This window comes from Nicotiana tomentosiformis, chromosome 1 (assembly GCF_000390325.3).
Source record: "Nicotiana tomentosiformis chromosome 1, ASM39032v3, whole genome shotgun sequence".
NCBI classification, from domain to species: Eukaryota; Viridiplantae; Streptophyta; class Magnoliopsida; order Solanales; family Solanaceae; genus Nicotiana; species Nicotiana tomentosiformis.
In genome coordinates this window covers 54551734-54623822 of record NC_090812.1, presented here as the reverse complement: position 1 = coordinate 54623822, position 72089 = coordinate 54551734, and the positions used below count along the sequence as shown (strand labels likewise).

Here is a 72089-nt window from a genome sequence, read left to right as displayed (position 1 = left end):
ATGTATACTCAGATGGAGAGTAAGTACATGATATCAATAACTAGTATTTCACCTAGTGAGCTTACAATAAATTTATCCGATATGGAGGAAGACCTAAAGTCGACGCGTAAATTTACATTCACTTGAAATTAATAGTGGAAGGCCATAGAAATATATTTCTATCACCAATTAATCATGGTTGCATTATAATTACAAAATTGATTCAACGTATAAACTCAGAAGGAGAGTCAAATACATGTTATCAACTACTAGTAATTATACTCCGTAAGTTCATAATAAATTTATACGATATGGAGAAAGACCTAAAGTCGACGCGTAAATTTATTATCTCACTATAAATAAATAGTGGAGACCATAGGGGTTAATTCCTATCAGCACTTGATCATAACCACGAAATTTTCTCTAAGGATTAAGTTTTAAAATTCGAAAAAATGCCCAAATACCCATCCAAACAGCTCAAATTTAAGGTCAATCGGAGATCATAAAAGTCATGATGTAACGACCCAAATACCTAACCAGTCGTGATGGCGCCTATCTTGGAACTAGGCAAGCCGACATTCTCAACATGCTTTCAATATATAACAGAAGTGAGCTAAAGCAATTAAACTAACTGAAGGTTTATATAATAACGGGGTAAAAATCCAAAATACCAGCAATATATAATAGAAGTGAGCTAAAGCAATTAAATTAACTGAAGGTTTACATAATAACGGGGTAAAAATCCAAAATACCAGTGCGGAATGATAGCCCGACATCGGGGTCTCACTAAGTCATGAGCATCTAACATCCAATCTAGAAACAAAGTCTACTACAGTTTGTGCCAAATGCTAATACAAGAGAGAAAAGATAATAAGAAAGGAGAAACAAGGACTGCGGACGCCGGCAGCTACCTTGTAAGTCTCCGATAATCAGCTCTCGCACGAACTCAGCGACCGTTAGAATCTTACACACCTGAAACTGCACAAGAAGTGCAGGGTGTAGCATGAGTACAAACAACTCAGCAAGTAACAGAATTAAATAAGGAACTAAGAAGCAGTGACGAGCTATATAAAAAAAATACAGATCATTTCAAAAGTTTTTAGTGAAGGGTGAACATGCTTTCAATTCCGGTGGTATAAGTCAAATCAGTTCGAGCTCAAGTAAAACATATATGAATCTTCCAGAAATTTCACAACAACAACAGATAACCACTAAGTGCAACAATAAATAAAAGCAAGTACAGCCTCTCAAGGCAGCAGTCACTCAACTCATCTCAACAGCTCATACTCTCGGCTCTCAGCCCTCAATACACACTCTCCATAGGTACCTGCGCTCACTGGGGGTGTGCAGACTCCGGAGGGGCTCCTTTCAGTCCAAGCGCTATATCGTTGCGGCGTGCAGCCCGACCTAATCATATAAGTAGCTATAAGGCTCGTTGCGGCGTGCAACCCGATCCACAATTCATAAATAGCCATAAGACTTGTTGCGGCATGCAACCCGATCCATATACCCTCACATAACTCACAACTCGGCACTCAGTCCCTATCTTAGTCATTGACCTCTCCATCCCCTCGGGCCCACAGAATATCATAATAATCAACCCAAATAGAGAATACAACAAGTATCAATGGGAAATGAGAGGGAACAGAGATATAACACACAAGTAAGACGTGACTGAGTACAAGACAAATAATTAGTAGTCAATTCAACAAGTATACGATCGCTGCGGGTCCCAACAGTGATATCATATGGCCTAAGCATGGTTTCTAACATGAAAGACACTCAATTGCTCAAAGACAAGGAAAAACAAGTAATAGCAATGGCTATTCGACTTTACAGTCTCACGGGACGGACCAAGTCATAATCCCCCGCGGTGCACGCTCACAGGCCCGTCACCTAGCATGTGCGTCACTTCCAAACACTAACATCATACCAATTCTCGGGGTTTCATACCCTCAAAACCAGATTTAAGATTGTTACTTACCTAAACCGCGCAGAAATCCTACTTCGCAATGCCCTTGCCCCTCGAATCACTCTCACAAGCACTGCGATATAATTAATGTAGGCTAAAAGAATCAATTCCACAAGAGAAAACCGAAATTATAAGTCAAAATCCAAAATAGGCTCAAACTGGCCCCTGGCCCACGTCTCGAAATCCGACAAAAGGCACAAAATATGAATACCCATCCACTCACGAGTCTAACCATACAAGAATTACTCGAATTCACCTTCCAAAACTCGAAATTTTAGCCTATGAAGTTTCTACCATTCCCCCCCAAATTTACAACTCAAATCCCTAATTAGATGATGCAAATAAAAATAGATTCATGAAATATAGTCCAATACGAGTTAGAATCACTTACCTCAACAATCTTCTAGAAGAAACCTCGAAGAATCGCCTCACACCGAGCTCTAAAAGTCCCAAAATCGAAATGGGAATCAAACCCTCGAAGTTTCATTTTCTGCCCAGTTCTTCCGCACCTACGGACATTCTGTCGCATCTGCGACGCCGCACCTGCGAAAATTCCATCGCAGGTGCGGATCCCACTTAAGCTCCCAGACTCCGCATCTGCGGTCACTCATTCGCACCTGCGGGCCCTTCCCGCTTCTGCGATCCTTCCCACTCAGGCCTTCTTCCGCATCTGCGCCTCCCCTTCCACATCTGCGGTTTCGCAGATGCGCTCCTAACCTCGCACCTGTGCTTCCGGTCCAACCCAGCCTTGCCTGCATCTGCGTCCTCCTCTTCGCTTCTGTGGGGCGCACCTGCGGGCTCCCACTGCAGGTGCGAAACAGCAGAACACCAAAAAACAACCAGCAATGCCTAAGTCTAAATTTCCTTCCGATGGGCATCCGAAACAACCCCGAGGCCCCCGGGACCTCAACCAAACATACCAACAAGTCATATAACCCCATGCGAACTTAGTCGATCCTTTGAATCACTCAAAATAACATCCAAACACCAATTACACCAGGATTCAAGCCTAAATAACTTCTAAACTTTCAAATTCCACAAACGACGCTGAAACCTACAAAAGCACGTCCGATTGGCCTCAAATTTTGCACACAAGTCATATTCAACATTACGGACCTATTCCAACTTTTGGAATCAGAATCCGATCCTGGTATAAAAAATTCAACCCCCGGTCAAACTTCCCAAAATTCAACTTTCGCCATTTCAAGCCTAAATTAGCTACAAACCTCAAATTCACAGTCTGGACATGCTCCTAAGTCCAAAATCACCCAACAGAGCTAACGGAACCGACAAAACTCCATTCTAGAGTCGTCTTCACACAATTCCGACTACAGTCAAAATCCTGAGACTTAGCTTCCATTTTAGGGACTAAGTATCCTAAAACACTCCGAAACTAAAAACAAGACCTCCTGGCAAGTCACATATGTAGAAACATATACGGGAAAAATAGTAAATAGGGGATCGGGGCTAATATACTCAAAATGATCGGCCTGGTCGTTACACATTCCTCCTCTTAAAATAATCGTTCGTCCTAGAACGAGCATGGAGACATACCTGAAGTGGTGAAAAGATGAGGATAACGGTTGCGCATATCATGCTCGGTCTCCCAAGTTGCCTCCTCGACCGGCTGACCCCTCCACTGAACCTTCACAGAAGCAATATTCTTTGACCTCAGCTTTCGAACCTGCCTATCTAAGATCGCCACCGGCTCCTTAACATAAGATAAATCCTTGTCCAACTGGACTGAGCTAAAATCCAATACGTGAGACGGATTGCCGTGATACTTCCGGAGCATAGAAATATGGAATACTGGATGAGCTCCTGCTAGACTGGGAGGCAAGGCAAGCTCACAAGCAATCTCCCCAACATGTCACAATACCCCAAATAGATCGATAAACCTCGGGCTCAGCTTGCCCTTCTTCTCGAACCTCATAACACCCTTCATGGGTGATACCCGGAGCAAGACCCTCTCTCCAACCATGAATGCAACATCACGAACCTTCCGATCCGCATAACTCTTCTGTCTGGACTGGGCTGTGCGTAGTCTTTCCTGAATCACCCTAACCTTCTCCAGAGCATCCTGAACCAAGTCTGTACCTAATAATCTAGCTTCGCTCGGCTCGAACCAACCCACTGGAGACCTACACCGCCTACCATACAGAGGCTCATACGGTTCCATCTGGATGCTCGACTGGTAACTGTGTTTGTAAGCAAACTCCGCTAGAGGCAAGAACTGATCCCACGAACTCCCAAACTCCATTACACACGCACAAAGCATATCCTCTAATATCTGGATAGTGCACTCGGACTGTCCGTCTGTCTGAGGGTGAAAGGCTGTGTTCAACTCCACTCGAGTACCCAACTTATGTTGTACTGCCCTCCAGAACCGTGATGTAAACTGTATACCCCGATCAGAAATGATAGATACCAGTACGCCATGAAGCCTGACGATCTCCCGTATATACACTCGAGCCAGCTGCTCGGAAGAATAGGTAGTCATCACAGGAATGAAATGGGTTGACTTGATCAGCCGGTCCACAATCACCCAAAGTGCATCAATCTTCCGCTGAGTCTGTGGAAGCCCAACAACTAAAGTCATAGTGATCCACTCATATTTCCAATACGGAATCTCTAACTTTTGAAGCAACCCACCTAGCCGCTGATGCTCATACTTCACCTGCTGGCAATTTAGACACCAAGCTACATACTCCACTATGTACTTCTTCATCCTCCTCTACCAGTAATGCTACCTCAAGTCCTGGTACATCTTCACGGCACCCGAATGAATAGAATATAGCAAACTGTGAGCCTCCTGGAGAATCAGCTCACGCAAACCATATACATTGGGCACACATAGCCTGCCCTGCATCCTCAATGCACCATCATCCCTAATAGTGACATTCTTAGCATCACCGTGCCGGACCGTGTCCTTAAGGACAAGCAGATGAGGGTCATCATACTGACACTTCCTGATACGATCATAAAGAGAAGACCGAGAGACCACACAGGTCAATATTAAACTCGTCTCAGAAATATCCAGTCTAACAAATTGGCTGGCTAAGGCCTGAACATCTAATGCCAATGGCCTCTCTACTGCTGGAAGATATGCTAAGCTCCCCAAACTCTCCGCCCGGTGACTCAAGGCATCGGCCACCACATTGGCCTTCCCAGGATGGTATAAAATGGTGATATCATAGTCCTTAAGAAGCTCAAACCACCTCCGCTGACGCAAGTTAAGATCTTTCTATTTGAATAGATGCTGCAAACTCCGATGATCAATGTAAATCTCACAATGGACACCGTACAAATAGTGCCACCAAATCTTCAAGGCATGAACAACAACTGCTAACTCAAGGTCGTGGACAGGGTAGTTCTTCTCATGGGGCTTCAATTGGCGCGAAGCATAAGCAATCACTCTACCCTCCTACATCAGAACACACCCAATGCCGATCTGCGAGGCATCACAATACACTATGAAAGAACCAGAAGCTGATGGTAGAACTAGAACTGGAGCCGTGGTCAAAGCAGTCTTGAGCTTCTGAAAGCTCTCCTCGCACTCATCCGACCACCTGAATGGGGCACCCTTTAGGGTCAATTTGGTCAAGGGCGATGCAATGGATGACAAACCCTCCACAAAACAACGGTAATAGCCTGCCAAACTAAGAAAACTCCTAATCTCCGTGCTGAGGACGGTCTGGGCCAACTCTGCACCGCCTCTATCTTCTTCGGATCCACCTAAATACCCTCACTGGACACCACGTGCCCCAAGAACGCCATTGAACTGAGCCAAAACTCACACTTGGAGAACTTTGCATAACGCTTCTCCTCCCTCAATCGCTGTAACACAATCCTCAGATGCTGAGCATGCTCCTCCTGGCTATGAGACTACACCAGAATGTCATCAATGAATACAATAACGAACAAGTCCAAATAAGGCTGAAACACACTGTTCATCAGATGCATGAACGTTGTTGGGGCATTGGTCAGCCCAAAAGACATCACAAGGAACTCATAATGGCCATATCGTGTCCTGAAAGCTATCTTAAGAATATCTGAGTCTCGAATCTTTAGCCGGTGATACCATGACCTCAAATCAATCTTGGAGAACACCATCGCTCCCTGAAGCTGGTCAAACAAATCATCAATACGCGGCAAATGATACTTGTTCTTGATTGTGACCTTGTTCAACTATCTGTAATCAATGCACATTCTCATAGTACCATCCTTCTTCTTCACAAATAGAACTGGTGCACCCCAAGGTGACACGCTAGGCCGAATAAACCCCTTATCAAAGAGTTCCTGAAGCTGCTCCTTCAACTCCTTAAACTCAGCCGGCGCCATACGGTACAGTGGAGTAGAAATGGGCTGAGTGCCCGGCACCAAATCAATACCAAAATCAATATCCCTGTCGGGCGGCGTGCCCGGCAGATCTGCAGGAAACACATCCAGAAAATCACGTACCACCGAAACACAATCAATGGCAGGAGTCTCTGCACTAACATCCCTCACAATAGCCAAATAGGATAGACAACCCTTCCCAACCATCCGCTGAGCCTTCAAGTATGAAATTACTCTACTGGGAACATAGTCTATAGAACCACTCCACCCCGGTATCGCCAACGTCACAGTCTTAGCGTGACAATCTAGAATAACATGACATGGAGACAACCAATCCATATCCAATATCACATCAAAATCGACCATACTGAGCAACAAAAGATCCACTATGGTCTCCAGACCCCCAATAGTCACCACACATGACCGATATACGCGGTCCACAATTATAGTATCACCCATAGGTGTAGATACATGAACAAATGAAACTAAAAACTCACGGGGAATATCCAGAAAATGAGCAAAATACGAGAAAACATATGAATAAGTGGAACCAGGGTCAAATAATATAGAGGCATCTCTGTGGCAAACTGAGACAATACCTATAATCACAGCATCCAAAGAAATGACATCTGGTCTGGCAGGAAGAGCATAGAAACAGGCCTGGCCACCCCCTGATCGGCCTCCTTCTCTCTGGCGACCCCTAGTTGACTGGTGTTGATGTCATAGACTGGCTCCTCTGCTGAGCCGGACCTCCCGTAAGGAGGGGACAATGTCTTCTGATGTGGCTAAACTCTCCATACTCATAGCAACTCCCCGATGCTGGTGCTGGGACTGAAGGGAGCCCCGAGCACCGGGATAACTGGCAGAAGGACCTGGCATAGACGAACCCTGACCCGATGGAGCACGGGATGAACTCTGAGCTGGGAGGGCACTACGAGATGAATGGCCCTACTGATAACTGTGTGAACCATGGCCAGATGATGCACCACGATGAACTGGGCGAGCCGTCTGAGCATGTCTCAAAGGACAACCCCTACCGTGGTGGAACTGCCCCGAGAAGGAACACCGCTAAATCCAACCTACCCATGAGTCCTCTTGGCCTCCCTCTCAACCCTCTCCTAACTACGAACCATCTCAATTTGATGCGCAATGTCAACAACCTCATCAAAAGTAGCACCAGACACTCTCTTTCTGGTCATAAGAAATCGCAGCTGAAAGGTGAGGCCATCTATAAACCTCTTGATCCTCTCCCTGTATGTGGGAACTAACCAGATAGCATGATGGGCCAACTCCGAGAATCGCATCTCATACTTCATCACAGACATATCACCCTGATGAAGCTACTCGAACTGCCTACGCAGCTCCTCTCTGCTGGACTGTGGCACGAACTTCTCTAGGAATAGACCCGAGAATTGTAGCCACGTAAGGGGTACTGTGCCGATAGTCCTACGCCTCTCGTAAGCCTCCCACCAGCTTAAGGCATCCTTAGAGAACTGAAAAGTAGTGAACGAGACCCCACTGGTCTCTAGAATACCTATTGTATGGAGTATCCTCTGACACCTGTACAAGAAGGCCTGTGCATCCTCTCCCTCGGTACCACTGAAAGATGGAGGCTGAAGTCTCCCAAACCTCTCCAATCTACGCTGCTCATCATCAGGCATGACAGGAACGACATAGTCCTGAGCAGCTACAACCGGCTGGGGTGGTGGTGCCTCCGGTGTCTGGAATCCCTGTACCACCTGCTCTGGTGTGCGGGCGGAGGGAGTCTGAGCACCTCCCCCTACCACGGCCTCTACCGCGACCTCGGCCTCTCGCGGCCCTGATTGATGGTACTAGTGTTTGTCCATCCTTCCCCATAGTACGCATCCTCACCAGCTGTAAGAGAATTAGAACAACAAAAATTTAGTTACCAAAATCAAAAGATTCGCACGACAAGAATTCAAGAATGTGAAGTTTCCTAAGGGTTCGACAACCTCTCGAAGATAAGTAGAGACTTCTCCGTACCGATCCACAAGACTCTACTAGACCTGCTCATGACTCGTGAGACCTATGAAACCTAGGCTCTGATACCAACTTGTCACGACCCAAATACCTAACCAGTCATTATGGCGCCTATCGTGGAACTAGGCAAGCCGACATTCTCAACATGCTTTCAATATATAACAGAAGTGAGCTAAAACAATTAAACTAACTGAAGGTTTACATAATAACGGGGTAAAAACCCAAAATACCAGTGCAGAATGATAGCTCGACATCGGGGTGTCACTAAGTCATGAGCATCTAACATCCAATCTAGAAACAGAGTCTACTACAGTTTGTGCCAAATGCGAATGCAAGAGAGAAAAGATAATAATAAAGGAGAAACAAGGACTGCGGACGCTGGCAGCTACCTCGTAAGTCTCCGATAATCAGCTCTCGCACGAACTCAGCGACCGTCGGAACCGTACACACCTGGATCTGCACAAGAAGTGTAGGGTATAGCATGAGTACAACCAACTCAGTAAGAAACATAATTAAATAAGGAACTGAGAAGCAGTGATGAGCTATATAAAAAATATACAGATCATTTCAAAAGTTTTCAGTGAAGGGTGAACATACTTTTAAATCTAATGGTATAAGTCAAATCAGTTCGAGCTCAAGTAAAACATATATGAATCTTCCAGATATTTCACAACAAAAACAGATAACAACTAAGTGCAACAATAAATAAAAGCAAGTATAACCTCTCAAGGCAGCAGTCACTCAACTCATCTCAACAGCTCATAGTCTCGGCTCTCAACCCTCAATACACACTCTCCATAGGTACCAGCGCTCACTAGGGGTATGCAGACTCCGGAGGGGCTCCTTTCAGCCCAAGCGCTATATTGCTATAGCGTGCAGCCCGACCCAATCATATAAGTAGCCATAAGGCTCGTTGCGGCGTGCAACCCGATCCAAAATCTATAAATAGACATAAGGCTCGTTGCGACGTACAACCCGATCCATATACCCTCACATAGCTCACAGCTCGGCACTCAGTCCCTATCTCAGTCACTGACCTTTCCAGCCCCTCGGGCTCACAGAATATCATAATAATCAACCCAAACAGAGAATACAACAAGTATCAATGAGAAATGAGAGGGAACAAAGATATAACACAGAAATAAGACTATGACTGAGTACAAGGCAGCAATTAGCAATCAATTTAACAAGTATACGACTGTTGCGGGTCCCAACAGTGATATCAAATAGCCTAAGCATGGTTTCTAACATGAAAGGCAGTCAATTTCTCAAAGACAAGGAAAAATAAGTAATAGCAATGGCTATTTGACTTTACAGTCTCACGGGACGGACCAAGTCACAATCCCTCGTGGTGTACGCTCACACGCTCGTCACCTAGTATGTGCGTCACTTTCAAACACTCACATCATACCAATTCTCGGGGTTTCATACCCTCAAAACCAGATTTAAGACTGTTACTAACCTCAACCGCATAGAAATCCTACTCCGCAATGCCCTTGCCCCTCGAATCAATCTCCAAATGCCCCGAATCTAGCCACAAGCAGTGCGATATAATTAATGTAGGCTAAAAGAATCAATTCCACAAGAGAAACACAAAATTATAAGTCAAAATCCGAAATAGGCTCAAACTGGCCCCCCAGCCCACATCTCGAAATCTGACAAAAGTTACAAAATATGAACACCCATCCACTCACGAGTCTAACCATACAAGAATTACTCGAATCCAACCTTAAATCACCTTCCAAAACTCGAAATTTTAGCCTATGAAGTTTCAACCATTTCCCCCCAAATTTACAACTCAAATCCCTAATTAGATGATGAAAATAGATTCATGAAATATAGTCCAATCTAAGTTAGAATCACTTATCCCAACAATCTTCTTGAAGAAACCTCGAAGAATCTCCTCATACCGAGCTCTCAAAGTCCCAAAATCGAAATGGGAATCAAACCCTCGAAGTTCCATTTTTTGCCTAGTTCTTTCGCACCTGCGAACATTCTGTTGCATCTGCGACGCCGCACCTGCGGAAATTCCATCGCAGGTGCGGATCCCACTAAAGATCCCAGACTCCGCACCCGCGGTCACTCATTCGCACCTACGGGTGCACACCTGCGGGCCCTGCCCGCTTCTGCGATCCTTCCCACTCAGGCCTTCTTCCGCATCTGTGCCTCCCCTTCCACATCTGCGGTTTTGCAGATGCGCTCCTAACCTCGCACCTGCGCTTCCAGTCCAACCCAGCCTTGCCCGCATCTGCATCCCTACCACCGCAGGTGCGTAACACCAGAACACCAGAAAAAACCCAGCAATGCCTAAGTCCAAATTTCCTTCCGATGGGCATCCGAAACAACCCCGAGGCCCCCGGGACCTCAACCAAACATACCAACAAGTCATATAACCCCATGCGAACTTAGCCGAACCTTCGAATCACTCAAAACAACATCAAAACACCAATTACTCCAAGATTCAAGCCTAAAGAACTTCTAAACTTTCAAATTCCACAAACGCTGAAACCTACCAAACCACGTCCGATTGACCTCAAATTTTGCACACAAGTCATATTCAACATTACGGACCTATTCCAACTTTCAAAATCGGAATCCGAGCCCGATATCAAAAAGTCAACCCTCCGGTCAAACTTTCCAATACTCGACTTTCGCCATTTCAAGCCTAAATTAGCTACATACCTCAAATTCACAGTCCGGACACGCTTCTAATCTAAAATCACCCAAACGGAGCTAACGGAACCGACAGAACTCTATTCTGGAGACGTCTTCACACAATTCTGACTACGTTCAAAATGCTGAGACTCAACTTCCGCTTTGGGGACTAAGTGTCCCAAAAGACTCCGAAACTAAAAACAAGACCTCCCGACAAGTCACATAAGCAGAAACAGATACGGAAAAAATAGTAAATAGGGGATCAGGGCTAATACACTCAAAATGACCGGCCGGGTCGTTACACATGATCTCCAAAACTGCAACCAAATTCAAAAAGTTACAATTTTAAGCATTTTTAAGAATTTAAATATGAGTTAAATTCTTACCATATATCAATTATGTCAAATCAACATGTGTTACTATGTTTCAGATTTATCATACATAAACCCGACATAGAGAATGACTTTTCATATTCAAATCACGTTTTAATTCCGCAAACTGCTAAAACCCCATCTAAACGATCCAAACCCACCAAAATATGACGTAATACACTGTAATGCAGTGGGTATTTCTTATCAGGTCATTTTCGATGGACCCACCAAATTTCAGGTCAATTGGAGATCATGAAATTCATGATGACCAAAACTAAACCAAATTCAGATTAATTGCTTCAGGCAAATTTAGAGATTAAATTAATGTGATTTACATTCTTTCCATATATCATATTAATTTAAATCATCATGTGTAATCATGTTCCAGATTTAACACAATAAGACCGACATATAAAGAATAATTTTTCATATTAAAGCTTATTTAATCCAATAAACTGCTTAAAATCCCATATAAAAGATCTCGAAACACCAAAAAATAACGTGATTCACTGCATAGCAGTGAATGTTTCTCACCAGGTCATTTTTAATGGATCTACTGTCACGACCCAAAAGTCCCACCACACATATCGTGATGGCATCTAGCCTCTAAGACTAGGTAAATCAATTACAATTACATTTCGAGCCATTTTTTAAACATATAATTTAATATAAGTGTCGAAACCAACAACAGAAATATTAATATCAACATCCCAAGACTTGTAATACCGAGTCACGAACTCTAACTGAATATATGCAATGATCACAAGGATCGAATATACAATACTATTTGAATAAGAGTTGACAGTACAATAAAATGGAAAGACTCCAAGGGACTGCAATGACCAAGCAGCTCTACCTTGAATCCATGCGATCACACTCTAATCTCTGTCCGAATCCGATATCTTCAATACCTCGCTCTGCATAAAAATGTGCAGAAGTGTAGTATGAGTACACCACAGTCGGTACCCAGTAAGTATCAAGACTAATCTCAGTGGAGTAGTGACGAGGTACAGTCAAGACACTCACTAGTCAAATAACCTATGCAATATAGCATGCAAAAATAATAGAAAGACAAATAATAGTGATAGCAACAATAATCAATAAGTGATATAAACAACAAGGCAACAAGAACACCATAATTATTGCTCAAACGAATAAGGAACACAAGTACAACCAATTAATCAAGTCCTTCAAATATAAATCTTTCACATATAATTCTTTCGAATAAATACCTTCCGAATATACTTCTTTCAAATAAATATCTTTCGAATATAAAATTCTTTCAAATAAATATCTTTCGAATATACTTCTTTCAAATAAAAGTCACTTTGTGACACATCATTTCATAATCATAAAGCACGGTCTCAGTCCACTTTCATATTTTTGTAACACGGGTCTCAGCCCACTTTCATGTTTCCACGGCACCTCGTGCCCATATTTCTATCAAAATCGCACGGACAACTCATGTGCCACTAATAAAAATCATCATATTTACTCCGGCACCTCGTGCCCACATTTCATATCTATTGCAGCGTGCAACCTGATCCCATATAATATTAATCATACCTGTTGCGGTATGCAATCCGATCCCATATAACATAATCCGCTCGGCAATAGCCACAGGTTCACGATTTCAACATAGATCAGACTATTATCAAGTTTACCGAAACAACAAGATAAGTTGCACAAGATATAAGAATAAACACACGAAAAATCACAACATCACATAAAAATTACCAACGCGATAACTCCACATCATCACATAAAAATTACCAACACAATAAGCCCACATCATCACATATCATCCCTGATAATAGCCACCCTTATCTGTCCTATAACCACCTTTATCTCTCCTATAGCCATCCTTATCTCTCCAATAATAGCCTCCTTTATCCCTCCGCCCCGACGATATCAATAGCCACCCTTATCGCTCCTATAGCCACCCTTATCGCTCCTATAATAGCCTCCCTTATCGCTCAGTTTAATAGCCTCCATTATCACTCTGCCAAGACAATATCCCAACACACAATAAAATAGTGAAATGCCACCCTTATGCCTGCATAATGTCAAAAATGGAATGCCACCCTTATATGCCGCATAACAGTAACCCAAATCACACAATAATTCACACAGAATATTTTCACAACAGCACAACATCATCAACTCGTATTTACAAATTGCCCGTAGGCCACAACTATTCCAAAGGTACAATAAAGTCAATTAATTTCATAATAGATAGTCCACGACTCAACACAATGTATATAAAATCTCAAAAACAACCATAAGGATGGGAAAATAACTCATCATAGGACAACGCCTTCTTTAATCCAAATTTTAAATAAATATATAAACGCCTCAATTTAAACTTATTTAATTAATTATTTGCAGATGAAAAAAATCCTTAATGTGATTATTTTTAAGAAATATCAAATCAACAAACACATGAAATTCACATAAAACTCCAAGTGGCAATCACATCAAATTATTATATAAAATACAAACTCGACAAACAAGGAATGAATCATGACAAATCAAGGATTTACTAAGTTTCCACAATTTTCCAATTTAATACATAAGGGCGTCTACGAATTTCAACCGATATAATTTGCACATATAAACCAAGTACGTACTCGTCACTTCGCGTACATGGTTTTTAATTACACAATTTTCACATAAGACTCAATGCCTAAGGGGTAATTTCCCCACTCAAGGTTAGGCAAGATACTTACCTTGACGAAACTAAACCGATACTTTAAATGATCTTCGCGAGTGAAGCCACCTCCGGACGGATCAAATATGAAATTCGCCCCTTAATAATACTATGATGGTCCACCACACTAGACAAATTTCAATCTACAACAATGCAACACAATTGCACCAATATTAGCTAGATTTCTATATTTTAAGTTATTTAGATATTTTATCAAACATCTAATGTGCATATTTTTCTACTACCTCCTTTAATGGAATTTCTTCTCCTAACAACGACCTTCCACACAAATGATTTAACTCACAATCGTCTCTAGGCTATCCATAACTTCCCTTAGCACATGTATGCCCAACAATTCACTCCCAACCTACATATCTTATCAATTAATTCATTTTACAATCTCTACAATACCAACACACCTAGGTTGGGCACTCATTGCTTCCAATCACCATCCCATAAATCCTAACACATATTTCGTACATAAATAATCACCATAAATTAGTTAGATATGGTAGACATACCTCTTATAGACCAAATCTTGAAAGACAACTTTTGGGATGTTCTTGAGATTTAGAAGAAATCCTATGGAATCCAATCAAAATCTTGTTGTAACTAGTGATTGAGAAGTGAAATCATCATAAAAACACACTTAAAAACTCACCTTAGGTAGTATGAGAAATCCTGGATAACTTGAGGATGAGAGGGGAGGTTTAACCTCTAAAGAATGAGGCTATTACGAAGCTGCTCGAGACCTTAAGTCGTTGAACGGGACGTAAATTCTCATAACGACAAGTCGGGTCGTTACATTCTCCCCCTTTTAAACATACGTTCGTCCTCGAACGTGCCAAGAATCTTTCTGAGGATATTAAATTACTAAGTGTATTCTTACACATATACTCGCGGGTGATTCTACTTCGCCACAAACTAACATGGGTCTAACAACACCATCTCAGTTGAGATTATTCCTCATGTTTACACTTACAAGCCTTAAACCCAAATTTCTTACACTCCCATCAATTTCAAAAAGACCTGATTTTTCACATCGGCACACGGTATTAGACTCAAATAGCAACTCGTGTCTACACTCGCACGACACATTCATATAACGTAACACATCATACATAGGCTCATAATCAATCTCAGCTCTGGCAAATAAATCTCATCTTAGTTAAAGCCTAGTTTCAACTCTTCACAATACTGATAACAATTTGAGGAACATGAAAACCTCGTAATTATTCACCCGAATTAACGAGTCACATTTAACGCCATATGGGCACACACCTTGTAGGCTAAAACACAACAAGCATAACACAACTATGACTAACATGCTGAGATAAACACACAAATGAATTATCAAACAAGCCCAACAGGCATAGCTCTCTATCTGTATTATAATGCAAAAATTTTCACAAGGGATAATTTACAACATATGAATTTAACTACAAAGATCTTATCTCGATATAACTTCCACCGTGGCACGTAGCCCGGTTTAAACATATTAATTCACATTAAAACGCGAGGATCTCATCCTCAGCTCTGAATCACAAGTATTATGCACATCGTGCCAATTGAAACTTTTCCATTAATTTTTCCTTCTTTTAAATAAATCTCGACAGCAATTTCACAACACAAAATGAACCCCCATACCGGTAGGGCATTAAATTCACAATTTTTACCCAAACTATCCCGAATTTATATCAAAACCCATTGTAGTGAGTAATAGAAAATCACTTTTGGACTCATAGTCCTCAAAAGTGTGCAAAACAAAATGATAGACAAGGGTTAATACCATCAAATCTCCCAACAGGGATAAATACAAGAGTGGAGTACAAATTCAGAAACTCATCATATAAGGTGCATGAAAGGAGATTTCACCTCGATAATCGGAATCGAATCAAAAATAAGAATAGTGCTCCTCTATTATGAATTAAATCATACCTGTAACGACACTATCTGGTGTAACGGCCTCATCCAATTCATAACAATTATATCACGGGTCAAGCCTCCCCCTCTAGGGTGCCCTCTACCCCGCCTGTCCTCCACCCCTAACTGGCTGTGCATGTGGGGTAGTAACTGGAATAGAGCCTGTAGCCTGAGTGTTTTAATGAAATTCACCTCTCCCAAGTCTAGGACAATCTCTCATGATGTTCCAAGTATCACCACACTCATGACAACCCCTCTGAGGTCGCGGCTGCTCATACTGAGTCTGTGCCGAATAGCTGGAATAACCAGTGTAAGAAACCCGTGCCGGTGGTGCACTAAGAGTATTCTGAATTACGGACTAGCTGACTGACTGCCCGAGCCTCCGCTGTGATGAGTGCTAGATGCAGAGTAGAATCTACTGAATCCTCCAGAATTTCGAGACCTCTTGGCCTCTTAGACTCTCTTTCCTCATTTTTAACACGTTCTAACATTCTGGCAATCTCTACTACTTGCTAAAATGGAGTATCAGACTGCAATTCTCGAGCCATGCATATTTTAAGATCATAATCGAGCCCCTCAATGAATCTGCAGACTCGCTCTCTGACTGTAGGAACAAAAACAGGTGCATGAAGGGCTAACTCACTGAACTTGATGGCATATTCTGACATTGTCATGGTGCCCTATTGCAACAGTTCAAAGTTTGTGCACCACGCATCCCGGAGAGTCTAGGGAATAAATTCTTTCAAAAACATCTCTGAAAATTGAGCCCAAGTTGGTGGTACTGCATCGGCTGGTCTACCTTCTTCATAAACTTGCCACCATTGATACGCTGCTCCTGACAGCTGATGTAGTAAAGGCAACTTCACTCACTTCCACAATACCCATGGTACGGAGAATACAATGATATCTTTCTAGAAATCCCTGGGTATACTCGGTAGATGTGCCACTGAAGGTAGGTGGACTATACCTCTTAAATCTCTCAAGTCTCTTTTATTCTTCTTCTGATACCTCTGGCCTGACCTCAGGCTGAATCAGAATAACAGGCTCTACCGGCACCACACCCGGAACCTGACCAATGTGAACCTGTTGCTCTGGAGTACGGGTAGGAGTCTGAGCTCCTCCCCCAATTTGTGAAATATTTGGTGAAACGGAGATCAATCTTGCATGAGTCAATGCACCAAACATGTTCAGGAACTATGCTGAAGTCTCCTAAAGTCCGGGGGTAACAACATGTGTCTCTGGTGCATGTCACACAACTGGAGCTACTGGCGGCTCCTCGACTACTACTCTGATAGGTGCTCTAGCTATGGCACGTGCCCTTCCTCAGCCTCTACCTCGGCCCCGACCTCTTGTGGCCCTAGCAGAATGCGTGGGTGTCTGCTCAGTTGACCCTGTAGCACGTGTCCTCACTATCTGTGAGAGAATAGAGATACAAAGGATCAAACTCCAGAATCAACAAATCCGCACGACAGGAATAAAAAAAGTGGAAATTTCATAATAATTCTGTAGCCTCTCGAAGATAAGTACAGACGTCTCCGTACCGATCCACAAGACACTACTAAACTCGTTCGTGACTCGTAGAACCTATGAACCTGTCATGACCCGAACTCCCTCCGTATAACATCATGACGGCACCTAGTCTCTACGACTAGGTAAGCCTAACAAATTGCGGAAAATAACTAAACGAAAGTAAAACTTGGAAACTAACAGCAGTGGATAACTGAATAACTAGTAACAATGCCACTCGACATGTACAATAACCAATACTCTATAAATACAGTCTTCCCAAAACCTGGAACATCGTAAGCCACAAGCTACAGAAGGCAAATAGCATATCTATACACCAGAGTCTAATAAAAGGAATAAAGGAAGTGTTTGACATAGGGGAGAATATATGGGGGCTCTTAGGTCTGCGGACGCGGCATATATACCTTAAAGTCTCCGTACAACTGCAAGCACTCTCAGCTAATAGCAGGGTTGATAAGAAGTACATGGATCTGCACACAAAAACATGTGCAGAAGAATAGCATGAGTACACCACAATGGTACCCAGTAAGTGCCAAGCCTAACCTCAGTCGAGTATTGACGAGGTCAGGTCAGGCCCACTGGTATATAATAAATAAAGCAGGGGAATATAACAGTATATTAAGAGACTGGAATTTAACAAAAGGAAAACACAATAAAAATAGCAGTACAACACAGGGGTAAATAGCAGGGGATATCCCCTGATACCGTCTCGTAGTCCCGAAGTAAAGAAGCAAAGAGATCTCCTGAGGTAGCGCCTCGTATTCTCAAAAGTAAATGTGCAGAGAGAACTCCCGAGGTACCGCCTCGTAGTCTCAAAATTAAATATGCAAGGAGAACTCCCGAGGTACTGCCTCGAAGTCTCAAAAGTAAATGTGCAGGGAGAACTCCCGAGGAATCGCCTCGTAGTCTCAAAAGTAAATATGCAGGGAGAACTCCCAAGGTACCGCCTCATAGTCTCAAAAGTAAATGTGCAGGGAGAACTTCCGAGGAACCGCCTCGTAGTCTCAAAAGTAAACACATAGCTCAAACCGATATATACAATAGTTAACAGCAAGATTTCTACAGTTATACTGATAAAGAACAAGGAAAAGCAGGAAATCAACTAGGCATGCTTCACAGAGTTCAAATAAGCAGTTAAAGAACATAGACATGCGATATTAGACTAAACAGGATAACTACACATATTGGAATAGCTAAATTAATAATGAAAACAGACTAATACTCATTTAAACAGTATAACTCAAATTACACGGCGCTTACATATCACAACAGTACCAAATCCTAAGGGGATTTCTACCACACAAGGTTAGCCAAGCCAGTTACCTCGAACCAAGCTCAATCAATCGGTAACAATGCCTTTTTCACGAATATCTGACTCCTAATGGCCCAAATCTAGCCAAAATCAATTACATACCATAAATACAACTATAAGAAACTAATCTAATTAATGAAATCAAAGCTAAAGTAAGGAATTAGAAAATCGCCAAAAAAGGCCTCCCCGAGCCCACGTCTCGGAATCGAGTAAAAGTCCAAAATATGAACACCCATTCACTCACGAGTTCATTCGTACCAAAATTATCCAAATCCGATATCAAAATCCCAATCAAAACTCAAAAACGAGTTAAATAATGAAATCAACTATAGATTAGTGGAATATAACCATAAACGAGTTAAGAATCATTACCCCAAAGTTCTCTATGAAAAATCCTTGAATTATCGCCTTAATCCGAGCTTTCAAAGACCCAAAATAAAAATGAGATCAAACCCTCGAAATTTCCCCTTTTCTGCCCAGCGATCTCGCACATGAGGACCTCTAGCCGCACCTACGATGCGAACCTGTGGAATTTCCATCGCAGGTAAGGATATGGCTTAAGGTGACTGGGACCACTTCTGCGATCAGGTGGTCGCACCTGCGGACAATAGCCCGCTTCTGCGATCTTCCTTCGCGCCTGTGATTCCTCTAGCGCATCTGCGGGCATCGCAGATGCTGCATTTGCCTCGCACCTGCGAACCCAGCCTGGGCTACCCAAATCTGCATTTGCGCTCCTCCTTCCGCACGTGTGAGTCCGCACCTATAGTCTCCCCACTGCAGGTGCAAAAACACCTGAAACCAGAAAACTTTAGCAATTGCATAAATCCAAATTCAATCTGTTAAGCATCTGAAACACACCCAAGGCCCCCGAGACCTCAACCAAACATACCAACAAGTCCTAAAACACCATAAGAACTTAGTCGAGCCCTCAAATCACATCAAACAATGCTAAAAATATAAATCGCCCTCCGATTCAAACTTAATGAACTTAAAACTTTAAATTTCTACAACCGATGTTGAAACCTATCAAATCATGTTCGATTGACCTCAAATTTTGCACACAAGTCATAATTAACATTACGGACCTACTCCAACTTCCGGAATCGGAATCCGACCCTGATATCCACTACCGGTCAAAATCTCCAAAAATTCAACTTTCAACAATTCAAGTAAAAATCAGCTACAGACCTCCAAAACACAATCTGGACATGCCCCTAAGTCCAAAATCACCCAACGGAGCTAACAGAACCGAAGAAACTCCATTCCAGAGTCGTCTTCACACAGTTCTGACTACGGTCAAAATCCTAAGACTTAAGCTTTTGTTTAGGGACTAAGTGCTCCAATTCACTCCGAAACCATAACAACAACCTCCCGGCAAGTCACATAAGCAGAAAAAAGATACGGGGAAAGAAGTAAACAGGGGATTGGGGCTATAACTCTCAAAACGACCGACCGGGTTGTTACATCCTCCCCCTCTTAAAATAATCGTTCGTCCTCGAACGAGTATAGAGGCATACCTAAAGTGGTGAACATATGAGGATAATGGCTGCACATATCATGCTCGGTTTCCTCCATTGGCTGACCCCTCCACTGAACTTTCACTGAAGCAATGTTCTTTGACCTCAGCTTTCGAACCTGCCTGTCCAAAATAACTATCGGCTCCTCAACATAAGATAAATCCTTGTTCAACTGCACTGAACTGAAATCCAACACATGAAACAGATCGTCGTGATACTTCGGAGCATCGAGACATGGAATACTAGATGAACTCCTGCTAGACTGGGAGGCAAGGCAAGCTCATAAACAACCTCCCCAACACGTCGCAACACCTCAAATGGGCCGATAAACCTTGGGCTCAACTTGCCCTTCTTTCTGAACCTCATAACACCCTTCATGGGTGACACCCGGAGCAGGACCCGCTCTTGAACCATGAATGCAACATCGCGAACCTTCCGATCTATATAACTCTTCTGTCTGGACTGGGCTGTGCGAAGTCTATCCTGAATCACCTTAACCTTCTCCAGAGCATCCTGGACCAAGTCTGTACCCAATAACCTAGCCTCGACTGGCTCGAACCAACCCACTGGAGACTGACACCGCCTACCATACAGAGCCTCATACAGTGCCATTTGGATGCTCGACTGATAACGGTTGTTGTAGGCAAACTCCACAAGTGGCAAAAACTAATCCCAAGAACCTCCAAAATCTATCACAAATGCATGGAGCATATCCTCTAATATCTGAATAGTGCGCACAGACTGTCCGTCCGTCTGAGGGTGAAAGGTTGTGCTCAGCTCCACTTGAGTACCCAACTCATGCTGTACGGCCCTCCAGAACTGTGATGTAAACTGCGTACCCCGGTCAGAGATGATAAATACCGGTATGCCATGAAGCCTGACGATCTTGCAGATATAAATTTGAGCCACCTGCTCGGAAGAATAGGTAGTCATCACAGGAAGGAAATGAGCTAACTTGGTCAGCCTATCCACAATTACCCAAACTGCATCAAATTTCCGCTGGGTCTGTGAAAGTCCAACCACGAAATCCATAGTGATCCGCTCCCATTTCCACTCTGGAATCTCTAACTTTTGAAGCAACCCACCTAGCCGCTGATGCTCATACTTCACTTGCTGGCAATTTAGACACCGAGCTACATACTCCACTATGTACTTCTTCATGCTCATCCACCAGTAATACTGCCTCAAGTCCTGGTACATCTTCGCGGTACCCGGATGAATGGAGTACCGCGAGCTGTGAGCCTCCTGGAGAATCAACTCACGCAGCCCATCTATATTGGGCACACATAGCCAGCCCTGCATCCTCAATGCACCATCATCCCCAATAGTGACCTCCTTAGCATCACCGTGCTGAACTGTGTCCTGAAGGACAAATAGATAGGGGTCATCATACTGACGCTCCCTAATACGATCATAAAGAGAAGATCGAGAGACCACACAAGCCAATACTCGACTCGGGTTAGAAATATCCAATCTCACAAACTAGCTTGCTAAGGCCTGAACATCCAACGCCAATGGCGTCTCTACTACTGGTAGATATGTTAAACTCCCCAAACTCTCTGCCCGGCGACTCAAAGCAGCAGCCACCATATTGACCTTCCCCAGATGGTACAAAATAGTAATATCATAGTCCTTAAGTAGCTCCAACCACCTCCACTGACGCAAGTTAAGATCCTTTTGCTTGAACAGATGCTACAAACTCTGATGATCGGTGTAAATCTCACAAGGGACACCGTACAAATAGTGCCGCCAGATCTTCAAGGCATGGACAATAGCTGCTAACTCAAGGTCGTGGACAGGATAGTTCTTTTCATGCACCTTCAGCTATCTGGATGCGTAGGAAATCACCCTAGCATCCTGCATCAACACCACACCGAGACCAATCCGCGATGCATCACAATATAAAGTATAAGACCCTGAACCTGTAGGCAATTCCGATACTGGGGCTATAGTCAAAGCTGTCTTGAGCTTCTGAAAGCTCTCCTCACACTCCTCTGTCCACCTGAATGGAGCACCCTTCTGGGTCAGCCTGGTCATAGGTGCTGCAATATATGAGAATCCCTCTACAAAACGACGGTAATACCCCGCCAAACCAAGAAAACTCTGAATCTCCATAGATGATGATAGTCTAGGCCGACTCTGCACTACTTCCACCTTCTTCGGATCCACCTTGATCCCATCACTCGATACTACATGACCCAAGAATGCCACCGAGTCTAGCCAAAACTCACACTTTGAAAATTTTGCATATAACTTCTTTTCTCTCAAGGTCTGAAGCACAGTCCTCAGGTGCTGCTCATGATCCTCCCGAGTTCGGGAGAACACCAGAATGTCGTCAGTAAACACAATGACGAATAAGTCAAGATAGGGTCGAAACACACTGTGCATCAAGTGAGTAAAAGCTACTGGGGTATTGGTCAGCCCAAATGACATCACAAGGAACTCGTAGTGACCATACCGAGTCCTCAAAGCAGTCTTCAGGATATCTGGCTCCCGAATCTTCAACTGATGATAGCCGGAACGTAAATCAATCTTGGAAAACACCCTGACACCCTATAGCTAATCAAATAAATCATCAATACAGGGCAATGGGTACTTGTTCTTCATTGTAACTTTGTTCAGCTGGCGATAATCAATGCACATATGCATAGAACCATCCTTCTTCTTCACAAACAAGGCAGGAGCACCCCAAGGTGACATACTGGGCCGAATGAAGCCCTTATCAAGCAACTCCTATAACTGCTTCTTCAACTCTTACAACTCAGGAGGAACCATACGATATGGAGGAATAGAGATGGGCTGAGTACCCGGCAACAAATCAATGCCAAAATCAGTATCTCTGTCGGGCGGCATGCCCAGAAGATGAGTTGAAAACACATCTGGAAAGTCCCTCACTACTGGGATTGACTCAACTGTAGGGGCATCAATACTGACATCTCTCACATAAGCTAGATATGCGTCACACCCCTTCTCAACCATTCGTTGAGCTTTAAGAAATGAAATAACTCTGCTGGGAGTATACTCTAAGGTACCTCTCCACTCTAATCATGGTAATCCTGGCATAGCCAGCGTCACGGTCTTAGCATGACACTCAAGAGTAGCATAATGGGGCGATAACCAGTCCATGCCCAAGATAACATCAAAGTCTACCATACTGAGCAATAATAAATCGGCTCTGGTCTCAAAACTACTAAGAGTGATCAAACACGACCCATACACACGGGTCCACAACAAGAGAATATCCCACAAGAGTAGACATTTAAATAGGGAAACTCAAGGAATCCCGAGATACGCCCAAATACAGGGAAAAATAAGAGGACACATAGGAATATGTAGAGCCTGGATCAAATAAGACCGATGCGTCTCTATGACAGACTAGAACAATACCTGTAATAACAGAGTCAGAAGCAACTGCCTCTGTACGAGCCGGAAGAGCATAATATCTAGCCTGACCTCCCCTTCTATGGCGACCTCAACCTCATCGACCTCCACCTCGAGCTGGCTGAGCAGGTGGGGCGATAGCCTGTGCTGGAATCATAGCCTGAGGACCCGGTGGATCATGCGGTGGCTGAGAAGTCTATGGAAGTGAACCCCTCCTAAGTTTGGGGCAATCCATCACCATATGGCGAGTGTCGCCACACTCAAAACAAGCTCTCGGAGAGCGTGGCTGCTGTGACTGGCTCGGGCCAGGTCTGCTGGACTGGCCGCTAAAAGCACCTCGTGCGGGAGGCACACTAGATACTGGCGGTGCATAATAAGGCTCCTAGGGCCTATAAGGGGCCGAAATACCACTGGCTGCTGGAAGATCTGAATGAACGGGGTGACTCACATAACCCCTACCATGGCGAATTATAGCTGGGGCACGAGTACCACTGTAAGTGCCAGACCCTCGAGACCTCTTGGCCTCCCTCTCCTCTCTATATCGAGCGAGCATGCCCTCCAATCTCCTAGCAATACTCAAACCTGCTGGTAAGAAATATCCATCTCCAACTCTCGGGCCATGCTAAGCTCGATATTGGGGTGGAGTCCCTCGATAAAATGACCAACCCTCTCTCGAACTGTGGCAACCAAGGCTGGTGCATGTCGGGCCAAATCACTAAAACGAATTGCATACTCTGACACAGTCATAACACCCTAGCGCAACTGCTCAAACTTCGTGCGCCATGCGTCCTTGAGGCTATGAGGGACATACTCTCTCAAAAACATGTCCGAAAACTGAGTCCATGTAAGTGAAGCAGCCTCAGCCGGACTACTCAACTCATAAGCACGCCACCATTGATAGGCTGTTCCTCAATGCTGGAATGCAGTAAAGGAAACCCCACTCGACTCCGCTATACCCATAGTACGGAGAATACGGTGACACTCTTCCAGAAAACCCTGGGCATCCTCTGACGCTAATCCACTGAAGGTAGGAGGGTGGTACTTCTTGTACCTCTCAAGTCTGAGATGCTCCGTCTCAGAAACTGCTGCCCTAACCTTGGGCTGAACTGGAGCTACCAGTTGCACTAGTATGAACTCTGGATCCTGGTCTACCTGAACTCGCTGCTCTGGGGTACCGGCGACGAGAGTCTGTGATCCTCCCCCGGCCTGAGATGTGGCAGGAGCAAGTGGAATCAATCCAGCATGAGCAAAGGTGTTGAACATGCTCAGAAACTGGACTAGAGTCTCCTGGAGGGCTGGTGCAGCAACAAGTATCTCAAGTGCCTGCTCTCCAGTTGGAGCTGCTGGGGGCTCCTCTGTTGCAGCTCGCGCGGTGCTCTGGCTGCACCGCATGGATGTCCTCGGCCTCTACCCTGGCCCCTCCTTCTCGCGGCTCTAGTAGCGGGCACGGGTGCCTAGTCATCAGATCCTCCGGTACGGGTCCTCACCATCTGTGAGAAAGAATAGAATACAGAAGTTTAGAATTTTTGATGTTAACAAATTTCGCATGACAAGGAATCAAAGAAGTATAGTTTTTCCAAACAAATCCATAGCCTCCCGAAGATAAGTACATACATCTCCGTACCGATCCGCGAGACTCTAATAAACTAACTTGTGACTCACGACACCTATGAACCTAGAGCTCTGATACCAACTTGTCACGACCCAAACTCCCTCCGTATAACGTCGTGATGGCACCTAGTCTCTACGACTAGGTAAGCCTAACAAATTGCGGAAAATAACAAAACAAAAGTAAAACTTGGCAACTAACAGCAGTGGATAACTAAATAACTAGTAACAATGCCGCTAGGCATGTACAATAACCAATACTCTATAAATACACAGTCTTCCCAAAACCCAAAACATCGTAAGTCACAAGTTACAAAAGGAAAATAGCATCTCTATTAACCAGAGTCTAATAAAAGGAATATGGGAAGTGTTTGACATAGGGGAGAATAAGGGGGACTCCTAGGTCTGCAGACGCGGCAGATGTACCTTGAAGTCTTCGTACAGCAACAAGCACTCTCAGCTAATAGCGGGGCTGATAAGAAGTACCTGGATCTGCACACAAAAACATGTGCAGAAGAGTAGCATGAGTACACCACAACGGTACCCAGTAAGTGCCAAGCCTAACCTCGATCGAGTAGTGACGAGGTCAAGTCAGGCCCACTGGTACATAATAAATAAAGCAGGGGAATATCACAGTATATTAAGAGACTGGAATTTAACAAAAGAAAAACACAGCAAAAATAGTAGTACAACACAGGGGTAAATGGCAGGGGATCTCCAGAGATACCGTCTTGTAGTCCCAAAGTAAAGAAGCAAAAAGATCTCCCGAGGTACCGCCTCGTAGTCTCAAAAGTAAATATGCAGGGAGAACTCCCGAGGTACCACCTCGTAGCCTCAAAAGTAAATATGCAGGGAGAACTTCCGAAATACCGCCTCGTAGTCTCAAAAGTAAATGTGCAGAGAGAACTCCCAAGGAACTGCCTCGTTGTCTTAAAAGTAAATATGCAGGGAGAACTCTCGAGGTACCGTCTCGTAGTCTCAAAAGTAAATGTGCAGGGGGAACTCCCGAGGAACCGACTCGTAGTCTCAAAAGTAAACACATAGCTCAAACCGATAAATACAACAGTTAACAGCAAGATTTCTATAGTTATACTGATAAAGAACAAGAAAAAGCAGGAAATCAACTAGGCATGTTTCACAGAGTTCAAATAAGCAGTTAAAGCACGTAGACATGCGATATTAGACTAAACAGAATAACTACACATATTGGAATAGCTCAATTAAGAATGAAAACAGACTAATACTCATTTAAACGGTATAACTCAAATTAAAGGAAAAACAGGTTACTACTCAGTAAAATAAATCAGGTTTTACAACAAATAGCCCGTGTGCGTACTCATCGCCTCACGTACATGGCGCTCTCATATCACAACAGTACCAAATCCTAAGGGGATTTTCCCCACACAAGGTTAGGCAAGCCACTTACCTCGAACCAAGCTCAATCAATCGGTAACAATGCCTTTTCTATGAATATCCGACTCCGAATGGCCCAAATCTAGCCAAAATCAATTACATACCATAAATACAACTATAAGAAACTAATCTAATTAATGAAATCAAAGCTAAAGCAAGAAATTAGAAAATTGCCCCAAAAAGCCTCCTTGGGCCCACGTCTCGGAATCGAGTAAAAGTCACAAAATATAAACACACATTTACTCACGAGTTCATTCGTACCAAAATTATCCAAATCCGATATCAAAATCACAATCAAAACTCAAAAACTTAACTGAAGAACTTCTCCCATTTCTTCCAAATTTCTCAACCAAATTCCTTAATTAAATGATGAAATCAACTATAGATTAGTGGAATATAACCATAAACGAGTTAAGAATCATTACCCCAAAGTTCTCTCTGAAACATCCTTGAATTATCGCCTCAATCTGAGCTCTCAAAGACCCAAAATGAAAATGAGATCAAACCCTCGAAATTTCCCCTTTTCTGCCCAGCGATCTCGCACCTGCAGACCTCTAGTCGCACCTGCGATGCCGAACCTGCAGAATTTCCATCACGGGTGCGGAAATGGCTTAAGGTGACTAGGACCGCTTCTGCGGTCAGGTCGCACCTGCGGACAATGGTCCGCTTCTGCGGTCTTCCTTCGCGTCTGCGGTTCCTCTAGTATATCTGCGGGTATCGCAGATGCTGCATTTTTCTCGCACCTGTGAACCCAACCTGGACTGCCCAAATCTGCATCTGCGCTCCTCCTTCCGCACATGCGAGTCCGCACCTGCGGTCTCCCCACCGCATGTGCGAAAACACCATAAACCAGAAAACTTCAGCAATTGCATAAATCCAAATTCAATCCATTAAGCATCCGAAACACACCTGAGGCCCCGGGAACCTCAACTAAACATACCAACATGTCCTAAAACACCATACGAACTTAGTCGAGCCCTCAAATCACATCAAAAAATGATAAAAACATGAATCACCCTCTGATTCAAACTTAATGAACTTGAAACTTTAAATTTCTACAACTCATGCCGAAACCTATCAAATCACGTCCGATTGACCTCAAATTTTGCACACGAGTCATAATTGACATTACGGACCTACTCCAACTTGCGGAATCGGAATGCGACCCAGATATCAAAAAGTCCACTACCGGTCAAAATCTCCAAAAATTTAACTTTCGTCAATTCAAGCTAAAATCAGCTACAGACCTCCAAAACACAATCCGGACACGCCACTAAGTTCAAAATCACCCAACGGAGCTAACGGAACAGACGAAACTCTATTCTAAAGTCGTCTTCATACAGTCCCGACTACAGTCAAAATCCTAAGACTTAAACTTTTGTTTAGGGACTAAGTGTCCCAATTCAGTCCGAAACCACAACAACAACCTCCCGGCAAGTCACATAAGCAGAAAAAAGATACAGGGAAAGCAGTAAACAGGGAATCGGGGCTATAACTCTCAAAACGACCGGTCGGGTCGTTACAGAACCTAGAGCTCTGATACCAACATGTCACGACCCAAAAATCCCACCACAGGTGTCGTGATGGAACCTAGTCTCTAAGTCTAGGTAAGCCGATTACAATTACATTTCGAGCCTTTTTTTAAACCTATAATTTAATACAAGTATCGAAACCAACAACGGAAATAATAATATCAACCTCCCAAGACTGGTAATACTGAGTCACGAAATCTAACTGAAAACATGCAATGATCACAAGGATCGAATATACAATATTGTTCGAATAAGAGTTGATAGTACAATAAAATGGAAAGACTCCAAGGGACTGCGATCACCAAGCAGCTCTACCTTGAATCCTTGCGATCACACTCTAATCTCTGTCCGAATCCGATATATCCAATACCTGGCTCTGCAAAAAAATGTGCAGAAGTGTAGTATGAGTACACCACGATCGGTACCCATTAAATATCAAGACTAACCTCGGTAGAGTAGTGACAAGGTACAATCAAGATACTCACTAGTCAAATAACCTGTGCAATATAGTATACAAAAATAATAGAAAGACAAGTAGTAGTGATAGCAACAATAATCAACTAGTGATATAAACAGTAAGGCAACAAGAACACCATAATTATTGCTCAAACGAATAAGGAACACAAGTACAACCAATTAATCAAGTCCTTCAAATATAAATCTTACACATATAATTCTTTCGAATAAATACCTTCCGAATATACTTCTTTCTAATAAATATCTTTCGAATATACTTCTTTCTAATAAATATCTTTCGAATATAAAATTCTTTCAAATAAATATCTTTCGAATATACTTCTTTCAAATAAAAGACACTCTGTGACTTCATAATCATAAAATACGGGTCTCAGCCCACTTTCATATTTTCATAATACGGGTCTCAGCCCACTTTCTTGTTTCCACGGCACCTCGTGCCCATATTTCTACCAAAATCGCACGGACAACTCACGTGCCAATAATAAAAATTATCATATTTTCCCCGGCACCTCGTGTCCACATTTCATATCTGTTGTGGCGTGCAACCTGATCCTATATAACATTAATCATACTTGTTGTGGCGTGCAATCCGATCCTATATAACATAATCTGCCCGGCAATAGCCACAAGCTCACGATTTCAACATAGATCGGACTATTATCAAGTTTACCGAAACAACAAGACAAGTTGCACAAGATATAAGAATAAACACAAGGAAAATCACAATATCACATGAAAATTACCAACGCAATAACCCCACATCATCACATAAAAATTACCAACACAATAACCTCACATCATCACATATCATCCCTGACAATAGCCACCCTTATCTCTTCTATAGCCACCCTTACCTCTCCTATAATAGCTTCCATTATCCCTCCGCCCTGACGATATCAATAGCCACCCTTATCGCTCCTATAATAGTCTCCCTTATCGCTTAGTTTAATAGCCTCCCTTATCACTCCGCCCAGACAATATCTCAACACACATAACAACAGTGAAATGCCACCCTTATGCCCACATACTGTCAACAATGGAATGCCACCCTTATACGCCGCATAACAGTAGCCCAAATCACACAATAATTCATATAGAATATTATCACAACAGTACAACATCATCAACTCGTATTTACAAATTGCCTGTAGGCCACAACCATTCCAAAGGTACAATAAAGTCAATTAATTTCACAATAGATAGTCCACGGCTCAACACAATATATATAAAAACTCAAAAACAACCACAAGGATAGCAAAATAACTCATCATAGGACAACGACTTCTTTAATCCAAATTTTAGATAAATATATAAATGCCTCAATTTAAACTTATTTAATTAATTATTTGCAGATGAAAAAAATCCATAATGTGATTATTTTTAAGAAATATCAAATCAACAAACACACGGAATTCACATAAAACTCCAAGTGGCAATCACACCAAATTATCATATAAAATACAAACTCGACAAGCAAGGAATGAATCATGACAAATCAAGGATTTACTAAGTTCCCTTAATTTTCCAATTTAATACATAAGGGCGTCTACGAATTTCAACCGATATAATTTGCACATATAAACCAAGTACGTATTCGTCACCTCGCGTACATGGTTTCAATTACACAATTTCTATATAAGACTCAATGCCTAAGGGGTAATTCTCCCACTTAAGGTTAGGCAAGATACTTACCTTGACGAAACTAAACCGATACTTTAAATGATCTTCGCGAATGAAGCTACCTCCGGACGGCTCAAATCTGAAATTCGCCACTTTATAATACTATGATGGTCCACCACACTAAACAAATTTCAATCTACAACAATGCAACTCAATTGTACCAATATTAGAAAGATTTCTATATTTTAAGTTATTTAGATATTTTATCAAACATCTAATGTGCATATTTTTCTACAACCTCCTTCAATGGAATTTCTTCACCTAACAACCACCTTCCACACAAATGATTTACCTCACAATCGTCTCTAGGCTATCCACAACTTCTCTTAGCACATGTATGCCCAACAATTCACTCCCAACCCACATATCTTATCAATTAATTCATTTTACAATCTCTACAATACCAACACACCTAGGTTGGGCACTCATTGCTTCCAATCACCATCCCATAAATCCTAACACATATTTCGTACATAAATAATCACTATGAATTAGTTAGAGATGGTAGACATACCTTTTGTAGACCAAATCGTGAAAGACAACTTTTGGGGTATTCTTGAGATTTTGAAGAAATCCTATGGAATTCAATCAAAACCTCGTTGTAACTAGTGATTGAGAAGTGAAAACATAATTAAAAACACACTTAAAAACTCACCTTAGGTAGTATAAGAACTCCTAGATGACTTGAGGATGAGAGGGGAGGTTTAATCTCTATAGAATGAGGCTATTTCTCTCTCCCCGTCCCTTTTATTTCAATTTCACACCTTTGGCGTCCCGGTCCGCGCCCAGCGGCAACCAAAACGCCCCAAAAATTTTACTTCTGACTTTGGCATTTTGATTCGCGCCTGGCGCCCTCCTGGGCGCCCAAAACGCGGCCTATTTTACTGACAAGATAGTGTTCAGTAAAATGCCTATAAATTTTTATATGAACATCAAAATGACAAACGATTTGATGCGTTGGAAACTAGACTCAAAGGGCTTTAATTTGATAGGTATATCACCACCTAAGCCTTTATATTTTGGTAGTTGCATGCGTTTGAAGTCGTATTTTGTGTGAATTTATTTGAAGCTTTAGCCCATTGCATAGCTCTCAACTTGTCTTAGTTCTAGGGATCTCCTTAGACCCTAACAATATCCAATACACCTCCTACACTTAATATCATGATCATCTAAGTTGTTCCGGTCCTTAACCTCTCGTGAAAAGGCAAGATGACACTTAAATGACTTGTGAGCGTGCTTATAGCCTCGGACTAATAGGAAATTCGAGGGGCCTCACATCCCCCAACAATACTAGAATCACGAATCGTGCATCGATTCAAGCCTAAGAAACTTATGAACTTCCGAATTTCCAAAGTCGACCTTGTACGCAAGTCATATTACATATTACGAAGCTGCTCGAGACCTTAAGTCGTTGAACGGGACGTAAATTCTTATAATGACAAATCGGGTCGTTACATCTACTAAATTGCAGGTCAACTGTAGTTCGTCAAATTCATGACCTCCAAATCCATGACCAAATTTAGAGATTAACCATTTTAGGCATTCTTATGGATTAAAATAAATATGATCATGCTTTCTATTATCCTTATAATTATTTCATGAGCACATGCCATTGATTATATCCTTTCTTTGGGTAAGATACACAAAATTTTCTCTTACATCAAATTGTCCTCCTATTATATACGCATGAGAATTCAAGATATTACTTTTCATCCTTTTGAATGAAATATTTAATATCTCTTCTCTGAATATGTTTAGTGTTATTAGTCTCCAATGGTAAATCTCATTTGAGTATATAAGACTTCCACCACAAACGTACACTAATCAAGGTCAATTTACACATAGTACATTGAGTATATTTGTTCATGACTCAAATAAATAAAGCTACTAAAAATTTTCAATGATTCCAAATAAATAAACCACCTTAGCCGTAACTATTTATTAATCACATATAATTCTTAATCCATGTATGATATAATCTTGTGTGTATAAAGCCATTAAGATTTTCAATGATTTCAAATAAATAAACCACTTAAGTTGTACCTATTTATCAATCATAAAATTCTGTAATTTATACAATATATTATATACATACAAGTAGATATACCCATGACCTAACACTCAATCAAACGGATAAACTTTTAGGTTTCGCAACCTCCAACGTCTTGAGGAAACAGAAAACATTAGGTTGTAGATTCAATAACATATGCTGATGAACAACAAATAAAGGAAGAGTCCAAAGTAAACCACCATTGAACATAAGTTATACGACATCAGCTAATCATTAGCACACTATGATAAAATAGTGCCAATACAGTTAAACCTTAATATTGAATCTTTTATGCTTTGGTTTGTGAGCCTCTTGAAACAATGACAATAAAGTTTAACCCAAGACAATAACTCATTGGAGAAAATATTTACTGTCTTTCTTTAAGCCCTATTTCGCCACTTTCAGTCACTGCCGACGTCAAAACCAACATCCACCAATCCTTTCCTTTAGTGCCCAATCACATACGAAAATAGCAGAACAAGGAACATATAATTCCTTTCAAAAGCAATTGTACATGCTATAGGACGGCAACCGCGAGAAAACCTCATAACAGTAGATCAATTCGTTTAGTAGTGTCACAATAGTGGTCTAAATCCCATTCTGTCAGGTAAAACTAGGTTCTCGCTACGGCCTCCGTTCAACAATAAGATTTTAAACTTTATACATGATTTTCGACAAGACTACAAATCATGAACGACATATATGTATATAATCTGACATATACATATCATCTATGTTATCTACTTAGATGCAAGCAGACTCTGACACCAATTGATGGAAAACAGGTATAAAAAGCGGAAGCAAATAGCCAAGATCACTTGCATGTAATATAAACAACACATAACCATGTACAGAGAAGTGATTTCAAGGCCACAAAGCCTCTCTTCAGAGCTGTTCATATATATATATATATATATATATATATATATATATATATATATATATGAATACAAAGGGTAAGGAAAGTAGGTAATGTAGTACAATACAAATCAAACTCTTAAGTCCTACAAGTACATGAACTAGGAGTCCTAATACGCCCCCTCAATCTGGACGTATTGAAATAACGGACAGATTGTCACGCAAAAGACAAAAACGGGATGAGAATAAACCATTTGTAAAGATATCATCAAGTTGGGAGTGAGAAGGCACATATTGGACAACAAGATCTCCTTGAGCAATTTTATCACGAACATAATGAAAGTCAACATCAATATGTTTAGAATGATCATGGAATACGGGGTTACGTGACATGCATGTTGAGCTGACATTGTCACACAATACTTGAATAGGTTCACGAAGATAAAGACCAAGCTCACGAAGAACATGACGAATCCAAGAAGTTTCAGCTACAGTATAAGCAATAGCCTTATACTCGGCCTCTATAGACGATCTTGAAACTGTCGGTTGTTTCTTCGCATGCCAAGAGATAAGATTGGAACCCAATAAAATTGCAAACCCAGTAGTAGAACGCCTGCTATCGGGGGATCCAGCCCAATCAGCATCCGAATAAGCAATCACCAATGAATTGGATGAAGAAGCACGCAGAAACAGTCCATGCGAATTAGTACCTTGTAAGTACCTAAAAATATGCTTCACACACTGCAAATGAGTAGTACGAGGTTCATGCATAAACTGAGAAACAACATTCACAGCATAGGCAATATCAAGACGAGTCAAAGTCAAGTATTGAAGAGCACCCACCACGCTCCTATATTCACTAGGATCTGAAAGTAACTCACCATCCATAAGAGAAATAGAAGTACGAGAAGCTAGAGGTGTGAGAACTCGCTTACAAGTATGCATGTGAAACTTAAGGAGCGTGTCTAAAATATATTTCTGTTGAGATAAATGAAGACCACCAGATGAGCGAACAACTTGAACACCAAGAAAATAATGAGATCGCCTAAGTCTTTCATGTAAAACTGAAAGGAAAGAAGACTAATGAACTGATCAAAGATAGATGAACAACTATCAATTAGAATAATATCATCAACATAAAGCAGTAGGATAAGAATACCTGATGATGAACGACAAACAAACATAGAGGTATCAAATTTGCTACAAATAAAACCTTGAGAAAGAAGAAATGTACTAAAGTGATGAAACCATGCACGCGGGGCCTGTTTTAAACCATAAATTGCTTTGGTCAATCTGCAAACATGGTAAGGAAATTCAGGATGAATAAAACCAGGAGGCTGTTTCATAAATACTTTTCCGGTAAGAACACCATGTAAAAAGGTATTTTTAACATCTAATTGACAAATAGACCAAGAAAAAGAAACAGCAAGAGAAAGTACACTACAAATAGTAGTAGCTCGAACATCGGGACTAAAAGTCTCATGGTAATCAATACCAGGTTGCTGATGAAAGCCCTGTGCTACAAGACGAACTTTGTACCGCTCAATAGACCCATCCGAATTATATTTAATACGATAAACCCACTTACAACCGACCAAGTTCATGTGAAGTTGAAAAAGAACAAGTACCCAAGTTTTATTTGCCAAAAGCGCATTAAACTCATCTGCCATAGCTCGTTGCCACTTAGGATTTTTCACAGCCTGATAGAAACAAGAGGGCTCAATATCAGGAAGAGTAGCACTCAATGAAAATACATTCTTAGGTTTAGAAATTTCAGATTTAAAATGAGTCTGCATTGGATGAGATATAATAGTAGATGTGAAAGTGGAAAAAATAGTAGTGTGAGACAAGATAGGTAAAGATGGGGAAAGATCAGTAGAGTGTGACTCACTAGATAGATAAGTAAGTGATGCCGAAGTGATTGTGGTAGAACAAGGATAAGGGGAAGGGGAATTTGAGGAAGGAGGGTCAGAGGAAGCCACAAAAGATTTATGCAGGACAAAAAGTTATGTAGGTAATAAGGGTGATGTAACCACAAGAGGATCTAGAAAGTGGGATGAGGAAGAGACATGTGAAGGACAAGACAAGGTAGCATATGAGAACACTGACTCATGAAATACAACATGACGACTAACATACACACGACATGATTTAGGATTTAGACAACGATATCCTTTAAATTTAGATACATAAACAAGAAAGATACAGTGAACAGAACGGGGTGTGAGCTTGTGAGGTACTCGAGCATAAAGGTTAGGGAAGCATTCACAACCAAAGGCTCTAAGAAAATTATAGTCTGGAGGTCTATGAAAAAGTCTTTCAAAAGGAGAGAGTCCTTGCAAATTATGTGTTGTCAATCTATTAATTCTATAAATACCATAATAAGCAACATTAACCCAAAATTAAGGTAGTAAAGTAGCCTCTGCAAGAATGGTACGCACCATTTCAATAATGTGTCGATGCTTCCATTCAGCAACCCCATTTTGTTGAGGAGTGTCCGAACATGACTTGCAAAAGAGAATAACCGAGTTGGAAAAATGTGAGAGCATAGCTTTGTTATCAAATTCACCACCTCTATCACTTTGAAAAGTCTTTATTTTAGAGTTAAATATATTTTCTACTAGTTTTTGAAAAGCACAAAAATGTGTAAAAACTTCTGATTTACTCTTCATAGGGGTATAACCATATAAAACAAGAGAAATAATCAATAAAAATAACATAATATTTAAATCCAAAATTTGATAAAACTGGCGATTGCCAAACATCTGAGTGAACAATATCTAATGAAAAAAAACTACAGTGATCCACTAAACTAAATAGTAAACGTTGAGATTTTCCTAATCGACAAGGGACACAATCATTATTATAAGAATTAATCAAACTAATATAATTATTTTTCCTAAGACGATCTAAAGTATAAGCTCCACTGTGACCTAAACGACGATGCCAAATATCTCCAGACTAATGTAGAGCAATACATGCTTGAGGATGAGAAGACACTGATGAAGATGCTAGCGGATAAACATTACTCTTACTGAAAGCTTTCAGGAGAGTTTGACCCGAGGCTTTGTCCTACACAGAAACAGAAGAAGAATCAAAATCGACAGCACAATTGTTATCCTTACACAACTTCTTTACAGAAATTAAATTATGACAAAGTTGAGGAACATGAAATATGGAGCACAAGTGTAATGAACGAGATGTAGAGGGTAACTGAGTATATCCAATGTTTTTAATATTAAGCAAAGTGCCATTTTCGACCAACACACGATCAGAGCCAGTATAACGTAATTTATGCAGAAAATTACCTCAGATGAGGTCATATGAGCGGACGCAACAGAGTCAAAGTACCAAGTAGCATCATTTGTTTTACTAACAAACATAGTAGCAAAAGACTTAGGAAGATCATTAGCAACAAAAGTATGATTAAATCGATCGGTACACTGTAACGCAGAGTGATCGGGAGACCCACAAATTTGACAAATAGTAGAAGAAGGATGTGCTCCTAAGACTCCTGCAGATAGTGATGTTGAACTAGCAGATTGTGAATGATAGGAGACATGGAAATTACTACCAATACCTGATGAAGACTGTCTATGAAAACCGTTGCCTGAAAAATTATTAGGTGAAGAAACTTATTGTGATTGACCGCGACCACCAAAGGAGCCTCGACCTCTTCCTCCACGACCCCTTCCTCTAGATGAGTAAGACCAACCTCTGCCACGAACCCCTTGAGATATTGATTGATTACCAGAGACAAAAGAGGAATTAGGAGTCTAGTTCTTTGAGGCGCTGCAACCGTTGCTCATGAAGCAAGAGTTTGGTACGAAGTTCTTCAAGAGATAGTTGGCCTGGATAGTGTGTAATGATGCCAATTAGTGTGAACAACTAGTTTTCGACCACACTCAAATTCTATACTATTTTAGTGTAAATATGTGTTTTATGTCTAATCTTGATATTTTAAACATTTATCTCACTTTTAGTAGAGTTTATAAAAACTACAAAAATATTCACACTTTTAAAATATAGATTTTGTTTCTATTTGTAAAGAGAAAAAGAAATTTTTAAAAAAAAAATTATTTGGTTTCATATAATTAGAATTTTAATAAGTAAGCTATAGTATTTTTCTTAGTATAATTTAAACTACAATGTAAATATTTAGTTTTCTTATGTATATAATATTTAAGTATAAAAGTAGCTGACTAATATTTTTAACTATGCAATTTACTTTCTCTAAAAAAAAAAGAAAGTAAAAGTTAATTTATAAAAAAAAAAAAGCAACTAACAAAAAGAAACAAAAAAAATAACAAAATAAACAATACAAAAGATCTATTCTAATCTTAGTAAGCGGCCTATACAACCATAATCCTCATTTTTTCAAACTCCCCACGTCCCACTCCTCACGTCCCAACTATCCCCTCAATCTAATCCCATGATCATACACACATACGGGTAGGACTTTAGGATTTTTCATATAAATAGCACACACTTGCACTTGCTTAGGGGGGATTTTTTGGAAAAGAATATAAAAAGTGAGGAAGAAACAAAGAAGATTGAAAAGGAAAAAAGGAAAGAAACGAGATTAGAAAACATGAGCAATTTGATAAGACAAATTAGCAACTAAGAGAAAAGAACACTCTTCTTTTAGAGTAAATGGATTACTTGGAGAGGAAATTATTTAGGAGAAAGATTCTGCGAAGAAGGTTTCGTTCGAGATTGTTAAAGAGTTAATGTCTTTTAACTCTGGAATTACTAGACCGTAGCTGTTAGCTTTTTGAACTCTTCGCAAAAGGTTCCTTCTCCTCTTCTCAGTAATTTTAACCTATCGCGGATGTATTCTCAAATGTGTTTATCTGCTTTGCTTAAAAGCCATATATTGCGCCGTTTCATTGTTGTCGATTTCCTTAATTTAAGTAGTTTAATGTTATTGCCTACTTGTATGTTTAACCTGTAGCTCATTAGTTTCGCTTTCATGTTTCTTTTAGCTTGTAGTTTCTATGTTTTCTTGGATAGTTTTGATAATGAGTAAAGAAAAAAAAAGAAGATTTTGTTTGCAGTAAAGTTCTAAAACTCCATTCTCGATAGCATTAAAGATTGAAACCTCATGTTCACCTATTTTATTCATGAATGTCTTAACATTATGCTTCTGTCAAATTTTTTTTAAAAAAAACATATGGTTGCTTTACCGAGATGTTTGGATGATTAATAAGTATTTAATTTTTTTTTTGTAAAGTATTTAGTATTTGATTTATAATCTTTAGGCATCATGGATTGTTTTATGCCAATTTGATAAACTAATCTTACTTTCTTGTTTTTAAAAAGAAAAAAAGCTTTTGGATGTTGTTTAATAATAATAATAGTTAAATGTTAGTGCATCAATTACTTTAGCCGTAATTCTCAAATTGCCGGAAGATCACCGAATTCTTAGTTGCCTCTTTTCCTCAACTGTTAACAAGTTATGATTTGAAGTTAATAAGAGAATGAATTGATTTACGTCACTACTTTATGCAACTAAGTTTTGGGCCTAGTTTAATTTAGTAATGGGTTGCTGAATTTTCTTTTCTTTTTTTTTGAAAAAAAACAAGAAGGTAAAGAGATTTTGGCCTCGGAAGTATTCTGTTAGGCACACGTCTTTAAGTAAAATAAAGATAAGTTAGCTTATTTCTTTCATGTTGAATAATGACGTACATACTCCAAAAGTTAAAATATTTCTTGACTTCCAACAACTTCATATTCCATAACTCATGGTCTTACATTTAATTCAAAAATTAAGATAACTCATAAATGCGTTAGAAAAGTTTTAGACGCACTTTAAATATTAGATCATGTGTTCATACCCGAACCTTGGACCGATATACTTGAATAATAAAAGGATCATGTGCGCATTCCTGCGTCTCGATGCCTTTAAATTTAAAATAATTATGTTTTGACCATGTGTACATTCTGTACCTTGGTTTAACATTCAATTTCAGATAAATATCTTGTGTGCATACCGCATCTAGGTCAAAATAATTAATAAAATATAATAATTAATTAAGCGGTAATAGGCAAATCATAATCAATAAAATACAAGAATAGCCAAAAATTGATTTAAGCCTTATATTAGTCAATAAAGCAACCGTGCTAGAACCACAGGACTCGAGGGGTGCTTTACACCTTTCCCACAGTCAACAAAATTCCTTACTCAGTCTTATGTTTCGTAGACCATAAATTAGGAGTCAAACCTTCCTTTTGATAAGGGATTCAAGATAAAAGGTGACTTGGAACATCAAAACTCAATTCCAAGTGGCGATTCCAAATAATAAATAATCCTTTTTTAAAAGGTCACTTCAATTAGATAAACTCTTCTAACTCAACCTCGTAATAGGGCTGCCGGAAAAAAAGAGATGTGACAACTAGTGTGTCATACTCTCTTCCTAACCCAAGAAGAACATGGTCAATAAAATCTTGAGTAGACACTGGAGAGTTAATTGCCGCAAGGGAGTCTACTATTTTCTTGGCCTCTCAGAAATACTCATCAATAGTCATGGAATCTGATTTGCGCATGGTAGTAAGTTATCGCTTAAGTTCTATTGATTTAGCCCGACTAGCATGCATAAAACGTCATTATAAGGATATCCAAATATCACGTGATGTAGGTAACAAGTGAACATCAACAAGGACCTCGCGAGATAATGTTGCAAACAGCCACGATCGCACACTTTGATCAACTCTGACCCATGAATGATAGAGTGGGTTAACTTGCTGGTTACCAGAGACATCATATAAAAATTGAGTTGGTTGAGGTGTAGAACCATCTACAAAGCCAAGGAGTTCATGAAAGATCAACACAGAGGTGAATTGAGTACGCCAAGTGAGATAATCTTTAACGGAATTAAGCTTGATAGTCACCAAGTTAGTGATATTTTGTGCAGCCAATACCGCGGTAGAATGAAAAGGGGGTGGAATTGTTGGTTCTATTCTTCCAGCATAAGGTGGGAGAGAAGGCAGACCAATCTATCCTATAGATGAACCTGGTCGAATACTAGGAGCAACATAGTGAAGGGGGAAAGAGTGTTGTAATGGAGGCAAAGGGGGAATTGAAACAGATGACGAAATATCCGATATTGATTGCGTAGTTGCAACAGTTGTTGTAGGAAAAGGAAGTGAGACATCTGAAGAATGGGGAGTAAGTGACTGGGAAGCCATAGTAGCGTGAAAGAGGTAAAAGAAAGTGGTAGGACAGTTGGATTGTACTGGACGTCTGATACCATGTACAGAGAAGTGATTTCAAGGCCACAAAGCCTCTCTGCAGAGCTGTTCATATATATATATATATATATATATATATATATATATATATATATATATATATATATATATATATGTTGAATACAAAGGGTAAGGGAAGTAGGTAATGTAGTACAATACAAATCAAACTCTTAAGTCCTACAAATACATGGACTAGGAGTCCTAATAAACCACATATTTTAATCGAACATAAAATCGATACTTATCTCTTGAAGTGTGACTGCGATCGCGAAAAGACCTTCAAGCATGAGCAAAAACCATCCACGAGATCATCCTCCAGTTCCACGGTCTTTTGTTGTGTGACCCGAATAATGCCGGGAATTAGCGAAACTCGTGTGGGCGATTTTCTCCTAGAAAAACCGTGTGGTAAAAATCATAGCCTCCTTATGGAATAAGACCTATTTATATAGCCACAAGTTTTAGGGTTTAAAACATTTTCCTAAACCTGTTGGGTCTTCCTTTTTCACCAAGAAATATGATTCTATTTAATTCTTAATTATTCGGGCATAGCAGGGACCGCAATATTTAATTAACCAGGCTTCCTATTATGGACTTAATTCGAAATATCTGAATTAATACTACCATAATAAATTGCGAATTATTTCACTAAAAATTCGTAACTACACTTCTCAGTTCAATTTTAAAATTCTTCCATTAAACCTTATTTAACTCCCCATGTTAAGATTCAGATATTAATCAAATAAATTAAATTACTGACAATTTAATTCATTGATTATTTCCTTTAGACTTTCGCTTAATTTATTTCATGTGACAGATACAAAATCCACCTGCAGGGTTTACACATGAAAACTTATAAGCTTTCATAAAGGTGTATCATTAATCTCTCGACCGAGACATGGATTCCATCAACTAACTATTACTTTGCCAATGTATATCATTATTGTCCAATTTACCAGGTATATTGACCCACGAAAGGATCTCGCATTTTAATAAATCAAAACAATAATAATATACACAGCTAATAATAATTATATCAAGATTAAGAGTATAAGTACATTTAATGGCTAGAGAATTTATTTTATTAAGTCAGTATAAAATACTTATCTCTACTTGGTGCGTTCAATACATACAAAATGTACTGGCACAAGAAGTTGGAATTAAACCATTCCCACAATCAAGATAAATTATATTTAATCTTGTACTACAATCATTCATGATGGTTTGTCCAATTCCATCATTAGATTGTGAACATGATCTTTATACTTATAAGAACCGATGATTATAAGCTAAACGCTATACACTAAATCATCTACTATATAAATAAAGGGTACAAACGAATATATGATCTATTTAAAACTTTATTAAAATTGAATAAACAATTATTCCATAATAAATACTATATCCAAACCAAGATACATAGTTAATAGTATATATCCCAACAAATTATAGTACTGTTTATAGCTCTAGCATCATAATATGATGCTAACCTAGTCACTAGTATAATTAATCGTGGTTGAGTGGTTGAAAAACTTGTTGAAGCTTAGAGAACAAGGCTTTGTTTTCCTGATGTAGAAGAAGAGCTTTCTTGCGCAACTTTTCATTCTCTTCAATTATGGTTTTGTTCTCTTTGTAGAGCTTTAAGTTCTTCATCTTCATTGCTTTCTTCAATTTCCTCAACTTTGCTCTTTCCTTTGCTTCGTTCGATAATCTCCCACCATTCCTACATATTATAAATCAACTCAAATGTCAATTCTTTTACTTCAAACATTAAAACAGCTCTTTTCTTAACACAAATTAATATCAATTGCATAGTGAAGATAAGCGTTATTTAGTTCCTTTAAGATGAAAAAATATTATTTAAGTTGTATATACTAACAATATTGTAAATAATTTGTAAATTATTAGTGCAACTTGTAATTGGTTATAGCAGGTCATGACTATATTTTAAGTGCATATCATGCTTGTTATGAAGAGTGTTATCCGTAATTATAAATCAACTTAACCTTAACCGGACGACATAAAAGATTTGTAGATGCATAAAATTTAAACTTTTGCTACTAACCTTCTTAGCTTAAGCACATGTATCTTGGCTGTTTTAGATAACTGTGATCTGTGGAAATCAGTGTAGCAAGAGGGCTGAAATGGCTCTAACTGTGATGTTGCATGGCACATTTTGATTTTCAGTAAGAGAAATGGGAAACCAAAAGATCAGAAAAAGGAGAGGGTCTTAAAAGGGATTATGTGGTTATATATATATTCAAGTTTAAGCAGAGAAAAAAGTGCAAGAGAATGGTTACAACTTATAGCGAGGAAAAAGAACTTGAGGGGAAGAAGAGAGGAAGAGGGAGAGTTATATTTTTCCACAGCAATGATGACACAAGGTTCTCATGATTACAAAAGGCCAACAAAGTAGCCAAACCATATCTTAAGAAGAAGGAAGAAAATAAAAGAAAAAAAAGAGAGAAAGAGCAATACAAATAGAATTACTTCAAATGTCGCTTTGGACTTTTCGATAACTGTCTCAGTCCAAGATTCAAATTTGGCACACAGGAAAATAGTCCCAAGACCAAACATAATTGCATTACTGGCTACCACGAGATTTGGTGAGATAATTTGGATTCCTTTATTTCAAATTAGTATAATTTTTTATTCGAGATTTGGGATTAATAGACTTTTTGCTAGAACGCGTTTTACCTTTTTAATAGATTTACTTAGCATAAATAAAAGTAGTCGGTTCAATATAATTCAAATATCAAATGGTTAAATTTTTAAAAAAAAAAAAAAAAAAGGATTACTAGCTATATATGCACAACTTGCATGTCACCTTTTTGAAATTTAGGACGTTCCCCCTTTTGGTATCATGATTACACTCCATTATCTAGTCTGCGTTTTACATTGTTTTAGTAAGGAACTGTGGAAAAAGCTAAAGAATTGCATAATTTTCATGTTTTACTAACCCAAAACAAAAGACATGACTATGGAGTATGGTAGAATTTAACGAATTGATGTAACCTTAGATCGAGGCAAAGACTATTTATTTGGTCGAGGCATTCAAAGTCCAAAAGGAAGAAAGAAAAGTTACATTGGGTTGTGGAAGTCATTGCAAATTATTGATTGATTACAAATGAAAAAGTAGTAGTATTGAAAAGAAGATGATAAGGGGAAGGTATCTTATTTGCCCATTACACTTTTCTAGATAACAACAACAATAATATATCATGTATATTCTTGATCCGATAAAAATAATATATACGTAAATCTTATCTTTATAAGTTAATAAAGTAAAATTACAATAATTATAACCGAGAATTACGGAAAGCGAAATACTAACAATAGCCAAAACAAATAAAATGAAAGCAAAGGAACACTTTTAAAGATAATGCCAATAAAATGCCTCGATAAAGTTAGATTTAGTTGTTAAAGAACGCCTTTTGGATTTAATTCCATTTAGTAGTCAAAGATGTACTTTGACTATTGTTTATTAAGGAATATAAGACGACAAAACTTTCCTAAACAAGTTAGATTTACAATATTTGTCACTAGACAAGAAACTGTTACAGATCGATTCACACGTTCTTAAGATTACCAAGAAATTTCACTTTGTTGTCAAAGTTTAGAACTTTTTAACTATTACACCGTCCCATTATAATTATCACTTCAGCTTTTTTTACGCCCATTAAAAATAAATACAAGGCATAATTTACTGAACTCTATTAAATGTTTTTTGAGTACTATTTCTTTAACTAGTATACATACCTGCACGGTGCGCGAATCGTTTTAATATAAAAAGAGCTGAGAGAATTAATAAAAATAGATGTATATTGCATACTAAATTTATCGACCACATTCAAAAGAATTAAACGAAAAATAAATTTAAAAAAAATATCGAGTTGTCTCTATAGAATTATTGCTTGAGAAAAAGAACAATTAACCTCAAAAAGTTGAATTTCTTCATCCGCGAAAAATCAGTCAACTCATTTTTGCATTATTCTTATTTAGTATTTTTACATTTTCATGTGACATTAATATTAGTTTACTATTTGACGAAATATCATTGGTTAATTTTTAAAGAATAATAAAGATTTTTCTACTCCTGAAAATTTTAATTTATTCAATTTAATTTTATTGCTAAAATTATTCAGGTATTATTTAAATTTGTCAATAATATTTTTGAATATTATTAAAATATTCTCACATTACTTCTATAATATAAATAATTTATTTAAGATCCTATTTTGCTGCTTGAAGTTTTTAAAATTTTTAAAATCATCAAATTTTAATATGTTAAGTAAATTAATTTACTTTATTTGATATATTAACTTACTCCATAATATATATTTCTATAGTTAATTCTTTTAGTTTATGTCCGTAAGTAAGCTTATTTACTCGTTACTTGAAATTATTTCACTGTTCAATATTTTTTAATTTTGATTTTATTGATATTTCAATTACGTGGTATTATCTATTATATGGCTTTTTCTCGCCATAATTGGAAAGACACTTTCTCATCTCAAATTTTAATAAGTCTCATCCTTCTATTTTTTTTTTTCTCTTTTTTGTTTATTATTACTTGTCATTATTGCATTATTCATTATTTTTTATTTTTACATTTTCATTTGATGTTTTATTAGTTTACCATTTGACGAAATATCCTTTCTTAATATAAAAAAGTATTATACATTCCTAGTCCTGAAAAGATAATTTATTTACTTTAATTTTATTTGTAAATAATATTCGAGTATTATTTAAATTTTTCAATAATATTTTAGATACTCTCACGTTACTTCTATAATATAAATATTTTATTTTATTTTGCTGCTTGAAATTTTTTCAATTTTCAAAGTTATTAAATCTTTAATATCTTAAGTGAATTTTTTTACTTTATTTTATATTTTAACTTATCCCAATATATAAATATTATAATTTCCTTAAAAAATATAGATATTTAAACTTTGAATTTGAATTTAAATATAATTAAATAACTTATTATTAACTAACCTAACTAATTTTATCCTAAAACTACCACGTGTTTTTCTCATATGATGTCATTTGTCATAATCCTAGGTTAGACTTTCTTCCTTTTAATAATAATATAGATAATATAGATAAATATAGAATATAGAATATAGATATGCATACCACATGTCGTTCTCCTACATTGCAACTTGTCATAACCCTAGGCTAGACTTTTTTCCTTCTTTAATGATATATAGAACATAGATATAGATAATAATGATATAGTTAGAAACAATTAACAAATTTAGTTTTGAATCTAAAGTGATAATTATTTTGAATTTTTTTTTGAGCTACAGCAGCAGTTAAAATGGGCCGAAGGGACTAGCTTTCCAAGTTTTAGAAACACTAGCCATTAATTTTTGGGATTTTTTCGTTCCTATACAATATTTGAAACTTATTTACAAAAATTGTTCTAATTTTGTATATAACCAGCCATAAACAAGGATTACTTATAAATTATATACATTCCACCTTAAAAGACCCACAATCCATTATTAGTGACTTCAATCAAGGGAATTAGTTATACCCTTTTTCTTTTTTCTCTCTTCGCTCCCCCTTCTCTCTAAATCGAACTTATATTTAAGGATTTCTGTTTGATAATTATTTCGTGATACATTCGTCAAAGCCATGAGATACTGCTGAAGTTGTCATCTTTTTTTTTTAAAAAAGAGCAGAAATTTAAATTGCAAATAATACAAGCAATAAGTCTCAGTTTTGAACATCAACACCTCTGTATCTAATGATCTCGACACCCAAGTAGTCAACAGACCCTTGGACAGCCACATGAGGCTTTCCAACTTGAACGTGAATAGCAGATACCTGGTGAGGATTGTCGATGCAGTCAGTTGAGCCACAAATTCTATCAGATTTGTAGAGGGCCCTTCCATCACCTCTTTCAGTACTATTTCGTATATATCAGAGTAACTTAGAGTGCCTGATAAGCAGTCAGATTTACCAGCAGCTCGAAGATCCATCCAAGCATCGACATCCACCAGAAACTTCTTACCTAACTCCCTTTCTTCTTGCTTCACTCCACCCAAATCATTCAGTTCTCATCAATATTCAAGTTTTTCCATTCAAACAAATATGAATCAGTGTACATGTATCGATTTGGAATTCATTCTCTACTTTTCTTTCCTTAATAAATCAACTGAGAAAAGAACAATATATGGTACATCAACATACAAATTTAAAATAAATTTTGTAAAAATGTAATGCAAATTTGAATATCTACAACAATATATATAGTAAAAATAAATTTCATACAATTAATTATATATTATACAACTTATTTATAACTTATCTACAACTTTCATACATTATTTCTACCCAGTTAAATACAACTACAATATCATACAACTTAAATATAATTTTTATACAAATTTTATACAATATGTCTTTTGTATATTTTGTATCTGATTTATACATAGTAAAAACAAATTTCATACAACTTATTTACAACTTTCATACATTATTTCTACCCAGTTAAATATAAATACAATATCATATAACTTAAATACAATTTTTATACAATATATTTTTTGTATATTTTGTATCTGATTTGTATATATTTTGTATGTGGTGTGTGCTTCTTCCTTTCTAAAATTCCAATCAAAACTTACTTTCTTAATACAATTTTGATACATATCAACAACTTTATGTAAAAAGATAGTATTGATAACTTAAATATAAGTTTTATACAACGATTCATACATTATACAACTATTTTTCAATTTCATATAACATTCAAATAAAAAATATATATAACTACAGTAGAATATAATTTATATACAATTATACTACAACTTTAGTACAATTTCGTAAGTATATTGTATGTCATGTATTCTTCTTCTTCTTTTTCGAGTTTCAATCTGAAATTCAGACAAAATCAAGTCTAATCTTCACCAAAACACCCTCAAAATTGAGATATAAACTCCAAACAATATTCCCAATTATTTGCAACAACACCCAATCCAAATAAATAATAGTTTTTGAAAACCCAAATTCAATTTCTGTCACGACCCGAATTTTTCACCTTCGGACCGTGATGGTGCCTAACATTTCACTTGCTAGGCAAGCCAATGTTAGAATAATATTAACCAATTTTTAAACAATCTTTACATTATTAATAAGCAAGGAAACAAAAGTGGAAGCAAAGTTTGAAATATAGTGAAATAATTCAAAAATGCAACGGTGTCTAAATACCATCCCAGAATTGGTATCACAAGTGCACGAGCTTCTAGAATAAATACAATTAAAGGTCTGAATAAAATAAAGTTGTCTGAAAATAAACACACAGCTAAAGTAAAAATAGACAGGGACTTCAGAACTGCGGACGCCATGCAGTTATACCTCAAGTCTCCTCTGGTAGCTGAAATCCGAGCAAGTCTACGGTACACCACTGGTACCAACTCTAAAATCTGCACAAGAAGTGTAGAGTGTAGTATCAGTACAACCGACTCCATGTACTGGTAAGTGTTGAGCCTAATATCGACGAAGTAGTGATGAGGCTAAGGCGGGTCACTTACATTAACCTGTACGCAATATTAGTAACAACAATAATAATAGAAATAATTCAGGTAACTCATTTATAATAATTGAAGCTAACTCAGCATTCATAACCAATTATCATTTCCATCAATTCTGTTGCAGCATGCAACCCGCTCCTACCCTATATTCACACTCAATTCTGTTGCAGCGTGCAACCCGCTCTCACAATATATTCACATTAATCAAGTCTGTTGCGGCGTGCAACCCGATCCCCCAATATATATACATATATATACATATATATATATATATACATATATATGTATGTCGACTTTTAAATAAGTCTGTTGCGGCGTGCAACCCGATCCTCCAATATGGACTTTTAATAAGTCTGTTGCGGCGTACAACCCGATCCTCCAATATGGACTTTTAATAAGTCTGTTGCGGCGTGCAACCCGATCCTCTAATATGGACCTTTAATAAGTCTGTTTCGGCGTGCAACCCGATCCTCCAATATGGACTTTTAATAATTCTGTTGCGGCGTGCAACCCGATCCTCCAATATATTTATTATAATCAATCTTGTTGCGGTGTGCAACCCGCTCCTCCAACATATTCATTTGTCAACTCTTATAGAAGAAATTTTCTCAATAAATGTAATAATTAATATAAAATTATAAGACAACAAGCATTCAATAATTATGATTTAATCATGAAACAAACAATGACAAATAGCAAATTATTATGGGAATCAGGGAGAAAATAGGCAGTTTAATATTTAATATGCTAAATATCAAATAACAATTAAACACGTAATTCAAATAGCATGTAACAATTAATTCAGGAATAAAAGAATTAATATTTGACAAAGAAAAGGAGAGAAAAAATTATTATGATAATTAATTTATGATTTAAAATAATTTATGATTTTTTAAGTAAGTAGGCAAATAATTAATTTGACGACGTATAGACACTCGTCACCTCACCTATACGTTGTTCACATGCAATTCACATAACAAATAATTTAAGGGTTCTATTCCCTCAAGTCAAAGTTAACCACGATACTTACCTCGCTTTGCAAATTCCAATCAATTATTCAACCACAACTTTTCCTTTTAAATTGGACTCCGAAAGCTTCAAATCTATTCACAAACAATCCGATATATTCAATACTAATCATAGGAATTAATTCCATATAAATTTACAAATTTTTCGGATAAAAATCCAAAATTTATTTAAATATTCGACAGTGGGACCCACGCCTCAAATCTCGGAAAAACTTACGAAATTCGAACACCCATTCCAAGACAAGTCTAATCATACAAAAATTATCCAATTCCGATATCAAATGGACCTTCAAATCTAAATTTTTTGTTTTTGGAAAGTTTTACAAAAATTCCAATTTCTTCCGTCTAAAATCCGAAATAAATGATGAATATAGATTTAGATTTATGAAATACAATCACTATATGATAAAAACACTTACCCAGTTCGAAATCGTGAAAAATTTCTTAGAAATCGCCCCTAAGCCGAGTTATAATTGAGCGTTCGCGAAGGGCCTGTCGCGTTCACGATGAATATCAGCCCGTGGATTTCTCGTTCGCGAAGGCTTTTTCCCCATGGCCTTCGCGTTCGCGTGCCAGTGCTCGCGTTCGCGTAGAAGGACAAATGACCCCTCCCCCAGGCCTCTAAAGCTTCACGTTCGCGTTGAGCTGGTCGCGTTCGCGAAGGGTAAAGTCCCCATAGCTTCGCGTTCGTGACCCAATCTTCGCGTTCGCGAAGAAGAAAAATTCGGCCAGCCCATTTTGCTCTTCGCGTTTGCGAGAGTATATCGCGAATGCGATGAAGGAAATACCAGAAGCCTGAAGTTGCAGAAAAACCAGATTTTCTAAGTTCAAAATCATCTCGTATCCTATCCGAAACTCACCCGAGCCCTCGGGGCTCCAAACCAAACATGCACACAAGTTTTAAAATATCATACGAACTTGCTCGCGCGATCAAATCACCAAAATAACACCTAGAACTACGAATCGGACAACAATTCAAAGGAAATTTTTAAGAAAACTTTAAATCTTATATTTTTACAACTGGACGTCCGAATCATGTCAAATCAACTCCGATTATCACCAAATTAGGCAGACAAGTCATAAATATTATAGTATACCTATACCGGGCTCCGAAACCAAAATACGGACCCGAGGTCAATAAATCCAACTTCAGTAATTTCTTAAAAATCATTAAGCTTTCAAGCTTTTAATTTTTCATCAAAATTCCATATCTCGTGCTAGGGACCTCGGAATTTGATTTCGGGTATATGCCCAAGTCCCAAATCATGATACGGACCTACCGGAATGGTCAAAATACTGATCCGGGTCTGTTTTCTCAAAATGTTGACCAAAGTCAACTAAGTTGAGTTTTAAAGTTGTATTTCACATTTTAATCCATTTTCATATAAAACCTTTCCGGAAAATTGTACGGACTGCGCACGCAAGTCGAAGAATTATACATGGTATTTTTTTGAGGTCTTAGAATATAGAATTACTTATTAAATTTAAAGATGACATTTTGTGTCATCACATTCTCCACCTCTAAAACAAATGTTCGTCCTCAAACGGAATTAGAAAAAGTACCTGAGCTGGAGAAAAGGTGTGGATATTTACTCATCATGTCCGACTCGGACTCCCAGGTAGATGCCTCTACCAGCTGACCTCTCCATTGCAACCGAACTGAAGGATAACTCTTAGACCTTAACTGTCGGACCTGCTGGGCTAGAATAGCCACCGGCTCCTCCCCGTAAGTCAAATCTTTGTCCTAATGGACAGAGCTGAAATCTAACACATGGGATGGATCACCATGATATTTTTGGAGCATAGACACATGGAACACCGGATGAACCGCTGATAAACTAGGTGGTAATGCAAGCCTGTAGGCTACTTCACCCACCCTTTCAAGAATTTCAAAGGGTCCGATATACCTAGGGCTCAACTTGCCCTTCTTTCCGAACCTCATTACACCTTTCCTAGGTGAAACCCGAAGCAATATTCTTTCTCCAACAATGAATGCAATATCACAAACTTTACGGTCGGCATAACTCTTTTGCCTAGACTGAGCTGTGCGAAGTCGATCCTGAATAATCTTGACCTTATCCAAGGCATCCTGTACCAAATCGGTACCCAACAACCGAGCCTTTCCCGGTTCAAACCAACCAACTGGCGATCGGCATCGCCTTCCGTATAATGCCTCATATGGAGCCATCTGAATCCTCGAGTGGTAGCTATTATTATAAGCAAACTCCGTAAGTGGCAAGAAATGATCCCAAGAACCTCCAAAGTCTATAACATAAGCGCGGAGCATATCTTCCAATATCTGAATAGTGCGCTCTGACTGTCCGTTTGTCTGTGGATGAAATGTTGTACTCAACTGCACTAGCGTGCCTAACTCACGTTGTACTGCCCTCCAAAAATGTGAGGTAAACTGCGTACCTCGATCTGAAATAATAGACACGGGCACCCCGTGAAGGCGGAAAATCTCATGAATGTAAATTTTATCTAACCTCTCTAAAGAATAGGTAACTGCCACTGGAATGAAATGTGCTGACTTGGTCAACCTGTCCACAATGACCCAAACTGCGTTAAATTTTCTCTGAGTCCGTGGGAGCCCAACAACAAAATCCATAGTGATACGCTCCCACTTCCACTCAGGAATTTCTAACTTCTGAAGCAAACCACAAGGTCTCTGATGCTCATACTTAACTTGCTGACAATTCAGACACCGAGCTACATATGCAACTATATCTTTTTCATCCTCCTCCACCAATAATGTTGCCACAAATCTTGATACATTTTGGCGATACCTAGATGAATAGAATACCTGGAACTGTGTGCCTCTTCAAGAATTAATTCACGAAGCCCATCCACAATAGGCACACAAATACGACCCTACATTCGCAGAACTCCATCTTCCTCCACAGCAACCTGTTTGGCATCATCGTGCCGCACCGTGTCCTTAAGGACAAGTAAATGAGGATCATCATACTGCCTCTCTCTGATGCACTCATATAAAGAAGACCGAGCGACTGTGCAAGCTAGAACCTGATTGGGTTCTGAAACATCTTACCTCACGAACTGATTAGCCAAAGTCTGAACATCTGCAGCTAATGGCCTCTCACCAACCAGAATATACGCAAGACTGTCCATACTCACAACCTTTCTACTCAAAGCATTGGCTACCACATTGGCCTTTCCGAGGTGATACAAAATGGTGATATCATAGTCTTTCAACAACTCCAACCATCTTCTCTGCCTCAAATTAAGATCTTTTTGTTTGAACAGATACTGAAGGCTACGATGATCAGTAAATACCTCACACGAGACACCATAGAGGTAATACCTCCAAATCTTCAGCGCATAAACAATGGCTGCCAATTCTAAGTCATGAACATGATAATTCTTCTCGTGAACTTTCAATTGTCGCGGTGCATATGCAATTACCTTGCCATCTTGCATTAATACTGCACCAGGACTAATGTGAGAGGCGTCACAATATACCGTATACGATCTTGAACCTGTGGGTAATACCAACACTAGCGTTGTAGTCAAAGCGGTCTTGAGCTTCTGAAAGCTCAACTCATACTCGTCTGACCATCTAAATGGGGCACCCCCATGGGTCAATCTGGTCTTAATAGTTGTTCATAATCAATTACAGAATCGTCAATTAACTTCATGTTAACAAAAATCTCATTTCAAACCTTCACAATACTAAAAACGAGATGTGAGGCATAAAGACCTCATAATTATTTACCCGAATTAACGAGTCACATTTAACGCCACCTGGGCGGGCACCTACCTCGTAGGTTACAACTCAATATTACAACACGAATTTGGCAAGTATGCACAGAGAATTTCATACAAAAAATTTCTCAAATGAGCCTAGCAGGCATGACTCTCTATTAGTACTATAGTACAAATTTAATTTTCACAAGGGAGAATTTAAACACAAGAATTTTTATCACAAGGATCTCGTCCTTATATAACTTCCACCGCAGCTCATAGCTCGGTTTAAACATATCAATTTATTTTAAAATACGAGGACCTCGACCTCAGTTCTGAATCACAAGTAATATACACATCTTGTCAATCGAAACTTTCCATTTTCTCCTTTTAAATAACTTTTGATAAACAAAATCATAACACATAAGTAGATTATAGAACTACGAAGCTCACTCATAAGTGGAGCACAATAGGAGGACTCGTCTTGATACTCAGAACCAAATCAAGTTAAGAAAATTATTCCTTTATTTTAAATCGAGGTCGTACCTATAACGACACCATCTAATGTAACGACCTCCACTATACCATAAAACAAATATAACAACGGCTGGGTCTCCACCTCTAGGACGCCTTTTATCCGCCTGTCCTCCACCCTTAACTGGTCATGTGGGTGGTGTAATAACTGCAATGGGGCACGTAGCCTAAGTGCTTTGATGAAATATGCCTCTCCCAAGTTTGGGACAATTTTCTCATGATGTGCCTAGTATCACCGTATTCATAACAACCCCTTTGCGGGTTTGGCTGCTCATATTGAGTCCTTGCCAGATGACTGAAATAACCATCCTAGGAAACTTATGCCGGTGGTGCATTAAAAGAACTTACTGGAGCACCCCGGGTAATCCGATGTGCAGACTGGGCTGGCCGACTGCCCGAGCCCCTGCCATAATGATTTTTTTTTAGTAGAATCCATTGAATCCCCCAGAACTTCGAAGCGTCTTGGTCTCCTTATCTTGGCAATTTCTACCACTAGCGAAAATGAAGTATTAGTCTGTAGCTCCTGAGTCATACAAAATTTTACGATCATACTTAAGTCCTTTAATGAGTCTGTGGACTCACTCTCTAGCTGTAGAAAGCAAAGTAGGAATATGACGGGCTAACTTATTGAACCCGATGGCATAGTATGACACCGTCATGGTGACCTGATGCAATCGTTCAAACCCTATACGCCATGCATTACGGAGAGTCCAAAAAACAAACTCTTTCAAAAGTATTTCTGAGAACCGAGCCAAGTGGGCGGTGTTGTATTGACTGGTTTGCCCTCTTCATATGCTTGCCACGGACACTTGTGGAGAATTATCTCTCCCAAGACCAATTTTTTCTTTTGTTATGCTGACTCAACACTGTTGAGCTGACCCATTTCTTAACATACTCTTCGATTCTTCTCAGAGGTAACCCTTACCCCTATTTATATATAATGATCACAAAAGTAGAGCTCCATACAGACAATTCTTAGTCCAGAATCTCATCAACCACTGTACTTCCTCCGAAGCACCCCAAAATCTGCAACCGTGACGTCCACGCTGAGCAGACCTTTTGTAAATTTAATGTTGTTTCTCTAACTCCTTTGATACTGAAGTATAAGATTATTATGGAGGTAGACATACCGCAAGTCCCAACATTATTCTCTACAAGATCTCAAGCCTTAAACACATGTATATTTTGTAAGAACCTTTCAGTACCACATATATACATTTCAGGACAAAACTGATATAACACATGACTCGCAATCCATTCATTGATAGTGGACTCCCCACTCGGCGCGAAGTCATAGTTCACCACGTTCGATGGTCCATAATATTAACCTTCACAACTCGTATAAATCAACCATATCCCAAGGTACGTTGCACCCCCCACATTATTCACTGGGTGATCTCTTTATACGTCCGCATCTTCAGTCGGAATCACACATTGAGGCAATGTTTGAGCATCTCTGGCTCCCTCATAGTTCATCTGCGGCATCACGAACCATCGACGCACAACTGATACTGAGTGCACAATGTCATACACGAGTATATACAAAGGAATGTGAGATATAGGTTTCAAGCAAAATCAATGTCGCACGATAAGGAATGAAAGAGGTGATATTGTTCCTAAACTTCATAACCTCTGAGAGATAAGTACAGACGTCTCCGTACCGATCTTTCAGACTCTACTAAGCTTACTCGTGACTCGTGAGACCTATGTAACCTAGTGCTCTGATATCAACTGTCATGACCTGAATTTCCCACCTTCGGACCGTGATGGCGCCTAACATTTCACTTGCTAGGCAAGCCAACGTTAGAATAATATTAGCCAATTTTTAAACAATCTTTACATTATTAATAATCAAGGAAACAAAAGCGGAAGCAAAGTTTGAAATATAGTGAAATAATCCAAAAATGCAACGGTGTCTAAATACCATCCCAGAATTGGTGTCACAAGTGCACGAGTTTCTAAAATAAATACAAATAAAGGTCTGAATAAAATAAAGCTGTCTGGAAATAAACACATAGCTAAAGTAAAAATAGACGGGGACTTCAGAACTGCAGACGCCATGCAGTTATACCTCAAGTCTCCTCTGGTAGCTGAAATCTGAGCAAGTCTACGGTACATCGCTGGGACCAACTCCAAAAACTGCACAAGAAGCGCAGAGTGTAGTATCAGTACAACCGACCCCATGTACTGGTAAGTGTTGAGCCTAACATCGACGAAGTAGTGACGAGGCTAAGGCAGGTCACTTACATTAACTTGTACGCAATATTAGTAACAACAACAATAATAGAAATAATTCAGGTAACTCATTTATAATAACTGAAGCCAACTCAGCAGTCATAACCAATTATCATTTCCATCGATTCTGTTGCAGCGTGCAACCCGCTCCTACGTGATATTCACACTCAATTCTGTTGCAGCGTGCAACCCGCTCTCACAATATATTCACATTCAATTCTATTGCAGCGTGCAACCCGCTCTCACAATATATTCACATTAATCAAGTCTGTTGCGGTGTGTAACCCGATCCCCCAATATATATATATATATATATGTATGTATGTATGTCGACTTTTAAATAAGTCTGTTGCGGCGTGCAACCCGATCCTCCAATATGGACTTTTAATAAGTCTGTTGTGGCGTGCAACCCGATCCTCAAACATATTCATTTATCAACTCTTATAGAAGAAATTTTTCTAATAAATGTAACAATTAATATAAAATTATAAGACAACAAGCATTCAATAATTATGATTTAATCATGAAACAAACAATGATAAATAAGAAATTATTATGGGAATCAGGGAGAAAATAGGGAGTTTAATATTTAATATACTAAATGTCAAATAACAATTAAACACGTAATTCAAATAGCATGTAACAATTAATGCAGGAATTCAAGAATTAATATTTGACAAAGAATAGGAGAGAAACAATTATTATGATAATTAATTTATGATTTAAAATAATTTATGATTTTTCAAGTAAGCAGAAAAATAATTAATTTGACAACGTATAGATACTCGTCACCTCACCTATACGTCGTTCACATGCAATTCACATAACAAATAATTTAAGAGTTCTATTCCCTCAAGTCAAAGTTAACCACGACACTTACCTCGCTTTTTAAATTTCAATCAATTATTCAATCACAGCTTTTCCTTTTAAATTGGACTCCGAAAGCTTCAAATCTATTCACAAACAATTCGATATATTCAATACTAATCATAGGAATTAATTCCATATGAATTTACAAATTTTTCGGATAAAAATCCGAAATTCATTTAAATATTTGACAGTGGGACCCACATCTCAAATCTCGGAAAAACTTACGAAATCTGAACACCCATTCCGAGACGAGTCCAACCATATAAAAATTATCCAATTCCGATGTCAAATGGACCTTCAAATCTAAATTTTTTGTTTTTGGAAAGTTTAACAAAAATTCTAATTTCTTCCGTCTAAATCCGAAATAAATAATGAATATAGACTTAGATTTATGCAATACAATCATTATATGATAAAGAATACTTACCCAGTTCGAAATCGTAAAAAACTCCTTAGCAATCGCCCCTAAGCCGAGTTATAATTGAGGGTTTGTGAAAAATGAGAAAAATCTCGTTTTAGTTCTGTTTTAAGTCATAGGCGTCAAGCCTTCTTCGCGTTCGCGAAGGGCCTGTCACGTTCGTGATAAATAGCAGCTCGTGACTTTCACGTTAGCGAGTCCTCCTTCGCGTTTGCGAAGGCTTTTTTCCCATGGCCTTTGCGTTCGCGTGCCAGTGCTCGCGTTAGGGTAGAAGGACAACTGACCCCTCCCCCAGGCCTCTAAAGCTTCGCGTTCGCGTTGAGCTGGTCGCGTTCGCGAAGGGTAAAGTCCCCATAGCTTCGCATTAGCGAAGAAGGAAAATTCAGCCGGCCCATTTTGCTCTTCGCGTTCGCGAGAGTACATTCGCGAACACGATGAAGGAAATACCAGAAGCCTGAAGTTGCAGAAAAAACAGATTTTCTAAGTTCAAAATCATCCTGTATCCTATCCGAAACTCACCCGAGCCCGGGGCTCCAAACCAAACATGCACACAAGTCTTAAAACATCATACGAACTTGCTCGCACGATCAAATCGCCAAAATAACACCTAAAACTATGAATCGGACATCAATTCAAAGGAAATTTTCAAGAAAACTTTAAATCTTATATTTTTATAACCGGACGTCCGAATCACGTCAAATCAACTCTAATTCTCACCAAATTCGGCAGACAAGTCATAAATATTATAGTGGACCTATATCGGGCTCCGAAACCAAAATACGGATCCGAGGTCAATAAATCCAATTTCAGTAATTTCTTAAAAATCATTAAACTTTCAAGCTTTTAATTTTTAATCAAAATTTCATATCTCGGGCTAGGGACCTCGAAATTTGATTCCGGGCATAAGCTCAAGTCCCAAATTACGATACGGACCTATCGGAATTGTCAAAATACTGATCCGGGTCCGTTTGCTTAAAATTATGACCAAAGTCAACTCAGTTGAGTTTTAAAGCTCTATTTCACATTTTAATCCATTTTTCACATAAAAAATTTTCGGAAAATTGTACGGACTGCGCACGTAAGTCAAAGAATTATACATGGTGCTTTTTCGAGGTCTTAGAATACAGAATTACTTATTAAATTTAAAGATGACATTTTGGGTCATCACAATTTCAAAGCTTCAAACCTTTTTAATGGCTGTCAATGGTGGAGAGTCAAACACCTTCAAAATTTATTAATTGACAATTTCAATTTGAACACCAATTGTACAACATGAAAGAAAATTGCTAATTTAAAACGATTGAAATCCATTGATGAATTTCATTAAAACTCTATACAACAAGAAAGCATAAAAAATAGAAAACATCAAATGAAGAAAAATTATGGAAAAAAATAGAGAAGGAGAGTAGAGAGACGAAGAGTGAGAGAGAGAGACGGAGACAGAGAGAGAGAGTGGGCAAGTATAAAGGGATAAGAAAATAACTGATATTCCTTATTCACTTCCTAATATAAAGGGATACTCATTTAAAACTTATTTGTTTATAATTGGTAAATTATATATGACCATGAAATTAAATTGAAACTTGAGTAGGGGGGTAATAAGGTTTCAAATAGTGTATAGGAAGTTAAAAATCCAATAATTTTTTGAACTTCCTGATTTTGTAAGAAATGAAGGAAAGATATTTCAATCGTATAAAGTTATTTTTGGTTGAGGAAATGGTCGGATAGTCATCTACTATAACTTACTCAAAGAAAAAGATTATACCACTAGGCATCGATGTGTTGTTGGTTAGAGTTATACAGATATTAGTAATATAGGGATTAATTATGTAGGAATTAAATGCAAGTATTAGTTATGCAAAATTTAGTTACGTAGGATTAATTATGCAAGGTTTAGTTATGCATGATTAAGAAGGGATTAGTTATGTAAAGGATTAGTAATACGAGAATTAGTAATTTATGGATTGTAAGGTAGAGATTATTTTTTGTTAAATGTTTACTTTATTTTATTTATATATAATGTGTAATTTAAAATATATATATATATATATATATATATATATATATATATATATATATATATATATATATATATATATATATATATGAGGGCTTTTATTATTATTTGATTGTTTAATCCATGTATTAGTTATTCCACAATCTACCTTGCATAAATAATATACTGATTTGTTGTATAACTTATTTATGCATTACTTATACCCCTAATGAGAAAAGCAATCAAACATAACATTAGTTATGCTGACTTACTTTATATGTACAAAGTAACTAAATGCTACCAAATATAGTACATATTAGTTATATTACTTTTAATACATAAATAACTCACCCTACAACCAGCTACCAAACGACCTCTTAGTATATGAAACTTTTTCTCTTGTGGCCTGGGTGGGGGATTCTTTCTTTCCTTTTTCCTTTTTTGTTTCCTTCTTGTTTTGTCACGACCCAAAGTCTCACATGTCGTGATGGCACCTAACCCAACCCGCTAGGTAAGCCAATTACCAACTATCCAATTCCAATAAAATTTATAAGGCAATTAATTAGAAGAAAATAGATAAAACTAATACATTTTTCCAAGAACTGGTAGTACAAATCATGAGCTTCTAAGAATAGTGTATACAAAGTTGGTATGAAATAATACATCATCTGTTTGAAAAGTGCATAAACTGAGTTTCATTAATCTAAGGCTACCATGAACAAGAGGCAGCAGCAACCGGAACGCAGGTACATCTTCAGATCCAGCTCCCAACGAACACATCAACATTAACATCTAATATCTGCACGCAAGGTGCAGAAGTGTAGTACGAGTACAACCGACCCCATGTACTCAATAAGTAATAAACCTAACCTTAGGTTGAAAGTAGTGACGACGTGTACCAAGGTCGGGCCCCAACTTCAATAACCAACAATAGTTCATAACAACTGAAACAAGTAATACCAGAAGTAACTCAACAATCAAATGCTCGGCAAAAACATGATTTCTGAAATAGTTCTGTCTTTCAAGTACATCAATAAAACCCAAATCATTTACCGAAATTGCCAAAAATATGAATAAGTTTGAAAATAATAATTTTTCCAAAATCCTTTCAATAATAAATAGATGTTTCATTTTTCTTTCCACATAACAAGTGTAAAATAAATGCATCACTATGCCCATATGCCAACATGTGTAAGAAATCATGAATGATGTAATATCGTACAGCATGAGGAAAAATACATCTCTATGACTGTATGTCATGTGTGCATGTCAATGCAATGTATCTCATAGATGAACTCATATGCATACTCTCAGAGTATCAATTCACTCAGTCCTCTCAGTCATTCAATCCTCACAGTCACTCAGTCCTCACAGTCATTCAGTTCTCCCAAATCGCTCAGCACTCCCACTCGGCACTCACACTCAGTAGGTACATGCGCTCACTGGGGGTGTGTACAGACTCCGGAGGGGCTCCTTCAGCCCAAACGCTATAATCTGCATGGACAACTCACGTGTTGTACGGATAACTCACATGCTATAGTATCAATATCTGTATCCGCATGGACAACTCACGTGCTATAATAAAGTATATAAAGCCAACATGGCCTACTGCGGCGTGCAGCCCGATCCCATAATTATCCTCACAATTAGACCCTCGGCCTTACTCGGTCATCAATCTCTCCAGTCTCTCTCTCATGGGCTCACAATGTCATGAAAATAGCCTGAAAATGATAATGTGATGTATCAATAAATAACAACAGAGACTGAGATATGATATATAATGACACGAATATGACTGAATATGAATTTTCAATTTTAAATAAATAATTCACAGCAATATGACCTCTGTGGGTCCCAATAATACTGGCACATAGCCTCAACATGATTTTTAATATGATTCTCAATTCAATTTCTTTAGCACATAAAACTACATAAAAAATGCCAAGATTATTTGACTACAAAATTCCACAGAAACAATTATGTCACAATTTCCATGGTGCACGCCCACACGTCCGTCACCTAGCATGAGCGTCACCTCCCAACAATTCACATAATACATATATTCAGGGTTCATACCCTCAGCTCCAAGATTAGAAGAGTTACTTACCTCGAACATGACGAATCCAAAGTCGAGCAAGCTAAACAATGCTCCAGAAATTCCATTCTGCGCGTATCAACTTCCGAACGGCTCGAATCTAGCCACAATTAATTTGATTCAGTCCACAAAATTTATAGAAAATAATTCCGTATCAAAATACAAATATTTTCCCACAAAATCTGAAATTACACTCCAAAAATTGCATGTGGATCCCACGTCTCGAAATCTGACGAAACTTACAAAATCCGATAACCCATTCAGCTACAAGTTCAACCATACTAATTTCACTCAATTCCAACTCCAAATCGATGTTCAAAACTCGAAAATTCGTTTTATGAAATTATAGAAATTTCCTTCGATTTCTCTTGAAGATTCGATAATTTTACACCAAAAATAAAGATTAATTCCTGAAATATAATAACAAGGGAGTCAAGAACACTTACCCCAAGTTGTGTGAAAAAATTCCTCTCCAAAATCGCCCAAGTCAAGCTCCAAAATCTGAAAATGGTGAAAAAAAGCGAAACCCCGAACTTAAAGGGTTTTGTCCAACACTTTCGCAGATGCGGTCAAGAGGTCGCACCTGCGACCCTCGCTTCTGTGGAAAACAACTTGCTTCTGCGAGAATGGCTTGGCCAGTCTAGATCGCTTCTGTGATGCTAGTACCACATCTGCGGTCGCGCTTTTGGGCAAAATTCGCTACACCTGCGAAGACCCCAGGCCAACCCCAGTCCCGCATCTGTGTCAACCCCGTCGCACCTGCGGTCAAGACCCTCGCAAGTGCGATCACATAAGAGGCAGCAGTTCCAGCATTTTTCTTAGGTTTGAATTTGATCTGTTAAACATTCGAAACTCACCCGAGGCCCCCAAAACCTCAACCAAATACACCAACAAGTCCTAAAATATCATACGAACTTAGTCGAAGCCTCAAATCATATCAAACAACATCAAAAATACAAATTGCACCCGGATTCAAGCCTAATAACTTTAAACTTTCAAATTCTATGTCTTGTGCCGAAACACATCAAATCAATCTGGAATGACTTCAAATCTTGCACACAAGTCATAAATGACATAACAAAACTATTCCAATTTCCAGAATCGAATTTTGACCCCGATATCAAAAAGTCAACCCCTCAGTCAAACTTCCAAAAATAAAATTTAATTATCGCCATTTCAAGCCTAATTCCACTACGAACCTCCAAATAATTTTTCGGACACGCTCCTAAGTCCAAAATCACCATAAGGAGCTATTGGAATCATCAGAATTCAAATCCGAGTTCGTTTATACATAAGTCAACATCCGGTCAACTTTTCCAACTTAAGTTTTCAATTATGAGACTAAGTGTCTCATTTCACTCCGAAATCCTTCCGAACCCGAACCAATTATCCCGGCAAGTCATACAATAACTGTAAAGCATAAATTAAGCAGTAAATGGGGGAACGGAGCTGTAATACTCAAAATGACCGACCGGGTCATTACATTCTCCCCCACTTAAACATATGTTCGTCCTTGAACGTGCCAAGAGTTGTTTCCGAGCCATCAAATCACTATTCCATATTACCATGCACGTACCCGGGGCTGATCCCACGTCGCCCTATTCTATATAGGCCTGACAACACAATACAACTAAAAATCCTTAATTTAACCTTAGCCCAAAAACCTTGGAATTCAATTCCCAACATTCAGAATTTCTTTTCAAGATACGAATCTTACATTTACATGTTGTATGAGTCTGAACAAGCTACATCGAGCTATAACTATAATCAAGGATATAATCACCCAGCATATTACACAACTCGCCCGCTCGTAGCACCATTCCTGATCACAATAACTACTTCAAACCAACCAAGTACTAGCATTAAACCTCATATCGAACAAAACTTCATACCACAACCTTCGTACACTGTTGATAATAAAGAAACATGCAAAATCTCGTAACCCCTTATCAGATCAACAAGTCATGGAGCTCTCTCGCCCCAACCAGAACCATAATCACTTGCTAAGCCGACTTTCAATATTATCCTTCCGAATATACTGTAATCAAACATGATAGTACCCATTCTAGGTCCAATGACCTTATATTATTAAATACAACTCTCCCGCAGACACGCCACATCAATATAATTCCAGTCACAACTGCGTAATTAGTGTACCTAAATATGGGAGATATCTCAAGGATGAGAACCGTATTGCAAGTTCAACAAGCACCACCACAACCACAATATTACAACCAACTCCTCAAATTTTGTGAAGAGGATAACCGTAAGCATATGTGCACAATTGTAGAGGAAGGAAATTAATGAATCAGATAAATTATCATAGAATTAAAATTCCCACACACGGCACGGATAACTCACGTGCCAATAATATGAATCGTCTGGCATGGTCGCAGGCCTCTAATCCCAGCATATCATACATGAGTAATTAAATAAGTACACTTGTATATGATAATGAAATAAGATTCTCATGCTCCTGGACTAGTATAAATAACACACCATAGTGTAGGCATATGCAAAGTCTGCTATCACAATTCAAATCGGCAAATTAACGCAGAAATAGTAACCTTCCAGTTCATTCAGGAAATTAGTCTCTTTGTAACCTCGAGTATGACTAAGATAGTTCTCAACAAAGGTATAAATACGAGAATGTTATAACTTTACGCTTAACATTCAACTCTAGGCATATCATAGCCTAAGCATTCTTCCGAGTATGAATACTTGCCCTGATGCCCGCACATGGGCTCAAACCTCACATATATGCACACTCATAGAGCGTAGCTATCACAAATAATTAATGCAACTAGTACCTCCACTGAGTTTAAATAAAATACTCACCTCAAACAGGTCGCAACCCGAAATAATATGCTTTTGAGAACTCCTAGTCTCCAAATTCATCGAGCACATGAATCACCATAACTGATCCCAACTCCATCACTAGAATGACTAACACCTCTTTAATGCACGATCATTCCACTCGGAATATTTCCATAATTCTTCGGTGCCACATAGCAATAATTTGAATATCAGCAGTCTATCAACTAGGTGAGTACCGCAATACTAATAACATCCGTAAATCAAAACACAATGCGCTTTTTGAAATGCGCACTCTTCTCAAAAATTACCGAGCAGTTATAACATTAATCGAAATATCTAAAACTGACCATGATGTCCAACATTCATTACCTTCTCTTTAAGACTGAACTGTCACCTTGTACGTGTAAATCCTAAACCCGCACAGCACACCACATCTATTATGCCATCATGTGACAAGCACAAGAATCCCATTATCAACTCTGAGTCACCAGCAAATTACATACCCGGTTAGTTAGAAACCTTTCTCTTGCTTCCTTCCAAGAGAAAATCACAATGCACAACATATTCCCCACACCGGTAGAAAATATCTGGTTCAAACCATGGTAGAAACCATCAAAAATACTTTGAAATCCATTTGCACATAACCAAGCTATTAAAACTAAATTCCTCTAACTCGACCAAACCACGTAGGTCACCAAAACACAAGAATATCGGCACAAAGCACCTGTAGAAAAACCCCCACATCATAAGCACCCAAAGAATCGATCATATCCATTACCATACTGATCCAACCAACTACCAAGTTGTCCTATTTCTCCGAGTCCCTTCCTAATTTATCTTCAGATTGATACTTCTCCTTGCTAAAACGCCACGATCGTTAACCACAACTCACCCAAAAAAAATTAGCATAGAACCACAATGCCCTACGGGCCATAAGCAACTGTATTCTTCTTAAGCAACTTCATAAATACCACAACTGTAACACTCACTCTGAAAATACCTTATGTGAATTTGAAATTGTTCTTCTTACCTTTCTTATACAAAAATGTAGAATTCATAATCATACAGAATTACTGCAAATCCCGGCACCACTAAATGTAAATCTCAGATTCTATCCATACACAAATCTTCTCGATTGCTATATATAATTCTAGAACCCATTAGAACCTTCTTGGGAGTCACCCATTTTGCTCAAATCTAAATTGCATCACCCAAATGGGCTGAAAGACACGTGCCTCATTAGCACAACAACACTCAAAGTGGTAACCCTTCCCTAACACCACCAATCAAATTCATACTCCGTGCGCACTACATCCTTCACAATTAACAACTCACTCCTCCCATGATTTTCATATACTCATAAAGTGCAATATATCTTATATCTAGGAATTTCAGTATTCGAGTCATCCTCGATCTCAACCTCTGCAAGTCATAACTAATCCACAAATATGCCTCAGACCAAAACTAAAATTTAACATATAACCATGAAATTGAATTGTCAATAGCAGGCTCCCCCACTTGGCTCAAAGTCATCAATTAAAACACTCGATAATTCGCAGTACCCATATTCTATTACTGCCATAACACCGTGGTCAGTTCAACGAAAATCCTTCTCAAGCTCATACTACGCCAGCCATAAAATACCCCAATCGTCCGCTAAACTCGCATTCATTCTCTTGACACTCAAGTCAATTTTCTCAACCAGATTCAAATTCAAGTCTCAACACATACGCCCCGCTAGCAGAAAAGAAGCTCTCTCCATTCACATTATAAGGGATACACCTACGTAGATTACTCCGCAGGGGATAACCCACCTGCTTAGCCTCAAATTGGTATCTTGTTATACCCTTTCGCAATTACAATTACTATGAAATCACTTAATCTTTCTAAGTCCAAACTCATTAACCATACATGAGAATTTAATTTGTCCCAAAATTTAACAACGTGAAAGATCCTTTAAAACATTCATACTCGAGATTGTACGTCACATCAAAACGAAAATAAAGCACCCAATGACCTTCCTTTACATTTCAAGAAAACACTCCTCGTCACATTCAAATTGTCTTAACACATCCCGCAGTTAAATCATACTCATCACAAAGCCATTCCACCGCTCATCGAGCCATAAATTCCACTCATAGGGGAATTACCGGACATATAAGTCTAAATGTTGTCACGACCCAAAATCACACATGTCGTGATGCCGCCTATCTTAATACTAGGCAAGTAGACAACCTCCATAAACCATAATTTCTTTTAAATGTGAAAAATATAATAATTAATTTAAGAGAAAACCCCACACGTACTGATATAAATACACTCCCAAAACCTGGTGTCACTGAGTACATGATCATCTATACATTATAAGTATGGAAAACACAGTCTATAATAGTCTAAGACCAAATATAGTAAACAAGGAAATAGGGAAGGAGAAACAAGGTCTGCGAAACATGACAGCTACCTCTAAATCTCCGAAAAATCAACTGTGTGAAGGAATCAACACCCACTATGTCCGGGATTACCTGGATATGCACACGAAGTGCAGGGTGTAGTATGAGTACAACCAACTCAATAAGTAACAATAATAAATAAGGAACCGAAAGTAGTGACGAACTTCTCAGCTAAGTCCAAATACAGTACTTTCCAATATAAAAGAGTAGGCATGCTCTCAAGTTCAACATTTAAGATTTCACTGAAATTTCATATCAAGTTTGACCGAAACAGAAAATAATATTTTTCCGAAATTTTCAAAATAGTGATATATGACAGCTGAAATGCAGCAAATAATGAAATCAATGCATCCTCTCAGAGTAACAGTCACTCAGTCCTCCCATTCACTCCAACCTCACAGTCACTCTTTCCTCATAGTCACTCTTTCCTCATGGTCGCTCATTCCTCACAGTCACTCATCACTCGGCACTCGCACTCGCACTCAGTAGGTACCTATTGTCACAACTCGCACTTTGGAGTTATAATTTTGGCCAAGAACTGGTGAGAAAAGGCTCTTCTGATTGTCTGACGTAGATCTGTCTACTCGGGCAACTTGGGCCTTTTAATTTTAAGCATATATAAGGGGGGTATAGGTGATGAAAGCTCCGACCTGCCTCCCCCAAACGTGCTGCCACCAAGCCGTATTGAACGAGCTACCTTGGGGGCAACCTCAAGGGCCTGCCTAGATGACTCAAAGGAGTGTCAAAGGTATCCATATGAGTTTAGGAACTCTATGGACAGCGCAACGCCTTCGGGCTAGCGTTGGGCATCAAAGTGGTGCTGGAGGCTCGATGTGTGGGACGGCCAACCCCGCGAGCTGCTGAATGTTGGAATGAGACATCCGTGCCGATTGGATACTTGATGCACCTATCATAAGGGCATCATGTGTCGACTTGTGAGCATGGCTTGGGTTCAACCGTGCAAGTAAGGGTCCGTTGGCCTAAAGGTGCAGTTGTGGGGCGACACTGCACTATTCGGGATGGAAGCATGTCGCGAGGGCAATATATGGGCATGGCACGAAAGGTGTGCATGACAATGGCCAAGGGCTAAAGGTCGCCTTACTCGGGCAAGGCACGAGCTAGTCACGGATGCACTAGGCAAGTGTCAAACTTAAGGATTGGGTTGTGCACGCGAAAGCGATGCTCAGTCTTGGGCGAGGGACAAGACATGTCCTAAGCCAATTCCCCCAGGGCGCGCATGGATTGTGATCCTAAGATGAAGTGCCATGACATATCTAGGGCCAAGGGCCTAGACATTTTACGGGCGGCACAAGTTGGGGTGAGCCTACGGGCGAGTCCCACCAACAGGCACAGGATCGTGCTTGGGAATCCTGGGAAAGGAAACAGGTTGGCCTGCAGCGAGGGGAACTGCAGGCGCCGCACGGGCGAGCAGGTACCGCTACCCAATGTAAGGATATGGGCCCGTGACACTACGCTCACTGGGGTGTCTGCAGACTCCGGAGGGGCTCCTTCAGCCCAAGCGCTATAACAAGTCAATCATGGCATAAATCAATGAAACATACTGCGGCGTGCAACCGATCCCATAAATATCCTCACAATTAGGCCCTCGACCTCACTCAGTCATCAACCTCTCCAGTCTCTCAGGCTCTCAGAAATTATGATAAGTAGCCCAACAACAATGATATGATGCATCAATAATGAATAAGAGAGATTGAGGTAAATATGTGCAAATAGAACTGTGACTGAGTGCAAAACAACAATTTAGCAAATAATTTCACAAGTACACGACCTATGTGGGTCCCAACAGTTTAAACATATGATTTAAATATGATTCATAGATCAATTTCTCTAATACGAGGAAAAATGTACGAATATCAACAGATTTTTCAACTACACAGTTCCATGGAATTGACCAAGTCATAATTTCTATGGTGCACGCTCACACGCCCATCACCTAGCATGTGCGTCACCTCAAAGCCAATCACATAATACATATTCCGAGGTTTCATACCCTCAAGACCAAATTTAGAACTGTTACTTACCTCAAATCGTGTAACTCTTTATTCCGCTATGCCTTTGCCTCGTGAATTGGCCTCCAAACGCCTCGAATCTAGCCACAAATAATTCAATTCAGTCAACAAAATTTATCGAAATTAATTCCATAACAAAATACTAATTTTCCATCAAAATACGAAATTTAGCTCAAAAATCGCTCGTGGGTCCCACGTCTCGGAACCCGACAAAAGTTACAAAATCCGAAAGCCCATTCAACCATGAGTCTAACCATACTAATTTTACCAAAATCCGACCTCAACTCGACCTCCAAATCATCAAATCTTATTTCCAAATCCCTAGGCCCAAATTCTCGATTTACACCTCAAAAACACGTAATCAAGTAGGATTATTCGATGATAATTCAATATTATGGAGTAGAAATGATCACAAGTGACTTACCTCAAGATTTTTCGTGATTTCTCGCTCAAAAGTCGCCTCCCCCGCTTTTGGAAATGTCAAAAATGACAATTTCTCGGACCCTTTTGTTTTGTACACTGCCCAGTGCTTTCGCACATGCGGCCATATTTCCGCATCTGCGGTCCCGCTTCTGCAGTGAAAACACCGCATCTGATGAAGTCACTTAGCTCAGCTGCCTCCGCTTCTGTGAGCCTTGGATCGCATCTGCGCCTTCGCAGGTACGGAAAATTCCATCGCACCTACGCCCGTCCTGCGTGAGCCACTTCTGCGCAACATGAGCCGTATTTGCGGCATCGCACCTATAGCCAATTTCTCGCAGGTACGATCACACCAGAAGACAGAAATTTCTCAGATTTCTTCTAAGTCCGAATTTGATCCGTTAACCACCCGAGGCCCCCGGGACCTCAACCAAATATACTAACAAGTCCTAAAATATCATACGAACTTAGTCGGGTCTTCAAATCACATCAAACAATACTAAAAACACGAATCACACTTAGATTCAAGCCTAATGAACTTTGAAACTTTCAATTTTTACAAACGATGCTGGAACCTATCAAATCACGTCCGATTGACCTCAAATATTGCACACAAGTCATAAATGACATAACGGACCTATTCAAATTTCCAGAATCAGATTTTGACCCCGATATCAAAAAGTCAGCCCCCGGTCAAACTTCTCAAAAATTCCACTTTCGCCATTTCAAGCCTAATTCCTCTACGGACCTCCAAATAATTTTTCGGACACGCTCATAAGTCCAAAATTATCATACGGAGCTATTGGAATCATCAGAATTCAAATCTGAGGTTGTTTACATATAAATCAACATCCGGTTAACTTTTCCAACTTAAATTTTCAATTATGAGACTAAGTGTCTCATTTCACTCTGAAATCCTTCCAGACTCGAACCAACTAACCCGGTAAGTCATAAAAAAATTATAAGGTATAAATTGAGCAGTAAATGGGGGAATGTGGTTATAATACTCAAATTGACTGGCCGGGTCGTTACATTCTTCCCCTCTTAAACAAACGTTTGTCCTCGAACAAGTTTAGAATCATACCTGGAATCTCAAATATGTGTGGATATTTGCTCCGCATCTCCTGCTCAATCTCCCAAGTAGCTTCTCCGACTGGTTGGCCTCTCTACTATACCTTCACTGATGCTATGTTCTTTGACCTCAGCTTTCGAACCTGCCGGTCTGAAATAGCCACCGGCTCCACATCATAAGTCAAATTACCGCCCAACTGTAATGTACTGAAATCCAGAATATAAGACGGATCCCTAACATACATTCGGAGCATGGATACATGGAATACTGGATGAACACTCGATAGACTAGGTGGCAAAGCAAGTTCAGAAGTCACCTCTCCAATTTTCTTAAATATCTCAAAAGGTCCAATATACCGAGGGCTCAACTTGCCCTTCTTCCCGAACCTCAACACACTCTTCATGGGTGAAATCTTGAGCAGAACCTTCTCCCCAACCATGTAAGAATCATCACGGACCTTCCTGTCAGCATAACTCTTCTATCTAGACTGCGACGATGAAGCCGCTCCTGAATTAATTTAACCTTCTCCAAAGCATCCTGAAATAAGTTAGTAGCCAATAGCCTAGCCTCACCCGTCTCAAACCAACCCACCAGAGACTGACACCGTCTCCCATATAAAGCCTCATACGGAGCCATTTGAACGCTCGATTGGTAGCTATTATTGTAAGCAAACTCCACGAGTGGCAGAAATTTATCCCAAGAACCTCCAAAATCAATGACACAAGCGCATAGCATATCCTCCAATATTTGACTAGTGCGCTCGGACTGTCCGTCCGTCTGAGGGTGAAATGTTGTACTTAGCTGAACCTGTGCACCTAATTCTTGCTGCACTGCTCTCCAAAACTGTGATGTAAACTGTGTGCCCCGATTTGAAATGATAGACACTGGCACACCGTGTAGGCAAACAATCTTGCGAATATAAATTTCAGCCAACCGTTCCGAAGAATAAGTAGTACCCACTGGAATAAAGTGCGCGGACTTAGTCAACCAATCTACAATCACCCAAACAGCATCAAACTTCCTCAAAGTCCGTGGGAGCCCAACTACGAAGTCCATGGTAATACGCTCCCACTTCCACTCCGGAATTTCAAGTTTCTGAAGCAATCTGCCCGGTCTCTGATGCTCGTATTTCACCTGTTGACAATTTAAACACTGAGCTACAAACCCAACTATATCTTTCTTTATTCGCCTCCACCAATAGGGTTGCCTCAAATACTGATACATCTTCGCGGCACCTGGATGAATGGAGTACCGCGAACTGTGAGCTTCCTCGAGAATCAACTCATGCAAACCATCTACATTAGGCACACATAGCCTGCCCTCCATCCGTAATACACTGTCATCCCCAATAGTGACTTCTTTGGCATCACTGTGCTGAATCATGTCCTTAAGGACAAGCAGATGAGGGTCACCATACTGACGTTCTCTGATACGATCATATAAAGAAGACCGAGAAACCATACAAGCCAAAACTCGACTCAGCTAGGAAATATCCAATCTAACAAACTGGTTGGCCAAGGCCTGAACATCCAAGGCTAAAGGCCTCTCTGCTACCGGTAAGTATTTTAAGCTGTCCAAACTCTCCGCCTTACGACTCAAGGCATCGTCCACCATATTGGCCTTTCCGGAATGATAAAGAATGGTGACATCATAATCCTTAAGCAACTCCAACCACCTCTGCTGCCGCAAATTAAGATCCTTCTGTTTAAACAGATGTTGTAGACTCCAGTGATCGGTATAAACCTCACAATAGACACCGTAAAAATAATGCCGCCAAATCTTCAAGGCATAAACAATAGTTGCTAACTCAAGGTCGTGGACCGGATAATTCTTCTCATGTACCTTTAACTGTCTGGATGCATAGGCAATCACCCTACCTTTTTGCATCAGCACTGCGCCGAGACTAATATGCGACGCGTCAAAATACACAGTATAAGACCCTGAACCTGTAGGCAACACCAATACTGGAGTTGTAGTCAAAGCCATCTTGAGCTTCTGGAAGCTCTCTTCACATTCATCCGACCACCTGAACGGAGCACCTTTCTGGGTCAATTTAGTCATAGGCGATGCAATAGATGAGAAACCCTCCACGAAGCGACGATAATAATCAGCCAAGCCGAGAAAACTCTGAATCTCAGTAACTGAAGATGGTCTAGGCCAACTCTGAACTGCCTCTATTTTCTTCGGATCCACCTTAATTCCTTCACTGGACACTATGTGTCCCAAGAATGCCACTGAATTAAGCCAGAACGCACACTTAGAGAATTTGGCATATAGTTTCTCCTCTCTCAGCCTCTGCAATACAATACCCAAGTGTTATGCA

General features: G+C 39.2%; 1 protein-coding gene and 1 non-coding gene across 2 annotated transcripts; both read right to left on the bottom strand.

The window, feature by feature from the left end:
- Nucleotides 1-41895: 41895 nt before the first annotated feature.
- On the bottom strand, nucleotides 41896-42824 carry LOC104090865 (uncharacterized). Its single transcript, XR_011410720.1, has 2 exons — nucleotides 42618-42824; nucleotides 41896-42275 (listed from the first exon to the last, which is right to left on the bottom strand). It is a non-coding gene; the product is annotated as an uncharacterized protein (transcript).
- Nucleotides 42825-46279: 3455 nt separating this feature from the next.
- Nucleotides 46280-71752, bottom strand: LOC138906547 (dihydroneopterin aldolase 1-like). Its single transcript, XM_070195581.1, has 3 exons — nucleotides 71609-71752; nucleotides 46462-46596; nucleotides 46280-46390 (listed from the first exon to the last, which is right to left on the bottom strand). The coding sequence occupies exons 1-3, from the start codon at nucleotides 71750-71752 to the stop codon at nucleotides 46280-46282; spliced, it is 390 nt and encodes a 129-aa protein (XP_070051682.1).
- Between the last annotated feature and the right edge of the window lie 337 nt (nucleotides 71753-72089).

What these genes read in the sequence shown, in the direction of transcription:
- LOC138906547 (XM_070195581.1), bottom strand. Translation starts at nt 71,752, where the DNA reads ATGGCTTTGACTACAACTCCAGTATTGGTGTTGCCTACAGGTTCAGGG. An exon ending in ATGCATCCAGACAGTTAAAG is followed by an intron (nt 46,597 to 71,608) that starts GTACATGAGAAG and finishes GGTGGAGTGAAG; the next exon opens with CAAGAAGAAAGGGAGTTAGG. An exon ending in ACGAAATAGTACTGAAAGAG is followed by an intron (nt 46,391 to 46,461) that starts GTGATGGAAGGG and finishes AATCCTCACCAG; the next exon opens with GTATCTGCTATTCACGTTCA.